Here is a 53,775-nt window from a genome sequence, read left to right as displayed (position 1 = left end):
TAATACGTTATTATTTGATCATCTCATATTTGTTTTAGATTATAGTTGATTAATTCTAAAAATTTATTAGTTTGTTAAATGAATATCATATTTATCTTGTTACAAATTATGATACTAATCAGTAACTTTATATGTATGTATTTTTTTGAAGGATAATTTTATATGTATGTATGTGTCACCATTTCTAGCTTTTTAGATGTTGCCAAGTCAAACAACTCGTATCTGTGTCGAAACTCAACACACAAATCCGTGTCCACAAATCATAGCATAATATTTATATGAGGTGAATCTGAAATGTGGTGTATGCATGACGCATAAATATTTATCTGAATTACATATGAAATGTGGTATACACTGATTATCATACATTCGCGACAAAGCATGTTACTAGGAGTTAGATGTTATAAAATTATTATGGCTGGCGGTCTTGGGTATGTGATGGTTTTAAGTATGTCTTAGTTCTTATTCTAGCATTTCTTGAAGTTTTATCTTAATTCTATGATTTGCATATGTTTCTATGATTTTACAAGATTTCTACCGAATTTTCCACCTGACACCAAAACATTTCTGTGGCGACTGAAACCGACATTTAAGACTTTGTTTAGGTGTAGGTTGATCTCTTCTAGGTCTGTGTAATACTATCATAGACATGGACAGCTAACAATGATGTAAGCGTGCAAAGTGCAAAGTAAGCACACTAATTGATGTGAAGCACCTCTCGATGCCTGATGTGGGACTAAAAATTAAATACACTACAAATGCCAAGGCACAAAAAGGAATGTTAGTTTGAAAATTTAAAAGATCTTTATATAAAACATCAAAACTGACATCTCAAATAAAATATCTTAATATAAAACACAATCAAAATCCAATTCCAGCTTATGAGAAGTGGGGCACGTTATCTGTACGAAGTTTGCGCGAGTGGAGTATCAAGTTCAGGTGCAATAGCAGGGGAGTGATGGTGGTTAAAGCAGAGCATCTACAAAACATCTGTAAAAAAATAATATTAAGAAGATTGAAATATACATTAAAATTTAATAGATGATTGATATTAACTTAATTATCATATTTTTTATGACATCTATTACGAAAGATCATGACATGGAAGCTGGTGAATGGGTGGTAGGAGGAAGAGGAGGTTCCAGAATCCAGAGGTTCTGTAAATCAACAAAGGTTTCCATGAAATCAAGCAAAGACAAAATTCAATTCTCCAACTGATAAGCATTCATATAATCACCATTCTCAATGGAAACACAATTTACATCCAGAAAATTCTAGTCCACAATGGTTAGCTCCACATTTTAAAAATGGAAAGCATGTTCCTTAAATATAGGACAAGTGAGGCACATTCTCATTCAAAGACAAGACGAGGGAAAAGTTTTACATTGTAGAGAAAAGGGAGGGATATCTATCAGTAGTCTATGAGGAAATTCAGGACATTCAATCAATGCAATTAATTTATTACTGTACACTAGTCAAATATCCAGCAAACCACATTTTGAATGATGCAAGCACCTATTTCTAAAGACGTGATTTTGTCAAAACAGAAGGCCCCCACTTCTTATCAACTATTAAATAAGGGGACAGAAAATATGAAGTAAATATTCACCATATATAAATGGAAACGCCAGATTGAGGATGGTTCCTTGCTCAGCGTACCAGTGGTGATTTATGGTAGGATGGCAATGGGGATGCACCAGGTGTCAGATTCCTTGGCGAAGGGAAGTTTCTCAATGGTGACTTTCTGATAGCATTGGAAACCCTGCGTTGTTCTGTATGGGGGCCCGCCTTGACTGCTGAATTCTTCGGGGCTTGAAGCTCTTCTAGTGTTGCTAAGACTTCAGACATACGTGGCCGTACTTTGGCTTCAGAGCTGAGACAATGTAAAGCGACGGTGGCAGCCGTAAAGGCTGCTTTCTGAGGGTATTGGCCCTCCAACTTGGTGTCCATGATTCGGAATAGCCTGCGCCTGTCACCTAAGTATGGCTTCGCCCAGGCAACTAAACTCTGCTCTATGCCAGTTTTGCCCTTCTCAACGGCGCGGCGTGCAGACAAGAGTTCCAACAATACAACACCAAAGCTGTAGACATCGCTCTTTGAAGTTAGTCGACCTGTTAACCATGAAAACCTTAGTATGAAATCTGTGAGACTGTTATAGATAACAGCTGCAACTCTGAAATTTCTAACATGCGGATACCAATAGCAAGTATGAATATCCTACCTGGAATGTGAATTTTTAAGGAAGACATGCAAGCTTGACTATGCGAATGATTCACACAGCCGAAATCTTATGCACATAAGATATGGGTAAAAGAGGTATCCATCCATTCCTACTGATATCATATTGTTATCATATATGCAGGTGTTTATAGACCTAATACAAGCATATGAGTTGCCTAAATACTTTCATTAATCAATTATATTTTGGCCCGAAGTTTTAAGCCTCCGTGATTAGGCAAAAACATGAGAGGAGGGGTATCAGTAACAAAAAATTTTTAATCAAAGAAACCTTTCAATACTTTGTAATTTGAGAATTCATGAATACATCAACATGGCTTCACTACCGCGAAAATGACTCTTCCCCATAAGAGGCTTATGAATCTGTATCGTCCTATTTTCTCTGAAACAACCAAAATATATTTACCTTTCCATGAATGATCAAAAGCATTCTAGCACCAGTCACAGGATGGTTTGAAGGAAGAGAAGATGTAGATGCCAGAGGTTTTTTATTTCTTATTTTTTTTCCAGAGAAGGTTACGAAGAGAATGCTTTACTGCATACAAAACTTCTGGTCATAAGTCATAACTTCAAAAATTGACCAAAATAGCCCTGATTTGGAAGTTAAAATAAAATATCGCTTTTCTGGCGGCCGACAGACCACATTCGTAAGAGGTTATATATGGCTATACAAATGATGACATTCACTTGATTTTTTTATTTTTTTTTTAAATGACTTTCATTTGAAAATTAAGCCCTAAACAAGGGAAATTTTAGCAATTTTGTAAAACAACCTCATAGATGTAGGTATTTTTCTCTTCTACAGGCACATGTGGTATATTAGCGTCTTCCTAGCATATTCTTCTTCTAAATAGGTCTCAGGGGTTTATTTAATTTGAAAAAGGGGAATGATATCCACCCCAATTTCTAAATGGACCTGAAATGAAAGGAGCAGCCCGGCCCTAATGGACGAGGCCCAAAGGGCCTGTCAGGCGGCCCAGTCAATCTGAAGCCCTACTTCTGTAATTTTCCTTTCGATGGACTGAGACATACTCTCCTAGTTTTAGAAACACAACATATTCTTACAATGAAAAAATTGATCAACATGTAAAAGGATAGGCCTTTTTCTTTCGAACACAAGTAACTATGAAACAAGTAAAGCAAGCCAAAATTTCTTCAATATACCTGTAGCCACATATTCGGGTGCTGCATAGCCATGAGTACCCACGACTTGTGTGGAGACATGAGTTTTATCTCCCGTGGGACCGGCTTTTGCTAAGCCAAAGTCCGAAAGCTTCGCATTAAATTCCTGCAATAGTAAAAGCATAATAAGTTCCAGTCCTCTAGAATTACGTCAAATCTGGTGGGATGAATGTTATTCTTCTTCTGCATACCGCATCGAGAAGGATATTTGCAGCTTTAAAATCACGATATATAACTTGAGATTCGGAGTCATGCAAAAAACAAAGTCCCCTGGCAGCACCGATAGCAACTTTAAGCCTTATATGCCAAGGAAGTGGTTGGGCACCTCCTGCAAAAAGCAACCCAATAAAAACTTGCGGCAAAAAGCAACCTTGATTTTACTGATCAGGTGATTAAGAATTTTCAGGTTAATTTAAGGGGTTGAGCCTCTAGCTCAATTGGTTACGGCTTTGTTCCTTAACCGTGAGGTCAGAGGTTCAATCCCAGATTACCAACCCAAAAAAAAGTGTTGATGTCCAAGTCATATAGAATATAGCATACAATGTTTGGATTGACAAAAAATACAGTAAATGTTTGATAAGCCGAATAACTTACTTCTAAATAGGTGATTCTCCAAACTGCCTTTGGGCATGAACTCATAAACCAAAAGTCGGTTGTCGCCGTCCGAACAGTACCCTATGAGCTTAACCAGATTTGGATGGTGAAGTCGGCCCAGATAGTCAACCTCTGTCTACAAATATTGATGCCAAAACCCAATTAAACATAGCAACCAATAAATGAATGACCAAAAATAACAAAGCAAAAGGAAAAGAATAATGAGAAGAAAGAGAAAAACAAGACTAATGATAAACTTACCAGCCACTCCTTGTGACCTTGGAAACCCTCTGGTTTAAGCTTTTTGACAGCAACAACCATTCCAGAACCAGGCCTTGCAGCCGCCAAAGTTTGCTCATCAATCCATCCCTTAAAAACATAACCAAATCCTCCTTCCCCAAGAAGACTGTCTACACGGAAGTTTCTAGTAGCATTTTTTAGTTCATTGAAGGTAAAGGCCTTCAAATTTGAGCATGATAATATCTCGCCTTCAGATCGTGGCGTAGGGAACTTCTCACTAGCACTCTTCTCGCTATAAGATGACACTGTCAAACTGGGTAGGCTTGCTTTGGATGTGCGCTTTGATGGTTCTGAATTTTGTAAAGGAGTGTCACTTTTAGCACATATAGATACGAAATCATAGAACACCAAACCATAAGAAAATCTTCAGAGATAATCCACAATTAGGCTGTTTGCAACCAGATGTACTATGCAATTTCCACAGGTAAACCACATCAAAACAACGAATCAAATTGAGCACGATGCTTATGTCAAATACTTAAAGAGTACACAATAATGAAATATCATGGATTCTCAACAACTTTAGGACTGTTTGGCGAACAAAAAATCAATTTAGAACTGTTTGGTGAATAGAAAATCTTGGGACTAAATCAGGTAAATTGGTTAACAATAGAAAGCCGATACTTTTGAAAACTGTTCCCATTTGAGTGTTTGGTTACTTTAAGGTTTCAAAAGCTCAACGTTGGATCTAATTCAGCCAACTTTAACAAAAAAAAAAGAATACATTTTTCATAGGTGTCTGCAAGGGTATTTGGAGGTATCAGAGAGAGGAGTTTATGAAGGAAGGCATTGGATGATCTCATGTTATTTCTACAATTCTACCCTTGTTCTCCATTTCTATTTTGTTTTAATTTCTTTATTTTTTTTGACATTTCAATCCATCTCAAAACTGGATCATCTATTTCTTTTGTTATGTATAAATCTTCAAAGGTAACGATCCGTGGAGCTGAAGGGATTTGGAAGCATGGGGGTTTCCAATATCCATGTCATCTCCCACTAATTGTGTACCCTGCCCAGTTCTGCAGCTCAACAGAGATCAAAAGTATAGGAGAGAGGAGTTTGTGAAGAGCTTGGACGATATCGTTCTTCATTTCTTATTTTGTTTTTATTTCTATTACTAGATATTTTAATCCATCTTGCAACTGTAAAATATGACCTGGTTCTTTTGTTACGTATCAATCTTCTGTGGCACTGGATGCTTTAGAAGCACGAAGATTTCTTACATGCAGTGGTATCAGTTTCCTGAAATCTTAAAAAGTAACCATCTGTTGGTGAAAATGGATGATATTTAATGTAATTGACCACCTGATGAGCTTTGCTCTTCTCTGGGTTTAGCCCTATTTTGGGGACCTCTTGTCCCCCTTGTAATTTCCTTCTAGGTTGGAATAAATTTAGTAAGCTTTTCAAAAAAGAAAGAAAGAATGGAGAAGTGGTATCAGTTCTCTGAAGTGTTACTAAACCTGCTTTTTTAAAAAAGTTCCATAACCAATCTACTCTTAAGAAAACATTGAAATGACCACTAAACGTAACTTTATATGGTTATGAAAGTAATACTAATAACCAATTATAGTGAAGGAAGTTCATCTCGAGAATCAACATGGATGTAATCATATACATGTTCTTGATAGGAACTTGTATTTCACACAAATATGGACTATTTCAATTAAATGCCGAAAAACCAAGTAAGACTTCCTCTTTCTCGGTATTCCCTTCAACAAAGACATTCAGAAATCAGGGTTGGCCCCTGAACAATTCTAATAGGAAAACAAGTTTGAACAATTACTTGGCTGCTTCCATTAAAAAAAAAACAATTATTTGGCTGCTATAATCCAAGTTTTTCTGGACCTTCACCAAAATCTCGAACTAAAAGCTGAAAATAGTAACAGCTAAATTCCACTTAGGACCTACAAAAAAGTAGCAATTCCTGTGGAACTAAACACATCAAAAAATTCATTCTAACCATTTTTTAACATGTAGAATCCAGAACTACGCCCCATACCTAAAACAATACCCACAATTAAAAACAGAAAAAACCAAGCAAAACCCATGAGGAATTCGCATGTAGGATGCGAACTTAACCAACAGCAAGTACTTCTTAACTACTATTAACTATTAAGCATCAAAAGCTAAATCCTAAGCCCCAAATCAGAATCCAATCACTTATAGCCAAAATCCATCAAAAACCATAAACAACTTGTTTTCGTGATTTAAACACGATAGAAACCACTAATAATTATCTAACCTCTAAAACATAAACTGAAGTCCAAAAGAAGGGGAAAAAAACTCACAATAAAAATGGCAATAACCCACAAAAAAATTGAATTTACAGCACAAATCAAACCCATAATGAGTATTTAAAAAATGACAAGAGCCCACAAAGAAATTGCATTTTTAACACAAATCAAAGTATCTAACCCATAAAGAGATGGGTTTGATACTTAATTTTGATGGATCGAGTCTAGGTAATCCCGGCCCGGCCGGTATTGGAGGGGTTCTTAGGGATGATAAGGTTGGTGATCTGGTCATATGCAGGCCCTATTGGTACTGCTGATTCGAATGAGGTGGAAGTAAGTGCTGCTTATCAAGGAATTAAGTTACTAGAAGGGGAAGATTTTAATAAAGTGGTGGTGGAAGGTGACTCCATCAATGTTATCCGTTGGTTATCTGGTTCACATAACTTTCCTTGGAGGTTCGCAAACTTTTTCAATGAGATTCTCGATAATATCGGAGATTCATCTGTGACGTTCAATCACGTCAGAAGGTCGGCAAATGATATGGCAGATTCTCTTGCTAGAAGAGGGGTTGGGTTGGAGTCGCTAGAGAAATATGATTTCCTTCCTCCTGATGCTTTTATTCTTTGACCTGTAGTTTTTCTTTTTCTTCTCTGTGCTATTCGACCATCTCGATCTTTTTTACTGAATTCTACCATTCAAAAAAATAAAAATAAAGAGAATTTGCTAAACAAACTTTTTGTGCTGCGCCATATCCCGAATCCCAAACTAAAAATCTACACTTGGAAACAACCAAACCACACCAAAACCTGAAGAATTCACATTCCTAACTTAAATTAATCCATAATAAAAGTACTTGTTAACTGCTTTTTAATAAACAAAATCAAACCCTCAAAACAACCAAAACGCATCGTTGAACATCTTCACATTTCAGGTGCAAATTACTCAGAAAGGAGTGCCTTTCTATCAAAGTTTAACATCTAGAATAAAAATCTTTACACTGAAATATCAAACTAAAACCCAAAAACATAAACAGACAAACCCATCAAAACCTTATTCACTAAACCAAACGCGAAAATAAAGAGCAGTTAAAACACATCAAAACCCACAAAGAGTTCCTAATGCTACCGATAACCAAGTCACAAATACTTCCTAACCAGCTTCACAGATGTAAACATAAATTAAAAACTAGAATACACACTAAAAACAGCCAAAATTCCTCAAATCCCACGACGAAATTGCAATTACAACCCGTTTAAACCATCCAAAAAATCGTCTTTTTAAGAAATTTAACATATAAAAAACTAAACCCAAATACCAGAACGAAAAAAAAAATTGCAATTCCTACCCGTTTAAACTAACCAAAAAAATCTTCTTTTTAGGAATTTTAACATATAAAAACCTAAACCCAGAATACCAAAAACCAAAAAAAAAAAAAAAAAAAGCAATTCCAACCCGCTTAAACTAGCCAAAAAATCTTCTTTTTAAGAAATTTAACATATAAAAAACTAAACCCAAATACCAAAACGAAAAAAAAAAATTGCAATTCTTACCCGTTTAAACTAACCAAAAAAATCTTCTTTTTAAGAAATTTAACATATAAAAACCTAATCCCAAAATACCAAAACCAAAATCAGTCAAAGCCCATAAAACACCACAATAAATTCTCATTCCTAACATTAGAAAAAACCCCAAAAAATGGAATATAATCTTTTACAAATTTGGAGTAATCATAACGAAAATTAGAAGCAAAAAGCTTACCAGAAGAGCTGTGAGCGTTTTGGACTCTTGCAGAGGCATCCAAGCAGTTGCCCATCAGCTCAAACAAGTTCCCTTCCGGGAAATCAAAAGCCCAAAAAAGGCTTGAGACTTGGCAGAGATTAATTTAATGAAGAAAAGGGATTTAGAATGATAAAGAGCTGTGCCGAAGCTGGGGAGAAATTTCCGGAAATAAGCAGACAAAAGAGAAGGTAATCGTGATTGATCATAATACCCCTATCTGAACGTTTTTGATTGATCGAGCGACACGTGTATTTGCACCTGATGCTGAAAGATTTGAGATGATATTTCCACCCTCTTTCCAGCATTACCACATCATTTTTTAAAACGGGATTGAAATGACGGTTGATTCGACCCTTTTCAATGTGTTTTTAGTTGATGCCCGTTTTTCCCCAAAACCTAGCAGCGGTCATTCCAAAAAGCCCTCTTGCAGACATTTAAAAAAACATGGAAGGGATATGATTAATGCACCCCTATGATTACTTGGGACACCCAGGTGCACTTTATCTATGACTGCATAGAGGCAGTTGTACATCATACAGCGAAGGTTTGAAGGGACCTGATTGCATCGTACACTGCACTCTGGGTGTCCCAAGTAATGAAAATGGGCGCATTTATCATTTGCCAAATGGAATGATATATTTGTCTCCTTTTCTTCCCCAGGCCACCCTCTTGTGGTGTAAAAAGCTTGTCATAAATGAACTAGGGGTGAAAATGGTAGGAAAATGGTAAAAAAATTATACAAGATGAAAAAGAAGGAACTTACGGAGGAACCCTTGAATTCTCACCAATTTTTACATTACTCAAGCCGACATTCTTGCTTCTGTTTCATCGCGTAGAAGCTTCTGTCTAATCGTAACATTCATTGGAGTGTCAATAGATCCAATTCGGATCATGTTCACATGTTTCTAGGTCACAATCCGTATGTATCCCTTGTCGAAGTCTTCTTCACATCCTACTTTGTGTCATTCATTGGAGTGTCCAGTCTTGCTTGCTTTGGCATGTGGTTAGAATTTTGGAAATTTTAACAATGTTTTGTCCACTATATTACTGTGTATGGCAAAGTTTATTCAGTCGAATCAATCTCTTATCTCTGATTAGTCTAAACTTTTAAATAAGTAATCTAAACAACATACAAGCATCTAGCCTCTAAGGTTAAGTTAATGCCTAATTGATTAGGGCTTAGGATTTGGGAAAGAGCAGAGAGGGAAGAAAGAAATATGAGAGAGAGAGAGAGAGAGTTGAGGATTCATTAGTTTGATTAAAGGAAAAATGGTTTTGATTATGAATTTTAGATGACAAAATTACCCTTCGTAAATACTCTTTCATTTACAATAAATTTAAGATATGAATCAGATCCGACGGTTCCAGCCACTTGAATAAGCCTGCTCAATTAAGTCTGAACTCTCTGGTCCAATAGACCATTTGGATCCATTGACACTCTATTTAGATGCATAGAAAATTTTTATTACAAAATTTTCAATCTAAAATAACATTTCTAGCATTTGGTAAACTCATTTTTTATGGATTTTTTTACAAAATTAAAAATTGTTCCTATTTCAAATAAAATTGCAAACATACTATACCTTGGAATTAATTTCATAGAATCTTTTTTCCATAATTTTTATCCCTAGATTTTAATGTCCCCTATGCCGAGAATACTCCAGTGAAAAGAAATTCCAAGGTTGAATTCTGTTGTAATTTCTTTTTTCAATTTTGGGAAAAAAATTCAAGAAAAGTGAGTTAGCAAATATGGAAAAAGATACTGAGACTTGGATTGCTTGCTTAGCAGCCCAACCAGCTACACTATTGCCATATATATAGAGTTGCTTGCTTAGCAGCCCAACCAGATACTGTGAAGGTTTATACACGTCCATTTTACCTCCACAAATCGTAGGGTTGGGATGATCCTATGGATTTGATTTTTTGTGGACACCCTATCTATGTGAGGACCATTCAAATGAATTGTTTGGATCACCCAAACAATGTGGGGCCCCACTGTATTTTAAGGTAGCGTGTAGGTAACTTACCTACACAAGTGTGTAGGAAATGTTCTCTCATATGTATATATATATATATATATATATATATATATATATATATATATATATATATATATGATCACTCCTTCACTGTCTCAAAGTAGATGTTTGTAGTCTATAAATTCTGATTCTACTAATCCTTTCTTTATTTAAGAGGGGTTATTAGAAATTGAGTCCAATAGTCAGTTTTGGACTCAAAATCTTGAAAAGGACCTAAAAAGATAGTGAGAATTGGATTGCTTGTCCTGGGAAGAAATCTAATCCGCTACTCTAATGTAATTCCACAAATTCTATCAAGTACCAATAAAAAAAGGCGCTTAATAAATTAATGAGTGTCATTATTAATACCAAGGGGTGTAGATGCCATTTTCCAGACCTATGTCATTCTAAGTTTATATTGATAGAAGTGTCATCCACCTTCACACTCAGTGGCGGAGCCAAGATTTATACATAAGGGGGACAAAATAAGATAATATAGTTAATCCAAAAAAAAATTACATTGTTAATGAAAAACTCACTACAGTTGTCCTCGACGAGTCGATCATGTTATAAAAGCAATGCATGATTGTTTCATTATCAATGCTACAAAATATATCATTTTCAATGTAAGTAATCAAACTATCAGTCATCCATTGATCTGCCATCCGTTTCTGTAAATTTTTAGGGCTTTATCATAAATATCTAGGCCAAATCTCATCTATCAAATGCTTTTGTCTTCAGAAATACAAAAAATAAAAGAAAAAAGGAAAAAAAATCCACCCTTACCTCCTCCTCATCCTTATTCTTCTTCATATTCTTCTTCTTTACTTCTTAGATGGGAGTGGGAGTGGGAGGGGCGAAGTTGAATCGAAAGGCTTGAGAGTTGCCGAGTTGGGACGGTGGGACCATGGAAAGTTTCCAGAGAAAGCAAAAAAGAACTCTATTTTTTAAGTGTGAATTTCAAGTTAGGGTTTATTTTAGGGCAGTGATATTTTCCCAATTTCCCACCTTGATGGATAAAATCACCCCCCCTGGAGTCCTTGACGTTTTCCTTTGAGTTTCAAAGGTAAAGGAAAACGTCAAAAGTGGAGAATTTATTCTCGTATAGTGAACCAATCTCATGATCCACGAAAAGTATCATTGTCCTACTTTATTTTTATATTTTACTACTTTTCAATTGTTGCTTTCTAGAAAAGCATAGAAAGACTTTTCCAAAACTTTTAAAAAATGTACTTTATTTAGTTTTTTTTTTTCAACACATGGGGGGGCAGCTTGCCCCCTTATTACATACGTGGCTCCGCCCCTGTTCACACTCCACCATTTTAATAAGTTGAATAAAATTCGAGGAATCGTAAGCTGAAGGGCAGCCATGCGAGCCCTGTTGGATCCACGTCACCCAAGTATATTTATGAGGAATGCCAAAGTGAAGGGCCCCTTGAAAAAACCATCTACAGGGGCACTCCCAATTGGTCCATCTCAACAAAGTGCACTTATAGTGGCACAAAAAATATAAAATTAATGGAATGATAAATGTACTTTGATGAGATGGTCCGATAGGGCTGGTTTTGGAAAAGGTACCTTTTAGCTTAGCATTCTTAGTAAAATTAAGAGAGAAATAACAGCTCAAACTATTGGAAAGACTAAAGCTTTGACCCACTACGTGTTATAGGTCATATCTAACATGTAAAAGTGTCAAACATGCTTATTCCATTGTCAAAGATCCTTCTTTTTTTAAAGCAAAAGAAAATGGCTTGCGCTACGCAAACATAAAGTCACGGATTTGCTCCATGTTGACGAGTGTTCGAATCCCGCCCCCGACTTACCTGATACACTTGGTGAGTAGGTCATTGCGTGTATCCGTAAGGACTAGTCCTACTCCCGAAGGGGGTGGGGACATCCTACGTTATAAAAAAAAAAAAAAAAAATTATTCAAAAAAAAAAAAAAAATTTATGTGCGGACCAAATTTTTATGAGATAAAAATAGAGCTTTCGCTTAAGAATGTAAATATTAAAAGATTGTGTTCTTTAATTATTCTCATTCTCCGAATTTACTTTTCAAGAGAGAGAGAGAGAGAAATGAGTGGAACAAAATCCCCCAAAGTGACTCGATCTGCTTTGCTTCATAAATTTAGCAATTTTTGTGGCTAGGAAGTCGGGATTTTGAGAAACAGGTAGAGGGGGCCAAGTATGCCAAATGCCATCTCTCTGATTTTTTTTTTTTTTTTTTGCGCAGAAGCACAGTTGACAATGCTTGAAGAATAAGCCCTTAAGAGCTACAAAAAAAGTTACATATTTATAAGGTATTTTATAGTTATTGAGAAAGTTATATGTATAAGATATATAATAGTTATAAAGAAAATTATATCTACAAGGTATTTAAAATTCGAGGAATGATAAATATAAGGGATATGACTAAGTTTTTATAAGGTATAGAAATTTACATCTATAAGGTATTTAATAGCTATAGAGAAATGTACATGTAAAAGATATTTAATTGCTGTGAAGAAATTCAGAGTCATGAGCTATTTAATAGTTGAAGAAAACTTTTAATTAAAAAGGTTTAATTTAAAAGATAATGCGCATGTGACAGATAATGCTCATGTGATTATGCTTGAATGGACCACAAGTTTGTCCTCTACTAAGTTATAATATAATAAATTTGAAGACTTTCATCACTTAAACAATGTGATAGGTGATTAAATAAATTGAATAACTGATGGAACTAATCACCCTTTATCGTGCATTTGGGCTGCCAGAATTAGGCACCGCAATCGGCATACTGTTCTGATTCTGATGTTTGGTTCGAGAAAAAATGAACGGAATCGAGGGATAGAAATGACATTGGGTGGAATTCCCCGCCCGCATGGCGCCCGGGGGGGTGTTGGTGTGTGTGTGTTAAGTTGCATTCCTTTGCCAGGAGAGTTTAATGGCATGAATATGCTTTTATATGTAAGAATGAGTTATGTCAAGAAGCCTACGGGCGGGCGGGCGCATATAAGATAATCACGTCGAATTTCAAATTGTCCTATAATTGGGTAGGGTTGCATGGGACTGAGCTCATTCATCTTCTGAGAGCCCAAGCCTATTCACAGCATAAGGCGTAAACTAAATATCTATCTATCTATCTATTCCTGTTGTCATTCATCTTTTTTCGAAATTTTTTTTTTTTGGACATTTCTCCTAGAAAATTGGTTTTGCCACTTAATTAAATCTATTTCCACTAAATTTTGGCGCAAACTCTTAATTCCGGCTTAAATCAGTTTTGCCATTTAAATTTGTTTCCCCCGACATATTGCCCTCAACTTTTTAATTTTCGTCGCATAAACAGTATTTTGCTGCTAACTTTAAATTACACCCTAAACCTTTTTGTCCTATATGTGGTTTCCTACTAATTCGATGTTGCAATAACCTTCAGCCACATGTGACCAGTGAGAATAGTTGCTTGAGAATGGGAAAACGAATATAAATTTGAGTGAATCGAATAGTTGGGAAGACATATGGCTATATATCTGCATTCCTCACCCCTTATCTCACCAATGTCCCTTATCTTCAACCATTGTATTCTTAGCAGATATACAAGTATACAACCTCCAAATGAAAGCCTAATTTATATAGAGATTATCCATACATGGGAGACTATAAGAGGTATTAAACTTGATGAAAAGAGTACTAATCATCATTGGGATTGCTATTACGGGCTTTCATCAGTTGGAGCCAGAGAAAATAAAGTGTCTCCAGTCTCCAGATATTCACAGTGGAGCTAGACTGTTGGAGATAGAAAAATGGAATTTTTGTCTTTTAAGCTGTACAAGGCTCATGTTATGTAATATTTAGTTTTAAAATCGTTCTTCTGCAGTTATTCTTGCAATTTACTGTAATTACATCGTCAAAGCCCTAAAAGTATAGAGTTGCTAGGTTCAAGGGGCTTCTAAAGTTCTAACAATTCTCCCTAATCCATTTCTTTGACTATACATTAATGACCATTTTTAAATGAAATTTTAAGGGCAGTGCTATTTTCTCCCCCTCTGACTGTACCTCGTCAAAGCCCTAGAAGTATAGAGTTGCTAGGTTCAAGGGGCTTCTAAAGTTCTAACAATTCTCCCTATTCCATTTCTTTGACTATACATTAATGACCCTTTTTAAATGAAATTTTAAGGGCAGTGCTATTTTCTCCCCCTCTGATGGCTACCCTTCCCCCCCCCCCCCCCCCCCCGCTCTAACAATTCTCCCTTTGTCACAGTCACGATCCATTCAAATTCCTTATCAGTCGGGTCGGAGTCGGATTGTTCTTCGGATCTTACTTTCCACATCATGATCACGATCCATTTTAATTCGGACCGTCCATCGGAGTGTCCTATTATGTCCCACTAAGCTAAGTAAACAATTAGTTTTTTTTAAAAGAGATAGAATGGTAGTCCGCTATTAGTGTGTCTCTATGCATTTTCTTCAACTAAATTAAAAATTTATCTATGTTTAATCTATGTGTATAATAATGCTTGTAAACAATAAAACTAATCAAAATTACATACACAAATATAGTGTATAACTATTATCAAAGAATATGATGCATAAAGAACAAAACCCCTCTCCCTTTTCCTTCGTGAAAGTATGAAATGAAACGACTGAAATGAGTGAAATCGCATTCCCATCCGATTCATTAAGTGATAAGAGAGGTTTTGACCAAAATACCCTTCATAGAACGGTTAGCATTAACAAAGTTTGGAGGGTATTTTTGTAAACCATTTCGGATCGTGACTATCCAATGGGGCATCTGTGGCGTGCCCATACACAATCCAAATTTTTTCGGATCCCAAATTTGATGATCTGAAATATGCCCATGGATCCTATTCATATGTTTAGATCCCGTTCATTAACGTTCGGATTCGGACGATCCATCGGACCATCTGGATCCATTGACACCCCTAATAAAAACAAAGGGAAATGCTGAAAAGATAGGGGGCGTTAGGCTCCTTCCTAAAAGACATTTATTGGGCTGGGGGTAGCCATCAAGCGGCGTGGGGGGGGGGGGGGGGGGGAATATCACTCCCCAATTTTAATTGTTTGATTAGGGTGACTTTTGAAGGAATAATTTGATTGATGTGACTTTAGACCAATTGGGGGTCATTTGCAATTAATGGTTGAACGAATAAGTTTGTTAATGACTTTTTTGATGCGCAGTCTTCCTTTGCAATTAATGGTTGAACGGATCCACCTTTGTCACAGTCACGATCCATTCAAATTTCTTATCAGTCGGGTCGGAGTCGGATTGTTCTTCGGATCCTACTTTCCACGTCATGATCACGATCCATTTTAATTCGGACCGTCCATCGGAGTGTCCTATTATGTCCCACTAAGCTAAGTAAACAATTAATTTTTTTAAAAAGAGATAGAATGGCAGTCCACTATTAGTGTGTCTCTATGCATTTTCTTCAACTAAATTAAAAATTTATCTATGTTTAATCTATGTGTATAATAATGCTTGTAAACAATAAAACTAATCAAAATTACATAAACAAATATAGTATATAACTATTATCAAAGAATATGATGCATAAGGAACAAAACCCCTCTCCCTTTTCTTTCGAAAAAGTATGAAATGAAACGACTGAAATTGCATTCCCATCCGATTCATTAAGTGATAAGAGAGGTTTTGACCAAAATACCCTTCATAGAACGGTAAGCATTAACAAAATTTTGAGGGTATTTCTGTAAACCCTTTTTGGATCGTGACTATCCAATGGGCATCTGTGGCGTGCCCATACACAATCCAAAATTTTTCGGATCCAAGATTTGATGATCTGAATATGCCCATGGATCCTATTCATATGTTTAGATCCCGTTCATTAACGTTCGGATTCAGACGATCCATCGGACCGTTTGGATCCATTGACACCCCTAATAAAAACAAAGGGAAATGCTAAAAAGATAGGGGGCGTTAGGCTCCTTCCTAAAAGACATTTATTGGGCCCCGGTTGTGCCTGTGGACATGATTGATCCAAACGAGAAACATATGATCTGTCAAAGGACATTGATAACACCTTAATCGAATGATCTGGGTCATTGTTCAATAAAGACTCGTTTAGGGTTATGCTTATGAAAGCTAAACCATCAATTTTTGTTGTCCTATATCTTATGCATGAGATTGTCGGATTCAAGATGGGACCAATGGATTGTGGGTTGCCTTGTGATGATCTACAAGATCAACCGCCTTGATTTTGCAATCATTCCCCATGTGGGGTCCGAAATATTTCTTGTTAACCATTGATCTTGATAATAATTTTCTGCCTAGTGGATCGACAAAAACAAAATGAGTAATGACGCATGCCTTGCATCAGATACTCTGAGTTGTAGAAGCCTTCGGATATTCTTATTCACTAGTTGCAGTCCCTTGCGATGCATGGGGCGTATCCGTTGAGATGGAGAGAAAGAGAAGTGTCGTTTGGGTTTTGACGCTTGCTTAGGAATATGAAACGTGTTTGATTAAGGCATTAGGAAACGTGCCATGTAATTTGGAAAGATTAACTTTTGGAATTCCTTGCGGTATTATCCTTAAAAAAAGACATTTTTTAAATAAGGGAATGTAAGCGTTTTTAAATTTCGGGGTGCCACATGGGGGTGACACGTGGCGACACCCCGGCTTACCACATTCAGCTTTATAGATATAGATAGATATGACTAGTTGCAATCCTGTGCGATGCATGGGGTGTATCCGTTGAGATAGAGAGAATCATTTGGGTTTTGACTCTTGCTTAGGAATATGAAACGTGTTTGAGACTGGAATGGAGAAAAATAAGATAGGTCGTCTAACCAAATCAGTCAAACATAAATTATCAACAATATAAATAAGGTAGTGAGAAATCGACTCCCAAATATCTTAAATCGACTCCCCATGTGTCTCTCTCCTCTATCTCTCTCTAACACAGAGGAGAGAGAGGAGAGAGAAAGACACATGCGGAGTCCATTTAAGATATTTGGGAGTCGATTTATCACTCCCCTATAAATATTGATAATTGATTGATTAAAGCATTAAGAAACGTGGCATGTAATTTGGAAAGAGTAACTTCTGGAATTCCTTACGGTATTTTAAATAAGAGAATGCAAGCGTTTTTAAATTTCGGGGTGCCACGTGGCGACACCCTAGTTTACCACATTAAGTTTAATAGATATTTGGAAAGAGTAACTTTTGGAACTCCTTGCGGTATTATCCTTAAAAAAGACGTTTTTTTTTAAAATAAGGCAATGCAAGCGTTTTTAAATTTCGGGGTACCACGTGGGGGTGCCATGTGGCGACACCCCAGCTTACCACATTCAGCTTTATAGATATAGATAGATAGATGTTGCCGTGATTTTGACCATTCCTTTAGGCCCTGTGTGGATTGTGAGAAAAACATTTCTGATGGAATTTGTTTTCCTTGAGAAAATATTTTCTCTTCATGATTTAGATGGAAATGATATGACAATTGTTAATTTAAAGGGACATTATCTCAAATGATTCTACAATGCTAATGCTCAACGAAAGAATCGATACTTCATTAAAATAAGGACTTTTTCATCAATCTAATGTAGAATTTACTAAGTCCCTATTTGTTTTCGATTTTTGAACTTAGTCCAAAACTGATTATTGGACTCAAATATACATATACACCCTGTTTGTTTTGGATTTTGAAACCCGGATGTGAGTCCAAAATTGATTATGGACTCAAAATTAAATGTAAATTTGAGTCCAATATCAGTTTTGGACTCACAATCTGTTCTTAAAATCCAAAACAATCAAGGCCTTAATTTTGAGTTTAATAATCAGTTTTAGATTCAGAATTGGTTCTCAAAATCCAAAACAAATAGGGCCCAAGGACACAAGAGGATACACCCCTAATATTGCAAACTTAAGTTTTAAACTATGATGTTTAACTTACAATAGTAGTAATTCCCTAAATCATCTCTTGATCTTCAATAAGATTAAATGATGGAAATCATCATTTAATCTCCCTATCTCTATCTAATTTTTATGTTGGCACTGTATGTTGATTCCACCGTGAACTAAGTTGGCTAATAGAACAATATGCGATATTGATTCATTTATTTGGATTTACCTGATAGAACATGAATTGTCAGGAATTCCTTTATTTTGACCGTAATTTGAGATTTTTTATTGACATCATCTCATCATATTTAGAAGAATCTGTAGTAAGATTCTCAACTCATCTCGTACATTCATTGTTGGAGCTGTTTATAAGATGCTCTTGTCTTTGATTTCCTGTAGTCATTTGCAGATGATAAGTTAGACTCATGGGTACGATTGGATTATGCCAATTTGCTAGGCTTATGCCAATTTGCTAGGCTTATGCCTTTGATCTGTGGTTCTCATTCGATATAGTGCCTTCAATCCTACATACTTGATTGGATCATTTTGGTGCTTGATTTTTGGTAGATCTGAAAGTCACCGTCAAATTATTGCATAATTCTGAGTCCATATGTACTGTCAAAATTTCCATTTCTCACTGTAGACACCCCATTTTGTTTTGTTTTAATCAACAAATAAATTAGTGTGTTAAATCCATGTGAGAACCCCCTCTATCATTGATTTATATGTTTTAGGTCATTAATATCTTGATCTGACTTTACGGATCATCAATCGGGACAAAATAAGCTAGGGTCACTTCATAGCCCGGACCCTGATTCCATTCCGAGACCCGATTTCCGTAAATCGTTAGATCAATGGCAGATCATGACCTGGGTCTAACCATCCAAAACCACCTAACCTCTCCTCTCATCCTAACCATTCAAACCTCACCTAACCTCACCTAACCTCTCCTCCCATCATAACCATCCAAACCTCACCTAACCTCACCTAACCTCACCTAACATCACCTAACCTCACCTAACCTTACCTAACCTCACCTAACCTCACCTAACCTCCTATCCCATTCTCTTATAAATACCCTCTCATCTCACCAAAGAGAAGAAGGAAAAAAAAAGAAAAGAGGAGAGAACCCCTCTCTTAGAAAATTCAAGCCCTCTCTCTAGACCAAATCCCTCTTCTCCATAAGTTTGCATGGAATATCGTCTACAAAAAGGTATGTCTTTTGGAATTTTATTTTCTTTTCTATATTTGTAGGATTGAGTGTTGTTTTGCGTATATTTTGGTTGATGTCATGTTTAATTTTGTACTAGTTTGGCCTTGGTCATGTTCTCACTTATGCTAAATATGATTAATGTGTTAGGGTCATTAGAACCTATTTGCAATGGGATGTTGAAATCATTGGCTTGTTAGGGAATTTAGATTTCTTTTGGGAAAACAATTCATTAAAAATTTTGAACATTTACAAGAAAGAAAACTTGAATTTTACATGAATTATCAAAACCCATTTAATTTGGCTTACAAAACCTCCATCTTTCAATTGATAACAACAGCCCCCACTCCAATTTGATAACAACAGCCCCCACTCAATCTCAAGAACCCAATATCCATACCCCACCTTGCCAAGTAGATAAAAACAACCCCTTTTTCAAACATCCCATTCGAATCTAATCTCAGGCCCATTCAAGCCATTTTTCATATTCACCGTCTTTTAATCACTAAAAAAATAAGAACTATCAAAAGAAAACATGGGGGTGCCAATATCATTCCCGTCATAGTGCTAGCTGTTAGACTTTAAACAGATTTTTCGACCTCTAAACAACAGAATCGTGGGAAATGGTTAACTACAAAGTCGTAGATATTTTCGTGCCGTTTCCAACGAGTATTCGTGCTAGATCAGACAGCGAGCGGTTAAAAAGTTAAGTCCAAAATGGTTGCGGCACACCTTTAGGCATTTCCAGTTTAATGTTGCTGTCCTTTTGTTTGCAACACAAATTCGAACCTCTAAATCACAGATTTACAAACAATGGAGAACTACAAAGTTGTAGCCCTATAAAAGATCTTTCCAACGCATGCTTGTACGTTGAATTTGGCCAAGCGGTTAAAGAGTTACGACAGTTTTAGTGGGCTGCATTTGTCAGATCTTTTAATGGTCAATGGTTTGTCGAATTTGTGCAATTGTCAAAACTTGGTTGTGTTAACGTCATTTTCCAAACCAAAATCGAAAGACATTAATCTAAAGTACATCCAACCTAAAATTAACAAAACTAAAATTCACCCATTTAAAATCCACTGATAAAAATCCGTTAAAAGACATTAACCAAAAGACCACTAAAAATTTCAAATGAAACTAAAACCTTCTAAATAAACAACTTTAAAAGCTACCAAACACACTAAATACCTTCAGATAATAAAAGCTTCAAGAAAACTCTAAAAGTTTCCACAAACCCAAAAGAATTCGAGATTCCCAAGAGCCGGTGGATTCAAAATTCCTTTAGGAACCCTTAGAGCCCAATTTAGGAACACTGGTGTCGTGTCGTGTCGTGTCCTAAGTTTTAGGGAGTCTTAGGTTTTAGGGAGTCCTAGAGTTAGGAGTCCAGCCTCATCACGGACGCTTGCTATGTATAGCAACCGTGCCATAGGTCTAGTTACACTAGTCACCCAATCTTTCCCTAGGACAAGCCTAGTAAACTAGGATGTAGGCAAACCTGCATTAGTCTAAGGGACCATTTGCATTTAGATGAGAATCATATAGCATCTTAGATGAAATCCTAAGATAATAAAATCCTCAACTTGAATTAAATAACTTCTCCTAAAACTGTTGAAACAGTCAATCCCGTCTAGGTCGGTGTCCTAGTTGAGTTAGGCATAAGTAGCTTAGCTTAGGTGCACCGAACTACGTCGACTCTGATCCCAGTGAGGCTTGGGTACGTAGGCAGCTTGGATGTCTGATGGCATACCACCCGCGAGTCGGCACCACAAACAAATTGTGGTGTTTTGTATATTAATTTTCTTGTAAATGCTTAATCAAATCACTTAGGACTTTCCATGAAATTAGAATTTTAGGAGAACTTTCACATAGATTGAATCCAGACAAATTAATAAATCAAGATACACATTTAGGATTCACATTGAAATTAGATCATAGGATGCATGTCACTTAGTTCGCACATTAACATAGAGTTGAATGAGCCATTTAAAATAAATTTAAAAGAGTTAGCTTTTGGAATCGAAGACCGATTATCGGGCAAGAATGGTGCATGTGGTGGATAACTCCCCATACCTTCCATTCTCGTAACCAGGTAGCGAGTCTAGATTTCTGGTTAATTACGGGTCCTAGATCCCACATCTAGGTGGCGACTCTGTCAGTCTCTTTCGTGTGGAATTCGGATTGCCTTAGTGATCCCAAGTTCACAGGAAAGATTAATTCAAATCAATAATAAAATGCACACGCCAATCGAGTGGATACGAGAGACCAAGAGAGAGAGAGCGCGCGGCGGCTCGCGCCCCACGCCCCTCTCGCGGGATCAGGGTACCACAGTCTGGCGACTCTGCTGGGGATCACCTAACTTCATCACAATTCCAAAGGATAACTTATTTGAATCTATTTTAACTGGCTCATGAAAACTCTATCTCTTGTATACTTGTCAGATTAGTTTGTCTTGTTTTATTTTCTCATCACATTTTACTTGAACTTAATCTAACAAAACCTGAAGGCATCATAGATTGCGCAAACATATTGCACACACTTACATCACTTGCATCTAAACCCTTGCATCTCACGTGCACACACGTCCTATTTTAGGAACCCGGAGTGTTATCTAGCATGGTTGACTGGGATTTCATCACCTGGTGCCTCTGTGCTAGAGAAACATTCCACCCTTAGCCTAGTACCTTTATGGTACGTAAACGGATCTCTTGTTCACGTACTGATACGCCGGACACTGGTACAGTATATCGAACAGGGATTCGCGCTAAGGGAACTCTTGGCCTTACCCCTAGATTAACCCACACATGCATGTAGTATACGAACACATGTGCATCACGTGTGTGAGCCTAGTTTAGGATATCCTACCTATTTGTGTCTAGATTAGGCCGTAGACCATCTTCCAATGGCTACGATCGGTCCTAGGTACACAAACAAAGTCATGAGTCGAGATCCTCTCTCCACTCCGATAGATTAGGATTAGGGTTGATGCCTTCAGGTAACACTGTTAAAATGTGTGAAGATTAAAAACTTTCCCTTTGGGGTTAGGATATAAATCCCATCATTTCCAAAGATCTCATAGGATTAGTCATTCATGATCTATCCGTTGAAAGCAATCTTATGCTATCTCATCTAATCTCTTGATCGTGCGTCTTTGATTCTTCTATCATACAATTCAATCGTATCTTCATGCCATCCCCTAACTGGCAGATGCAGAATCTCACAATCTTTCGATTATGCGTTCTCATGATCTGATCATGCCTGGTCCAGATAATCCAATCTTGCTTGTACCCCTGGTCTGTTCCTCCTCTAGGGGCTACCTTTTTCAAGATTATTTTGCTAAGTCCTTCAGAGTTCACTCTCAGAATCCTTGAGCTAGGGGCATTTCCCTATGCGAATCAGTCATCATTGTCCAAAATTGAAAGTATCAGCCATGATGATGTTCAGAACGAACCAGCCTTCGCCGAGCCTTCAACGCCAAACAGTTGCAGCAGTTAAAGTTTTAGTCACTTACTATTTTATGTTGAGTCAGTCATCATGGTCAGTATAATTGTTGAGTCCGGTCTTACAGTTAAAGGTCAATGCCTAGTCCAGGCAAGTTATCTTCTGTTTCCCTTTCTTATTTAGAGTTGTGAATCCTGAGCATGTTCAGGATAGGTCGTCTGATGTAATAGCTTTTCTTTAAATAAAATTTCGGTCAGTTCCAAAAAGTTCACTTGTGTCTGTTCTTAAGTGTGCTTCTGATCTTAAAATAAGACTCCCTCTTCAAATGAGGACAAAATTGACGAAACTCCACTTGAGTCACAGCAATTACTTGAACGAGAGGAGGAGCGCCAATCCCAACCTTTCAAAGATGAAATTGAAATGATAAACACTGGCACTGAAACTTTGATTCAGTGAATGCCGATTGAAAATACATTACCCTCTAAAGAGTGTGAAGAATTGATAAAATTATTTCAAGAATAAGAAGATTGTCTAGAAAAGCTACAACCGATACCAGGGGCAAGACATAGATAGAAGGTTCAAGAAAGAATGAAGTGAATATCATATGCTATGCAAGGGGCATAGAGTGGAAATAACTTTCATATTTCCAATCAATGACCTTGGTTCTCAAATTCATAACATGAAGCCAACAAATTCAAGATAAGAAGTTCAAGAACAAGTATTGAAAAGTGGTCATCAGATATCAAGAGTACGAATCCATAGATGGAGGATGTCAAAGAACAAGTTTCGCTCTATGAAAGTCAAAAGCACGTATTAGAATCTTGAAAGAAGAAGATCCATTATCTCTTACCTGGAAATGCCGTCAAACTCCGCGAAAAAAAAAACAAAAGAGAAAAAAAAAAATAATCAGTACCAGAGGGACTCTAGTAACCTAGATCGATTCCCAATCTGAACATCGAAAGGCCTCCTTTGGCCGATTAAATCCCAAAATCAAAACCCAATGTCAAAAGAATACCGATTTGCAAACCCTTCGAGCCTAAATCAAATTTTCTTGAAAACCCATCAAACTTGGGGCATTCCCCCGAACTACGCGAGACCTGATCCCTATACTGGGGTACGTAGGCAACTCGGTTGAACTGAGTTCGGTCCATTCAAAAAGGAAAAGAAATTCAATCCTTTCAAAAAAAAAAAAGAGAGGGACAAGTTCCAAAAGAAGAGAAGTTAATTGTTCCAGAAAGAAAAGAAAAAAGGAAAAAAATCAATTAACCTTCAAACAATTGATCTTCAAACTAGGGGCATTCGCCTTGACCTACACACGACCTGATTCCTACCTTGGGATATGTAGGCAACCTGTTCACAGGTTCGGTCGAAATCTTTGTTGAACCTTAAGCCATTCTTTGAAAAGCCCTATCCTACCTATAAAGTCCTTCTGGTGTTCAGAACTAATGAGCTAGGTCCCGAGACACAATAAAAAAAATGATGAATAAGAAAACGAACGGAGTTTGAAGATCTGCTAGACTGAAAACCTGAAAGGGCAGTCTAGGCAAAATTTAAGATCATTCCCCTGCTAAGTTGAAAACCCGAAAGGGCGGCTTAGGCAAAAGCTAAGGGGATAGCCTGCTGGATCGAAAACCTAGAATGGTGGTTCAGGCAAAAGTTAAGGCTAGCGCGGTCCGCCAAGTTAAAAACCCCGAAGAGGTGACTTGGTCACGGTAAGAGAATCAGTATAAGAAGGCAACAGCCGGTATCAAGACTGAAGATCAACTGAAGTTCAAGCAAATTCAAGTGATATCCTCAAAACTGGGGGCATTGAAGCTAAGCAATCTTAGGGGGCGTAATTAAATCCTTGAGGCATTACTGTTTTAAGGAAGAAGTCCAGTGTTTACCAATTGAAAAACTATTCCTCGAAAGGATAGACTTACCAAACAAAATATTAACTAAGTCAGAAGCATCACTGTGTTTGTCAGTATAGTCAGTCAATCTTTGTTATTCTAAGTTCACTCCTTCAGGGCTGCTCAATCCTTTGAGTAGTGCCTTTCATCTAAGTTTTCTCTTTAGAAAGAGTCAATCGTCGTTCCTATGTCCAAATGATGTAACTGTCTTGGTGAAGGAGGCCCGGCCTAGGCAGCTCCCTGCAATTATACCTGAAAGGGTTCGAGAATCTAGTCAAACAGCTACATTTCAAAGAAGATCAACTCAGAAGAGTTCAGAAGTAGAAACATCAGAAAGCCCAGCTTCCGTAAAAAGATCATACCCCAGGAAGGCACCTTAAGCTTGGAAGAGCCCCAGATGCAATGGTGGTTGAGCCAATTTCTCAGAAAGATGAACCATTAAAATTCAGAATTTCCTTCCGGTTAGTTAAATACTATCCTGGTCAAGAAATGTTCATCTAAGCACCTGTCAAAAAACAGATCCCGCTTTTCCATGTTAGAGAGCCGTTGTTCTAAATTACCAATTTCAAGTATCTTGTTCAAGGTTTCAGTTATCAAAATCCCCAGAAGACAAGACCAACAGTCTCATTGAGAAAAATCTTGTTGAAGTTTCATAAAAGTGTTCCTAATCCATTCTTGTTACTAATGGTTCTTCGTTCATAAGGTTGGTCGTCTCATCATTCGTCAAAGTCTTGGTTTCCAATATCTTTACTGGGCACGATCTATAATGTCCCCGATTTCATTGAGTTCAAAAAAAAAAAAAAAAAAAAAAAAATCCAAAATTCATCAAATCCAATCCCCGATTCAAACAAATCCAATCTTACGTCAAATTCAAGTTCATGAAAAATCTCATGTCCTCTTTGAGCCCTTTTGTGAAAGGTGCCTCATTTCTCGAGTCCATTTGTGAATGGTCTCGTCTTCTCCTTGAACCCGTTTGTGAACAGGTTTCTCATTCTCTGAGTCCATTTGTGAATGCTCTAATGTCCTCTTTGAGCCCGTTTGTGAACGGTGCCTCTGTTCTCGAGGCCATTTGTGAATGGTCTCATCTTCTCCTTGAGCCCGTTTGCGGACGGTACCTCATTTTCCAAAAATAAAAAAATTTATCAAATCCAAATCCTTAATTAAAAAAAAAAAAAAAAAAATCCAATCCTACGTCAAATTCAAGTTCATAAAAAATCTCTAAATTCTTCGAGCCCGTTTGTGAACGGGGCCTCATTTCTCAAGTCCATTTGTGAATGGTCTCGTCTTCTCCTTGAACCCGTTTGTGAACAGGTTTCTCATTCTCTGAGTCCATTTGTGAATGCTCTAATGTCCTCTTTGAGCCCGTTTGTGAACGGTGCCTCTGTTCTCGAGGCCATTTGTGAATGGTCTCATCTTCTCCTTGAGCCCGTTTGCGGACGGTACCTCATTTTCCAAAAATAAAAAAATTTATCAAATCCAAATCCTTAATTAAAAAATAAAAATAAAAATCCATTCATACGTCAAATTCAAGTTCATAAAAAAATCCCTAAATTCTTCGAGCCCGTTTGTGAACGGTGCCTCATTTCTCGAGTCCATTTGTGAATGGTCTCGTCTTCTCTTCGAACCCGTTTGTGAACAGGTGTCTCATTCTCTGAGTCCATTTGTGAATGGTCTCATCTTCTCCTTGAGCCCGTTTGTGAACGGTGCCTCATTTTCTGAGTCCATTTGTGAATGGTCTCGTGTCCTCTTTGAGCCCGTTTGTGAACGGTGCCTCATTTCTCGAGTCCATTTGTGAATGGTCTTGTCTTCTCCTTGAGCCCGTTTGTGAACGGTGCCTCATTTCTCGAATCCATTTGTGAATGGTCTTGTCTTCTCCTTGAGCCCGTTTGTGAACGGTGCCTCATTTCTCGAATCCATTTGTGAATGGTCTCGTCTTCTCCTTGAGCCCGTTTGTGAACGGTGCCTCATTTCTCGAGTCCATTTGTGAATGGTCTCGTCTTCTCCTTGAGCCTGTTTGTGAATGGTGCCTCATTTCTCGAGTCCATTTGTGAATGGTCTTGTCTTATCCTTGAGCCCGTTTGTGAATGGTGCCTCTTTTCTCGAATCCATTTGTGAATGGTATCGTCCTCCTTGAGCCCGTTTGTGAACGGTGCCTCATTTCTCGAGTCCATTTGTGAATGGTCTTGTCTTCTCCTTGAGCCCGTTTGTGAACGGTGCCTCTTTTCTCGAATCCATTTGTGAATGGTATCTTCCTCCTTGAGCCCGTTTGTGAACGGTGCCTCATTTCTCGAGTCCATTTGTGAATGGTCTTGTCTTCTCCTTGAGCCCGTTTGTGAACGGTGCCTCTTTTCTCGAGTCCATTTGTGAATGGTTTTCTATCCTCCTTGAGGCCGTTTGTGAACGGTGCCTCATTATCCAAGTCCATTTGGGAATGCTTCTTATCCTCGTTGAACCCGCTTGTGAGCGGCGTCTCATCTCCTTCTAAAAACTGTTTGAGAGCGATCTTTGTCCTTTCCCTTCAGAATCCATTCGAAAATGATATCTCATTCTCTAATTGCCCGTTTGTGAACGGCGCCGCATCGAGTTTTTATTATTATTCAAGTTCTAGGGTTTCATCTAAGGTTTTGCATTATGTTAAGGTGCGTTGTATCTAGAGAGTCCTTTGTCGATTAAAACTACGCAAAATGGTTCTGTCATTTTTAACTTTGGTATTCAATGACTACGTCATCTCTACCAAAGAGGGGCATCTGTAGACACCCCATTTTGTTTTGTTTTAATCAACAAATAAATTAGTGTGTTAAATCCATGTGAGAACCCCCTCTATCATTGATTTATATGTTTTAGGTCATTAATATCTTGATCTGACTTTACGGATCATCAATCGGGACAAAATAAGCTAGGGTCACTTCATAGCCCGGACCCTGATTCCATTCCGAGACCCGATTTCCGTAAATCGTTAGATCAATGGCAGATCATGACCTGGGTCTAACCATCCAAAACCACCTAACCTCTCCTCTCATCCTAACCATTCAAACCTCACCTAACCTCACCTAACCTCTCCTCCCATCATAACCATCCAAACCTCACCTAACCTCACCTAACCTCACCTAACATCACCTAACCTCACCTAACCTTACCTAACCTCACCTAACCTCACCTAACCTCCTATCCCATTCTCTTATAAATACCCTCTCATCTCACCAAAGAGAAGAAGGAAAAAAAAAGAAAAGAGGAGAGAACCCCTCTCTTAGAAAATTCAAGCCCTCTCTCTAGACCAAATCCCTCTTCTCCATAAGTTTGCATGGAATATCGTCTACAAAAAGGTATGTCTTTTGGAATTTTATTTTCTTTTCTATATTTGTAGGATTGAGTGTTGTTTTGCGTATATTTTGGTTGATGTCATGTTTAATTTTGTACTAGTTTGGCCTTGGTCATGTTCTCACTTATGCTAAATATGATTAATGTGTTAGGGTCATTAGAACCTATTTGCAATGGGATGTTGAAATCATTGGCTTGTTAGGGAATTTAGATTTCTTTTGGGAAAACAATTCATTAAAAATTTTGAACATTTACAAGAAAGAAAACTTGAATTTTACATGAATTATCAAAACCCATTTAATTTGGCTTACAAAACCTCCATCTTTCAATTGATAACAACAGCCCCCACTCCAATTTGATAACAACAGCCCCCACTCAATCTCAAGAACCCAATATCCATACCCCACCTTGCCAAGTAGATAAAAACAACCCCTTTTTCAAACATCCCATTCGAATCTAATCTCAGGCCCATTCAAGCCATTTTTCATATTCACCGTCTTTTAATCACTAAAAAAATAAGAACTATCAAAAGAAAACATGGGGGTGCCAATATCATTCCCGTCATAGTGCTAGCTGTTAGACTTTAAACAGATTTTTCGACCTCTAAACAACAGAATCGTGGGAAATGGTTAACTACAAAGTCGTAGATATTTTCGTGCCGTTTCCAACGAGTATTCGTGCTAGATCAGACAGCGAGCGGTTAAAAAGTTAAGTCCAAAATGGTTGCGGCACACCTTTAGGCATTTCCAGTTTAATGTTGCTGTCCTTTTGTTTGCAACACAAATTCGAACCTCTAAATCACAGATTTACAAACAATGGAGAACTACAAAGTTGTAGCCCTATAAAAGATCTTTCCAACGCATGCTTGTACGTTGAATTTGGCCAAGCGGTTAAAGAGTTACGACAGTTTTAGTGGGCTGCATTTGTCAGATCTTTTAATGGTCAATGGTTTGTCGAATTTGTGCAATTGTCAAAACTTGGTTGTGTTAACGTCATTTTCCAAACCAAAATCGAAAGACATTAATCTAAAGTACATCCAACCTAAAATTAACAAAACTAAAATTCACCCATTTAAAATCCACTGATAAAAATCCGTTAAAAGACATTAACCAAAAGACCACTAAAAATTTCAAATGAAACTAAAACCTTCTAAATAAACAACTTTAAAAGCTACCAAACACACTAAATACCTTCAGATAATAAAAGCTTCAAGAAAACTCTAAAAGTTTCCACAAACCCAAAAGAATTCGAGATTCCCAAGAGCCGGTGGATTCAAAATTCCTTTAGGAACCCTTAGAGCCCAATTTAGGAACACTGGTGTCGTGTCGTGTCGTGTCCTAAGTTTTAGGGAGTCTTAGGTTTTAGGGAGTCCTAGAGTTAGGAGTCCAGCCTCATCACGGACGCTTGCTATGTATAGCAACCGTGCCATAGGTCTAGTTACACTAGTCACCCAATCTTTCCCTAGGACAAGCCTAGTAAACTAGGATGTAGGCAAACCTGCATTAGTCTAAGGGACCATTTGCATTTAGATGAGAATCATATAGCATCTTAGATGAAATCCTAAGATAATAAAATCCTCAACTTGAATTAAATAACTTCTCCTAAAACTGTTGAAACAGTCAATCCCGTCTAGGTCGGTGTCCTAGTTGAGTTAGGCATAAGTAGCTTAGCTTAGGTGCACCGAACTACGTCGACTCTGATCCCAGTGAGGCTTGGGTACGTAGGCAGCTTGGATGTCTGATGGCATACCACCCGCGAGTCGGCACCACAAACAAATTGTGGTGTTTTGTATATTAATTTTCTTGTAAATGCTTAATCAAATCACTTAGGACTTTCCATGAAATTAGAATTTTAGGAGAACTTTCACATAGATTGAATCCAGACAAATTAATAAATCAAGATACACATTTAGGATTCACATTGAAATTAGATCATAGGATGCATGTCACTTAGTTCGCACATTAACATAGAGTTGAATGAGCCATTTAAAATAAATTTAAAAGAGTTAGCTTTTGGAATCGAAGACCGATTATCGGGCAAGAATGGTGCATGTGGTGGATAACTCCCCATACCTTCCATTCTCGTAACCAGGTAGCGAGTCTAGATTTCTGGTTAATTACGGGTCCTAGATCCCACATCTAGGTGGCGACTCTGTCAGTCTCTTTCGTGTGGAATTCGGATTGCCTTAGTGATCCCAAGTTCACAGGAAAGATTAATTCAAATCAATAATAAAATGCACACGCCAATCGAGTGGATACGAGAGACCAAGAGAGAGAGAGCGCGCGGCGGCTCGCGCCCCACGCCCCTCTCGCGGGATCAGGGTACCACACTCACGCATTTGTAAGAAATTGGAGCAAATCTAATTTGATCGGTTGGATCTAATGGTCAATCAAATTGTTTGGGGTGACATCTTATGATATAGCTTAAATGGCGAGCCCATCTATGTATGGAAGATCATTGGTGTCAAAGATTCAATGCACAAATAGAAGGTCGAAAGATAGTTCGGGTGCAAGTCTCCCAATTTAAACTAAATGTGTTCTTAGGGGATGTGAATTTTGTCAGATCTCCTCATAAATCCATTTTTTCTTTGATGCCAGGATATGCCCTCCTGTTGGTGGCTTGTTGCTTATGCACACCAACACCCTAGAGATATCTTTTATGTTTCTACTATGGCTAAGTGTGGACCCCGATCCGAGAGAGAGGTGGGGGACGAGCCCCCAGCGGCCTCTTGGATCATCCACGTGAATGGAGAGCTCTACCAAGGAACTCTCAAAACAGATGCCACCCTCATAGCATAGCACGAGTGGCGATATAAAGAGATACCTCTCGATTCGGGAACAAGTCCGGATTCGAAACGTATCTAAACAAACTCAGAGTCGCCATCCACGGTATACGGCCATGGATCCTTTAAACAAAAATATGCTCTGTATACCATGGATAACCAGAAATATATATGGGTTCGTGCCTGATTACGAATGGAGAAGGTCTGAGAGCACCCCCGATTCGTCCGAGTGCAAGCACTTGGTCTCTTATGCCATTTATTATTAACCTCAAAGAATTTCGGGTGAAAATCATATGAAATAGGAACAATTCTCAGGAATCGTCTACCTAAGCATGCATTTCCTGAGGATAAAGAAATAAGCATACACAAAATGAAATGAAAAATGTGTGTCACCTAAGCAAAGCTAGGTTATAAGTGACATACCTAATAGGGGTCTAAGTTCTGGTGGACATACACATGCAAGCTACAGCTAAAGGTATAGGTCTGCACAAGAAAGTAAGAAAACACAACAAAATATACAATATAACGACACAACAAATCCTAAGACTCTAAACGATTTAGCCCGAGTCCTTGGATGGTCTGATGTTCATCCAAAGAAGCCTACGTATCCCCGCCTCCACGAGAATCAAGGCAACGTAGTTCTTCGCACCTATTCTAAGCTATGATGCCTAAGACACCTAGACCTCTATCCTAGACTCGATCTAAAAGACCAGACTAGTTATTAAAGCTTCATGAACGATTATTTAGGTTTCAGTGAATTGTAGATTTTAGGACACCCTATATGCCCTAGCTAAATGCAGGTTAGCCCTAAGCTAATGCAGGTGGTTCCTACAACCTATGTGTAACTAAGCTGTGTGTCCTAAGGAAAATAATGGGATCATTAACGCATCCTAGACCTAGTCATCAGTCGGCGATGTGAATCGCCAACTGACCGGACGGAGGCGCTCCTATAACTCTAGGACAAACCCCTAACTCTAAAACAAACACAAACAAGCACACAACAAATCAAAGACAAACTCCTAACTCTAAAACTCTCTACCTAGGACAAACTCCTAACTCTAGAGGAAGATCTTTTGAAAACAAGGTTTTAAATGTTGCTTATTCAAAAAGATTTAAAATGCTATTTACAAAAGTTTGGCTGGACTTGGGATATGTATCTCAAGCTGCACTACGTACCTCGTGGAAGAGGATCAAGCCAACGTAGTTCGAAATCGAACTCTCCTAATTGTTATCACTAAAAGCAAACACTCCAAATGATTTAATGGCTTTTTAAAGTTTTTCAAATGTTTTTGATATTTTAAATTTCTAATGTTTTTGAGTTTTAAAATATTCAAAGTTTTTGGATTTTAAAATGTTTTTTGAAGTTTTTTTTTTTAAAGAGTTTTTACCCTTTTGGTCAAAGACCTAAGGGAAAATATAAAGCAAAAACCCTAGGGCCAAACCCTAGAGCCAACAGGGGAAACCCCTAAACCAGGTAAACTAACCGTCAAGGACAACAAAAATTATCTAAGATCCCAAAAGGCAAAGCTCTAATGAGACTGGGCTAGTCTCCAAAGAAGAAGAAATGACAACATAACTAAAGAGAAACTCCTTACTAACAGTACTAAAGAATGAGCCAAAGACTCCAATAACACCAAATTAAAGAACAGACGAGTCAAAGACTCTCTAAAAGAGAAAGAAATATGAGTCAAAGACTCCACTAATACCAACTAAAGAATAGATGAGTTAAAGACTCTCTAAAAGAAACGGAAATACGAGTCAAAGACTCCGCTAACACCAACTAAAGATAAATGAGTCAAAGACTCTCTAGAAAGCCACCGAAAAAGGTAAATGAGTCAAAGACTCTCCTATAACACCACCTAAAAAAAAATTAATGAGTCAAAGACTCTCTAATCAGGACTGACTCCTATGCGAATAGACTATCGAATAAGGAGAAGCTCATAAGTAAAAAGGAATAAGAGACCTTGTGCATATTTGGCAAAGATAAAACACCCAGCAGGGCCGAACAGCTACCTAGCCCTATGATGCAACAAATGTGCAACCAGATACCCATATAGGATAGGGGTATGAAGCCAAGCCGAATAGGGTGTTCTCCCAAAAACCAAACAACACACAAAGAGGAGATCTAACAAGAGAATGAGACCGGGCGGGTCTCCTAAACACACAACCTTGTGCATATTTGGCAAAGGTAAAACACCCAGCAGGGCCGGACAGCTACCTAGCCCTAGGATGCAACAAATGTGCAACCAGATACCCATATAGGATAGGGGTATGAAGCCAAGCCGAGTAGGGTGTTCTCCCAAAAACCAAACAACACACAAAGAGGAGATCTAACAAGAGAATGAGACCGGGCGGGTCTCCCAAACACACACAAAGATGGGCTCCAAGTAATCTTATCATTGACCTTGCAAAGGGGGAAGCAAGGCTAAGACAATTAATTGAGAGGATTCTACAAATAAGACCAAGCAGGCCTTCTAAAGGCTAATTACTTAAAATGCCCAGAAAGATGACTCCCTAATAACATTAATAAAGATCAAATGAGTCAAAGACTCCCCTGATAACATCATCACTCAAACGAATGATTCAAAGGCTTTCTAAATGAGGCAAGGCATGCCTCCTATGAGGTACACCTTTCATCAAAATCAAAGCAAACTCCTTTAAGCTAAAAAAAGAGGCATGCCTCCAAAAGAGGATCGCCTAAAGAGACAAAGTATGTCTTCTAGTATAGGTTCTAGTATCTAAAGAAATCTAATCAAAAATTCAAAAGACTGTACTAGTCTAATCAAAGAGAGAGGAAAAAGATAATCGCAAACCCATTCTATTTTTATAAAAATGAAACAAGTGTTAAGCAAAGAAGAATTTTCAATTAAAAAAAATACACAACCTATAGCAATCATAAAATGATAAACAGCATAAATTAGTCCAGACCAGCCGCTGGATAGCCTAATAAAGCAAAAAAAAAAAAACAATATCAAATACTTCTATGCCCAACCACAAACACCACCCCAATATGGGGATGAAATCAGATGATGCTAAAGTAATCATCTGATATCATAATACACATGATAATATTTCTACAAACCGCCTTGAAATCAGACAGTACTCATGTCAAGAACATCGAATAGAGTAGTCATCTGATTTCCTTCTTCCTTAAAACAATTTATTTAAATAAAAAGGAATGAGTATAATAAACTTTGAGATAATCTTACCTGAATACCATTTATTACCATCTTCAAACCCTAACTCAAAACTTAGTACTAGAGAAGAATATTAAAATTCTTAACAGATTATATAAATGCATCAAATGATATTTCCAATTTATATAAAAAAAAATTTATTTAATATAGGTAAGCAATGAAGTGCAACTAAATCTAAGATATGATGGTCGATATTGTCAAAGTGAAATGAGGCTACCAATATCAAAGTGGAGATAGCTATTACTATTAAAGTGTGAGAGGGTTGTAAATATTAAAATGAAGTGAGTAATACACATATCAAAGTGAAAGAATATTCTAAATGCCAATGTGAAGTGAGGACTGCACATAAGAGTGTTCCAAGTGCCAAAGTGATCACCAAAGATTATTACAATTTCTTAATAGATTCATGAGCTTAACAAAGTAATGTTATACCATTATATAAACTAAACAGCATGCTTACTAATCTCTTATAACTATTTCACATCTATATTCACACACACACACTCACATATACACATAGACCTTCATACATACATAATAGGGAGCATAACCATAGGCTGATTTGTGCCAAAAACAAAGAATCTAACCATGGGCTGAATGTGGGCCAAATTTATACAAAACATATGACAGAAACCATGAATTGAATAGTGCCAAAGCTTGGACTAAAAAAAAAAAAAACTAAGATGTGGATTAAACTAGTACAAGAATAGAGTTGAAATGTAAGCAGAAAATTGTGCAGAAAATGAACTACACTTGTGCCAAAAACAGGGCAGAATTACAGATAGAATTGTGCTAAAAACTGAGGCGAAAATGTGGACATAATTATGCTAAAATAAAGGGCAGCAACAACGTGGTGAGAAGGCTGCAATATGGATGAATCTGCGTGCGACACTGGACGGCAACATAGACTAGTACTGTGCTAAAACAAAGGCAGAAATAGGGCTGGATCTGTATTAAACAGGGGGCTTGAACTGTAATTAAAATGGCGCTGAATTGCTTAAAAATGAGCCTAAAACATGGAGCATATTCATGGACTTAAATATACTAAAACAGGGAGCATATTTAAAAGATAACTCATTTCTTTCTAACCACACCAAAACAATCCCTGTACTATAGTCCAAAACTTTCATAAACAGATATATATATATATATATATATATATATATATATATATATATATATATATATATATATATATATATATATATATATATATATATAAAACTTAAGAAACCTCTCAGTCAAGAAATAGCCTTAATAAATTTGTTAGACCATTCTATTTATCTAGCTTTCCAAAAATGACAATCTTAACTCATGAATCAACTCTAGAAATTTTGACCACGAATCTCATTTCATACAAGTTTAATTGATAATCAAATAATCTGTCAAAAATCTGTTTATTACTAAACATGGAATTCTAGAGACTAGAATCTACAATTAACCAAACATGATTGACTCAACATCATTTTCAAATTAAGATAATATTCATAAAAAAAATAAAAATAAGAATTACACTAACCTGTTTTAATATCAATATCAAACCTACCTTAATTCACTTCACTAAACAACTTTCAAAATAGACCAAGGGCCTAACTAAGAAAACATTGACATCACTATCTTTATACAACGAAATGAGGGCTGCTGGAAGGTTCAAAGGGCTGGAAGTTACTCATCATTCTGAGCATTCCAAGCCATTTTCTTTGGGGATATTCAACAAACACTATACATGCATTGAAACAGTATGAGAACAGGTATCTGTCCTAAAGCTGTTTCCAAACCACAATATATATTACTGTATTCATTAGATTAAGGAAAATTTTAATTTCAAACCTGAAAACTCTAATCTCATGAACATAATTCTATATGCAATACTCAACGCATTATGACACACATGGCATTTGAAATTATCTGAACAGATTTTTTAACTAACTCTCTGGAATTCTGAAATATAAAAAAATAAAAATAAAATGATGTAATACTCGAAATTTCAGAGATCAAATGTATTCTTTTATATATAAAAAAAATACAACAAATCTGTACACATGATCATATCCGTTGATCTGACCGCTAACTATAAGTCTTTCTAACATATATATATCTAGATCATTCAAATTAAGACATATTACAACTAGGAGCTATTGCGCCAAAATTAAACCATTCAATTAGATAGTTTCAAATCTACAAACGAACAAATGGTATTGACATTCCAATGCCTTGATCTTCATTTCATTTTTTTATTTTTACAACCACAACCTTCCATGTCTACTACAATTTTCAGAATAAGAAGAGTTTTAAATAACCTATTAAAATGAAATCAACTAGATAATTTAGTGTGACGGTTGAAGAACAGGGGGCTGAAACTTTCAACCCATACATGAACTCATTTCCATTCACACACTACTATACAAAGCCTGAAACTGTTATGATTAAATGAGACCAATAAGATACTCTTGTACTACCATGAAATAAATAAAAAATAATAATAAAAATAATCTGTTGAAATGGATCAAGCAAATGATTTTATGTGATTTTCAAACAAGGCTGCTGTAACATAATTTAAAAATATATATAAAGAAAAGGCAAACTGATCTTGACATAACCTGTTACATTAATTGAAGTCAAATAGTAAAGATCAATCAAAACTATATTTTAATGATTTTTTCTAACTGATCACTCTTCTTTACCTTGAACATTCACATAAACATTGTCACATGAATTACATAAGGCAGTGATTCTTCATAATCATCTAATCGAAATTAATATGAGATAACTAATCCAAAGAAATGAACAAAATATCATATTAATTAAACATTCTAATTAATCATACACATCTTCATAAATATAATCACTAAAAATCCTGTAGGAACATAAAAAGAAATCAATATTCTATATATACTTATACTCAAACACTTTTCTGCAAATAAATACATATAAACCTATATCAGATGAAAAGAACATGAAAACCTAACTGATTGAAACAAGAATCATGAAATTAAAGCAAAATATTGAGCCTAATCATCACAGATCTACCGTGTTATAAAGTAACACCTATATATTAGCCATTCTCTATATATTTTAGAAGACATTATCACAAAATCCATACATAAAAGGCAAAATGATCCTTACCTTGGCCAACTATTTTATACTCTTGTAATTCCAGATCCGATCTTGCCTCCTTGTTCTCTTTGCTTCTTCTAATTCTGTGTTTCTAAGATTTATTTCCCTTTTATGAAGATTCGAACCTCTTCCTTTTTCTTTTTTGAACAAATATGAGTAAATCTAAGGTTTAAATTTCCAGATCTTGTACAAAGAAACTAGGATTTGATTAAGAAGCAAGGATCATAGGTTTAAAGGAAGTAAAAAATAAGATAATCACACAAACTAAAGCTCAGTCTGAGCTCAATCGGAATTCGGCTGGTGAATTACCGGAGAAGAAGATAGGGATCAGACTTAGGGTGAGAATTTTAGCTTGAATTTAGGGTTTGATCGAAGGTTTGGAGTGAAAATCTAAAGCTCTAGGATGTAGATCTAGGATTTCATGAAAGAAAGCTATGAAATATAGGGTTTGAATCTAAGATCTGACGATCAGATGCAAGAAAATGTCGGTTTGGACACAGTCGGAGCTTGAGAGTTAGGGTTTCAGATTTGGGGATTTTAGGTTTAGCACTTGAGAAGATGAGCTTGCCGGAGAGGAAGAATGACCGGGATTTTCAAAATCTGGCAAAAATAATCGGAGAAAATGATGATATGAAGAGATTAGAGTTCAGATCTGTGGTTTCTAAAGCTAATGGAAAAGTTTAAAGGAACGATTGTAGCTAAGGCCGGAGAAGGAGATCGGAGAAGAAGAATGGTCAAGAAAACGGACCGGATTCCGGCATAAATCACCGGAGAAGAGGGGATTTGGATCGGAGGATTAGGGTTAGGGTATTTGGGGATTTCTCTCAGATTTCTCTCTCTCTCGATTTCCGACGAAAAATGAATAGTCTCCTCTTTTCTCTCGTTAATTTTACTTATATATGTTAAAACAAAAGCCGCTGATATCGGCACACCCAAATTAATGGGCGCACAGAAATGGCGGGCGCGCTAATTTTTGATAAGCGCACGAAAACTACTCGGATCCAGACGAGATTATGCAACCTCCTATGTACAAAATGATACTTTTATCTTCTTCTTCTTTTTCAATGGACACCCCCTTCTTTGATTAATTCAAACCCCTATACCTATACTACGACGCTTTCGAGGCTCGTTCGCTAGGCAAACGCGCTCGGATTTCGATGAAATTTTGAGGGGACCTCGGTAGGATTTTACCTTAGCTTAGGGTGAATTTTGGGACCCTAATTCATTCATTTGATGGGGTTTTGCACAAAATTGGAAGGTGAAGGGCACGGTCAAAATGGGGTGTCTACACTAAGCTTTTAGATTCTTTAATTATCAGATCAAGGTTCCTCGTCTCTACCAATCATACACACCCATTTAAGATAACTACCCTCTCACACAAGGTGAAATATTTATCAATCACGTGATGAATAGCTCATACCAAGTCGGCTCATCAGTTGATAGGACAAACTCATCCTCTCCTAAAATTCCGATGCATATGCCATGAGATTGATAGAGATACTTATTGAGAATTTATTTTTATACAAAGTAATAATTATAATATAGTTTGAAAATCAACGCATTTAGGTGTGTGCAATATGTCTCTTGGTTTGTCATATATTGATCACGATCAAATCATCACGGATTTCTGATCGAGGTTTGATGGCCACACGATAGTTGGACCATAGAACATTGAAGTTTTTTGCATTGACTTAGTTTTCAATCCTGGAATCACGCAGATGGGCCTGCCCAAATCTCATATTCGGTGTTGTTATGTCTTAGTTTTCAATCCTAGAATCAAGCATATGGGCCTGCCCAAATCTCATATTCGGTGTTGTTGTGTCTTAGTTTTCAATCCTAGAATCACGCATATGGGCCTTGGGTTCGCTCACCCTGTATTTTGAAAAAATAAATCAGTAGCAAATGAAAAAATGAGGGGTGTTTACACCATTTAATTGGACTTAGATGTGGACCTTTCTTTTATAACCATTAATGCGTATTCCACCAATTGAATGCTTGGGATTGGTTAATTAGAATGATAACGTACAACTCCACACAAAAGCCCAAATCCCTACATCACCCTTGATCCATCGTGGGGCAAGAATCATCTGACCTAGGTGTGGGGCCAACATCAATGGGCCAAACTTGTGGTTGTTGTTCAGATCAACCGAACGATCTGCCACATGTACGGTGATCATGCTTGTAAATATTGTTGTCCATCACAAGTTTGGCAGATTATCCTCGATCCCACGATCAATTGCTGATTCTAGGCAATTGATCAAACATGATGAAAAAGATGTCCTTTAAGTTATCTTTAAGCTGTTAATGATATCTTCGTTCAGCATGAGCTGTGGATCACCTACATGTGGCATAGAGCAACATGCATTGGTAATTGATCGGAGGGTTAGGATCATCCAATGGAAATGATTTTTGGGGCACAACCTATTTACGTTGTGCCCAAACAGATGAACGGTTTGGATCATCAAAAAAAGTGGGCCGTACCTACTTTTTGAGACTTCACGTGTTTTCACGGCCACCCATCATATAAATTCTCGTGTAACTGACCCAATGATTTCCATCCTCTTGTATTCCATTTATGGACTTGGTGCAATGGTAAGGTTGCTCCATTGTGACCTGGTGGTCACGGGTTCGAGTTACGGAAACAGCCTCTCTGCAAAGTAGGGGTAAGGCTGCGTACATCTAGCCCTCTCCAGACCCAGCAATGGCGGGAGCCTCGTGCACTGGGCCGCCCATTGATCTAATCAATAGGAAATTAGGCCTTGTATTTCAAGAAAAACATTTCAGATGGAATATTTTTTCTTTAGAAATATTGTTCTTTTCACGAATTAGAGGGAAATGATATGATAATGGTTAATTTAGAGTGATAGGATCACAAATTGAAGGTTCCTCCAAGCCAAAATTGAATAGGATTGGTTCAAGTTATCTTTTTTCACATTTCAAAAAAAAAAGTAAGAAATTTTAGAAATATTTTCCTTTCAAACTTTTCAGGAAAATTCCTGCAATCCAAATAGGGCTTTAGGATTCAACTCATCTTGATTCTTAAGTACAGATTATATTTTCTCTTAGGAAGATGTTTGAGATCCAGTACCGACAGGTCATAAGAGGGGGACTAAATGAGTCCACGTTCAATACCAAGATTAAGGCGAGCAAAATCAACGGTTTAAAGGCATCTTAAAGGACCCCTCTTTCCATCACAGCCTGATCAATGATCGTCATGGTGATGGGTGGGACCGAGAGCAATAGATCGGATTTCAAATGACCAGTGAAATTCATTGACTTGGTCATCACTGTACACGTGGCAGTTGGTTCATTGTAATCATATGGCCCACTTACTTGATGTAGTCAGGTATACTAAGAGGCTTAGACTCTAGAACATGGGTGTTAATGGGGGGTAGCAACCACCACAGCATTGTTACCTTTAGATTTATAGCCGTTAACAACTCCACCACTCTTATTGCTTCATTTTTATTTAAAACTAGCAACTACCACACCACTCTTCACTTATATTTGAAATTTGAAACCGATGTTTTGACTTTTGAGGTTATAGTTGTTGTGAAAGAGAAGGGTTATGGTCCAGATGTGTAAGGTGAATAATGATCCTCACCTCTCAATCAGGTCTTCTTGACTAGAAGCTGTCTACAGTCTACTAGCGTCTATAAAAAATCAGCAATTAACGAGAGGTGGGGCCTATTGAAATAAAAGGTTCATTCTAGATTGTACCATGGTCCAAAAGTCCTTCGGATCAGGCAGTCCAAACCCTTCAATTTGTGCCTTTGAGAGGGATTAGTTAGGGTTAGAAAAGAAAAAAAACCAATTCCAACAAAGAGATTTTGGCATTATGGCTCATTTGTAGCAGGGCTAGCTGACGAATGATTCAGTTGATCCTTATCGATGGCCCCGGCTCGAACATTCAAAATACATATGTCAACGGATCCACTTCGGGTCAGTTACAATCCGTTTGGATCCTTTATTTGTCGGTTCCTTTTGGGAGTACTTTTTAATCCTACTTTCTAAAGTTTAGGTCATGAATTGGAACGTTAAGTCTGTACACATAAGGTTTAGAATTTTAGATCAGAGTGAAGAGAGAAGAAACTTGAGAGCGAGGAGAATAGTCATCAAAACAAAAAGCGGTAAAAGGAAATATCTTGTGTGTTTAGAGTAGTGCTTTTAGATGTTAAAAATAAAGATCATGCCTTTAAAACTTAATGAATAACGTGAGAATGGTTCACTGCTTTAGGATAAATTCACCCCCCTTCAACATTTTACTATGCCTAACGATAAATTCACCCCTTCAACGTTTTTACTTTGCCTTTAAAACTCAATGAATAACGTAAAGGGGGGATTTTATCCGTTGGGGGATATCATTTCCCGTTGGGTAAATGGACAAAGTTAAGGATATTTTTGTTCCTCCGTAGTATTTACATTTGGATTTTGGTTGCTTCATTCGATTTCGTGGTTGCGTTTAGGTTGCAATAACAGTCGGACCCATTAGATTATCGGACCGTCTTGGCCCATCGAGACCCTAATTAGTACCGCTTTACTTTGGGTTCCCTTCCCTCCTTTCTCACTCTTCCCTCCTCTATTGCTCTCTCATGAACAAAGTAAAAATCACAAACTTTTCACCGAAAAGCTCTCCTTTGTCATCATTACCCTGTTGCCATTATCAAACCCTACCTAAATATCAGATTCTAGAAATCCTCTCTGCTTGCCCAATAGTCAAATAGATAAAACAGAGAAGAAAGCTTCCCAAACTCAGACAGAAACATAAGGAAATCCAATCCAATCCAATCCAATCCTCTGTAAGTAAGCCAACCTCTCCCCCAATTTGTCTTTATTTTTTACACATCTGTTTTCAGAAGTTTTCTCATTTACCTTTCCCTCAGAAAAATAAATCGTTGAAGCAAAATTATCAAGAAGGAAGATAGGATTAAGACGGCAATATACACACAAACCCAATACAATATTCTCTCTTTCTCTCCAATCATAATAACAATACAAGACCTAATTTTACAGAAACCAAAACCTCTTATTTTCATATCCTGCACACCAAAATCAAACAAATAGGAATCCACTTCAACTGGTTGATCCTAACTCTTTTCTTTCTCTTTCTCTGTTTTCTTTTTTTCCTTGAATATGGGATGAATGCCTAAGGTTTATGTATAATACACTCCGGAAAAACTAGGGTTATATAATGCAATGTATGTACTATGTACAAATGGAGGATGAAGAAGGAAATTCAGACTCAAATACCCAAAACTGCATTCTGGGGGAAGAAGATAAGAATAAGGAATGGCGTGATTCCACAAAAAAACACACACCGAAAGTCAATGTAAGATAAAAATCGAGGTGGTGGAGTAATAGGAAGAACAAAAAACAGAACACCAAACTCATACTGAAATCAGCAAGAACACTAGTCGAATGCTTGAGGAGATGAAGCTCTAGAATACAAATCTTTGAACGCCTTCTGGTAAAAATTAAGGTAGGAAAGGCCTGCAAACGATGGAAGCTGGAGACATGACAGAAGAATTGAGGGTATGACATTGAGAAAAACCTTTTTCTAGAACCTTCTAGGCAATAGGGCTTCACAGGTATAGGTTAGAGACTATGGAGAAGTGCTCTTTTGCAGGGTGGTGGTGGTGGGGGTGGTGGTTGGGAGGGGATCGAGTTTCCATTTGGAGATGGGGATATCAAACCAAGTGTGCTTAGTAGGAAGCGCCGCTCCTGAACAATACATGACAATCCAATTGTTAGTGAAAAGTTTGGAGATAATAAGTATATTTCTGAAATAAATGAGGATTTCATATGATCATCGTTTAGGCCGTGTTCATTTTGGACTTTGTGTCGAAAACTGCTTATTGGATTCAAAATTAAATGCATTTTTTATTTCAATAATAAGGCCGTGTTTGATTTGGATTTTGAGAACGGATCTTGAGTCCAAAACTGATTATTGGACTCAAATTTACGTTTATTTTTTGGTCCAATAGTCAGTTTTGGATTCACAGTCAGTTCTCAAAATCCAAATCAAACAAGGCTTAAGTTATGGCCTCAAAATTACTTCTCAAAATCCAAAACGAACAGGGCCTTAAAGTGTTGGATGTTACTGAAACACCGCACCCGGTGTCTCAGTTTTTAAAGTCGGACAGTAAAAAACACCTGCACATACACTATTCATCCACAAAACATAGTAACATGCCTTATCATCCAATATAGTGTGTCTCGAGTAATACGGTTTTATGTATTGGATTCTTCTGTCCATTGATTAAAGCTCCTAAGCAACAACCAACTGAAAATCCTGTTCCTAAACTGGTAATATGTTCAAAATTTCTGCTTTAAGTAATCTACGTTTAAGGTTGGATGAGAATAGTGTGACTATAGCCTTAGAGAGAACTAATAGTCTTGCCACTAAATGCTAAGAACAGTGAATGGTTTAGATATGTCCAGAAACTTGCTGATATATTGGAGCACAGCTACTGAATTGACTCATTTTCACCTGGCTTCCAATATTGTAAACTGGGGCTCCAGTTGTATAAAGAATTTGTCAAGAGAAGGATTGAATAGCCGATTCTTTTAATTTTGGAGCAGGGTTTCAACTTTGGATGTTCTTGGTCCTTTTTCACTCATGATTTGTCCTTGTAATTTTGAATCCTATTTTTTTATCGTAAATGTGGCATCATCTTATCATCGAGGGGCATTGACCGTGTGATGGAAAACAGATCTAAATACCCCTGCAGGCCCTGCTGTTTGTTCCTTTCCCCCCATAAATTTAGAATAAAAACATGGGCGTGTTTTAGTCCATTTCAGTAGGTAATGTTTAGAAGCAGAACCGCAGGGATTAAATTGCATGAAAAATTAAGAATTGAAAATTTGAAATAACTTACACTGTCTGTAAATTTTGGGCTTGGAATTCCCTCTGCAAAGGACTGGAATGGTGGAATCATTTGAAGAGGGGAGCCGAACTCTGTACTTAGGGAGGCAGAAATGATTTGATCACCGTCTTTTTGTTCTTCACAAGATGACATGATCGCGGCTACATAGGGCCATTTCACACCAAAAAAAAACATTTAGCAAAAACTAATCCTTTAAAACTTGGTTAGAAGCACAGAAGAAAACAAAAGAACAGTAGGTCTTTGGTTACCTTGGGTGGGACTCGTCGTAGGACAAAAGCCATCTCCACAACCGCTGCCAATCTCTACCTCGCTACGAGTCAAGTGTGTTCCAATGTTGCTATTTTGGTTTAACAAACATCCATCAGTGTGATGTTCTGTTTTATCGCCTGTGGAATGCCACTGGTGAGTTGATCCAGTGCTGTTTGCCGAACTTCCGTGAGATTCCTCTTGTAAATTAGGTTGCCTACAGAGCATATTGCCCATTTTGTTAGATGCCGCAGCGGCCAGAAATACCTGATTAAAATTTTGCTTTAGCTAACTGCATCTTTATTACCTGCATGATAACTGGCTCCCAATGCTGTTACACTTGGCATCCTCCACAAAGTCCTTGAAATCTTCTAGTAGAATATCCATTTCAGTGATTTTGCATCTCAAAAGCTCACTCTCTTCAGTTCGGATCAAGAAATCTTGGAGTTCCTGAATGGTTAGATTTAATGTAATTATGTGATAGACTAGATCTAGTTATACTGTATTTTTTCTTTTAATCGAAAGTCCAAGCTTGAGTAGTATTATTTCTTACCTTCCAAGCATTCTCAAGACTCTGATTTGTGTTCTCTGTGTAAACTTTTAGTGCGAGCGAGCTGAGGAGTTCTGATTGTTGCATTAAAGCTCTGATCTTCGGATCATCCCTTTTAAGAAATGTTCCTTGAGCATTGTTAATTTCAACTGTTTGTTATCCAAATGAGAGTGTTAATGGCATAGTCCTTGAGATGGAAAAATTAAGAAATAAGGTGATATGATGCATTTTCTGTTTCTAATGTTTCAGATTCGGATGCATCGCATGAAAGAGGCATAATCGAATTTCAAAAATCAAGAGTACCTAAGTTTGGAAGTTGTTTTCTATCATTCAAGGCTGCCTTTGTGTTGTTGATGACATGGGGTATTGTTGGCAAGTCGTCCACGTAGTTGAAGTTTTGAACCAGCACTGCAAGAGGAGCTCTTAACTGCTCTCTTCCCATTCCACATTCCCTAAGTGAGCTCTCTTTCATGTTGCACTTTTCTGTGGGATCTGAGATTTGGGTCCTAAATTACCAGAAACCATATGCTTAGAAACACTATTATGTGAAGCACAGGATTCTATTGTCATTGACATGCACAAGTATTTGAGCTATTCTGTACCTGATCTTCTTGAGTGGCGCTGTTGATTCAAGTGGTTCTGGTGTAATTTGTCCGTTATGAAGTATAACCCTCTTGTTGTTGGAGTTGATGTAGACGCTGTTGTTTTCCTTTGATAAGGCTTCATGTTTTGCTCGTTTCTTGCAAAGGGTAGAGAATCGGTTCTTCACCGCATTATCCGTTCTGTATTGCAAGCAATACAGAGTTTATAACCATGGCAAAAACAGGTCTTCGAGTCTGACGTGAAGCATGTTATGTGATTCTTCATCACCGCTGATCTGGAACTCCTCAACTAATGTGACAATATGATTTTTTCTTTTCATTGTTTATTTTTCTTTATATTGGGTAAGATGGATGTATGACAGAAAGGAAACAGAAAGGAAAAATATGGTCCACAGAGAGAGCAAGTTACCTGCCTGAAACCACCTTTGCAATTTCAGTCCATCTGTTACCAAATATCTTTTGAGCCTGCAGACAAGCGTCACACAATTAGAATCTAGGCAAATCCAGCCAAACAAAGAAGAAATGCAACAACAGAGCCTGGATGCTTTTGTAAATATAAGATCGCAAGAGAGAAGCATTTAGCAGTAGAGCAAAGCTCTGTTCTTGTGGAAGGAATTCAAACCAGAAATAACCCAAGAGGCAAGAGTAGGTTAGAAATCCACACAGCCAAGAAATCTATAATCACAAATTGATACCAGCAACATGAAAACTACTGTTCCGTATCATTGCCTTGACAGAGAAATACCACTAGTAAAACTAAGAAAAAAATACCAAAACAAACAATGACAGAGAAATACCACTAGTAAAACTAAGAAAAAAAATACCAAAACAACCAAAACCCCGAATACAAAAAATCTCATCCGTAGAGATTTAAGTTACAATTATGTTCAAACCAATCTTCTTAAGACAACCCAACAATACGGAAAAATAGGGATTGGAAGAACCTTTCCAAGTACAAAGAAGCTCCAAGCCTATGACAAGAACTACCTGATAACGATTAAAATGCATACGGAAGCTATTCAGAGCTACCTGTATGTAAGCTTCAACATAAATCATCTGGCAACTATTACCTCACATAAGATCATGTCTTCCTCTGGCGACCAGCCTCCTTTCTTGCAATCAGAATTCAAGTATGTGTACCATCTGTAATAACAGAGGGATGTTTCCATTAGCCAAACAGACTAAACAGAGCATTTCCCAATAAAGCTCAAATCAACAACCATTTAATAAATCAACCTTCTCCTGCATTGTCTGCTTGTTTTGTCATTGAGTCGAGCTGCAATAGCCGTCCAGCTGCACAAGAGAAATGCCACTGACATTAGTTCATATCATGTAGAAAATAATGTCTTCTTTCCACAACAATATACATAAAAGTGTGAAAGAAACTCTACCTTTCAGTTCCATGGATACTAATCAGTTGTCTGAGCATCTCATCCTCCTGTTTTTTCCAAAAACAAAAAAACTGTTATTATAACTGGAATGAAAAAGCCATCCAGAATCTATGGATCTGATCAAAGATAAAACAGAGAAAATAAAAGCTTTGAAGCCTAAGGAATCAACCTGCGGACTCCATGTAACGATATGTCGATCTTTCTGTTTCATGGGTTCAGACTTGGGAGCTTCATAGACATTCTTCACGGCATGCATTTTTTTTCTTCCTCTCTACGTTTCTCACTCCCTTTATCAACTTCAATCGGCATAATAAAGCATACCCTTTCAGATAGATGGCGAAGCTTTTCGAACTTTTTCAAGTATAAAATAACAGAAAAGTACTAGTAAAACTTTTTTGTCTAGGCAGATACTGTTCTTGTTCAAACAGAGCAGCTGCTCCTACCTCTCTGAACTAAATTACCTAGGATTCGAGCTATCCAATGATATCTCAACTGATAATCCTAAGAATAATCTCGATTTCCGGTCCGGTCCGGTCCACAAAAGATACAGTAGAGAGAATTAAAGAGCGGTATCTGGAGGATTTGAAGTTTTCTTCAGAGAAATGCAGCTTAGAATTCATAAAAGTGGATAATCATGCGATCTTTGTACAAAATACACGTAGAAGAAAACAGATCTGCGCTGAAAATCGTTCGAATGACTCTATTCCACTAACGATGTGCAGAAATTCTAGATCGAGACAGAGTCTTTTCTACCGAACTTTGCAGACTCTCCTTGACAGCTGCGCATTTAATTTCAAAGCCGTAGATCTGATCTCGATTTGTGTAATTCCGTCTCAACTGTTTGTTTCAACCCGTCTTTTCAAGAATCTACGTATTTTTACTTCCGAAAACGTAGATCCGCCTCACTCCGTGAAATTACAATCAAAATCGACTTCTTACAGTAAAATCTACGTATTCACTACAGTTAAACGTCGATTCGTCGTAGATCCGTAAAATTACAGAGTTAATTTCCAGATCAATGAGCTAAAATATGCAAAATACCTAGAAATACACTCGAATCTGGAAATTCTACCACGAAATACTCTTGAATCTGAAAATTCTAACAAGAATTCGAAAAATAAAGCCGGATCTGTAGAATCGGAGATCGGAGACGTGTTTTCCAAGCCGAAATCCGGAGTTTTCTTCCGTATATGACGTGTTTTTCTTTCTTTTTCTTTTCAGCTTCTGGTTTTTGCGCGCGTTTATAGTGGAGTTTGAAAAACACTGAAATCCACGAGAGATATTAATAGGATGGAGACTAGGAGCACCGCAAAGGTGCCTTTCTTTAGAAATTCTACTGTTTTTAACGGGAGATGACGTTCTTCGTGACCGACTTTTACTGTAATTGAATGCTTTTTTTGATTTTTTCTATCCGGAGCGCCTTTTTCCCTTATTGCGATTCTTTTCGAAGTCCTGATCAAAATCTATTGTGGTGAAGATTTTATGCTCTCCTTTCTAATTTCTACACGCTCCTCTCTCGCTTTCTCTGTGATTTTCTTTTTTCAAGGTAGTTTTTTTAAGAATGGCGAAGGGGTACGGGTGTCTTTTACAGTGAAGTGAGAGAGGGCAAATGGCACTCAATTTTGGTCGTATTTACAGGAATTGCCACTCGTTTTTGAAAGAAGAGTTTTTCCTATATATTCGCCCCCTTCTTACCCAGACCACCGTAGTGTAAAAAGAGTAATCTTATTACAACATATAGCTGTACTTTTCTTATTACAACATGGATACACATATTTTCTTTTTGGAAATGATATCAGCACAAACGCGGCTTGTCTTTTCTTTTTAAATAAGTTTGTAAGAGTTTTTTTTTTTTTGGAAAGTGTAATAATCCTTTTTTAATAAAGACAAGATTGGTCAGTGCAATTATCAAAACATTGTTGTAGTGATATCTTTTCGCTAAAAAATTCAGCTTCATAGGATCATCCTAACCCTTCAAGCTGTGGACGAACCGTCAACTGAGGGGGTCTACCTTACACAAATTGAAACCACAGGAGGTCTACTTGTAACTTTTTAAACATTAGGGGTTAAGTTGAATGTGTCAGAAACCACAGGGGGGTCTAAGTGTATTTTTCCCGCATTTGCACCATGCCCGTTCATCTACAATGATCTGCTTTCACGAACGCGAAATTGCTTAATTTCGACTGCGAAATGCGAAGCGCCTCTTTTGCCATTCGGGTAATAAAATGGCCACAAATTTACGCTAAATTACGCACAGTGCCACCTTTTTTTTGAAATTTGAAAGGACAGTATCGTTGAGAGCAGAACGAACCTTGTGGAATGACCGACAGAAAACTAATTCCATCGTCAAATGACGAAACTACCCTTATTTTTGTTTTTCAATTAGTTGGTATATTTGGTGTACCCATACAACCAGAAAATGCTCGTCTGTTTGTGACATCCTGATCACAAAAGATAAACAAAGAGGAGTGCCATTATTATAATAAGAGAGTGCACATATCATTTCCTTTCATATGTACTATTTTACGTAAAGGACAAACTGACAGAATGAAAGTGCCCCTCTCCTACGATTTCAGGGACATGATATCTGCACTCTTCTCTTTGTTTTGAACTGTTGCCATTGGCTATTAAAAGTCCCTAAAAGCTATGATTAGGGGTGGTAAGTGCTAATACTAAAACAAGGGAGTTTGGCCATCATGTCCTTAATCTTTTTGATATAAAAATGTGCTTTGGATTAGGAATCTTAGAGGTACTTTGAGGTGTGTGAGAATGTCCCCACAAAGCAGCCTTGAGAAAGGCGAGAAGTCCCCAAAAAGGGCCGACCTGGATGGAACCCTAGGATAAAGCCCCCATGATTTTCGAAAGGAAAATCTCTCTCAATTATGCTTTAATTTTGTCTTTTTTGCTGATTTGGTGCTAATAAATCCCTAATTATACTCCATTTCCCCTTATATTGCGGATTGACTAAGCTCACACTTGGTCAGGGACCATCAACATGGTGTCAGCATGATCTGAACCCTTCATCGTGCGGATAACAACATTGGAAAGCCTTCGATCGAACATTCTGTAGGATTGCTTCATTGATCCATGATTCAATCAAAGAATATGGATTAGTGCTCCTTTTATTTTTCAAATAATCTATTTACGACCCATTGATCTGCCAACTTAGATCATCTAAAAGTGTGATTTTAAGACTCGATCATCATCACCACGGGGTCCACCAGATGAAAGGTCTAACTCGTATTAACCTTTTTCACGGGTCCAATCATACTTCTCATGTGCCAAACACTAAGGCCATGTTCGTTAGATTTAAGTCCAATAATCGGTTTGGCATTCACAGTCGGTTGTTATAATCTGAAGCGAATGGCCTAAACAGGCATACGGTTCTTTAACTAGGTGATCAAGAACAATTAAACCGATTATTGTGTCATAGCCTATCTCCATGGGATAGAAAGCCAGTATTTATTGTCTCCTTTGATAGGCTTACTATCCTCCCTCTGCATCAAGAACAGCCCCAATGGGTAGGGCTGGGTGTACTAGACGACCTAAGTAGCTAATCCCAAGGGTTTATTGAAGATAAAATTATCCAAGTAGGAGAATAGCTTATCCAGGGATTCTATTCCTGAGTAACTAGAATAGCACAAATGGAGAGAGAGAGAGAGAGAGAGAGGCCCAAGTTCCCATATGGATCGACCCGGATGTGGGGCTTCTGGGGCTTTTAGGCCGGTGCCTTTCTTTTAACCTCATCATTTACAGACTAGCTTCCTCCAAACCAATGGGGGAGTGCCAAGTGTACACGCTCTAGGAGCCTCCTCTAAAAACACGTGGGCCTATATCTGAACTGATTTAATCAAAAGCAAAAGGGAATGATTAAAACTAACTAAATTTTCAATGAGCATCTCATAACTTCTCTTGTTTTAGTCTAAGCAATCACTACACATTGGGCTCAAGGCCATTTATTTAATTAATTGTTATTTAAATTCCGATCTTTTTCTTTCTCTTTTTCATATCCAACGGCCACGGACACGGCCACGACTGTCCACACTCCACACCTTTTATATTTTACATTGTTACTGTAAAAACAGATTAAAGCCTCATTTAAATATCTGAGAACAACTAAGTATATTTAACATTCCACATCAGTAATAATTGTGACGATTAATTCTAGGGTCGATCTATGTGTGTCCAATCAAGACCGTTGATCTTGAAGAATATCTCGGGGTGACCCACTTGGTCTTTTTAGCATTTTCCTATGTATTTATGCTGTTTCTTTCTAAAATGCCCTTTAATTTTCAGATAGGCACACCCACTAGGCGTGTGCACTTTGGTCTTTTTTTATACCATTGATTCTAACATGCCATCCAACAAGATTAAAGTCTAATACTAATATCCTATTTATACCATTTGTTCTTGAAATAATTGTTAAAAAACTACCCGTGCCAATTTTTGACTCACCCAACTCGTTTCTCTTTTGCCTAGGCAGAGTACTTATTCGAGTCCAAGTTTTTTGACATTTACCTAACCTAGTTGACTATTTTTTACCATAGCCTAATTGTTACCCGAGTCACAATTTTGAAAGTGCTTGAAATACCTCTCTTTTATTACATTCCTATTTTTTTTATTATCTTACTTGTAATTTATGTGAAATTCCAGAGCTATCAAGTCCATCTGGCGCATCACATCTGCATTTTAACTGCAAAAACCCAATCAACACAACTTACCTTCTCTTTTACCCTTTTTTTAACATAGCATAGAGTGCAATTCTTTTCCTCAAGTTTAAAAGAAATTTCCCAAATTAGTCGCATAAAAGGAAGACATGATGGAGATAAAAGACAGTCTATTTCATCCTAAACTAAAGTTTGATGTAAAACAGATCAAAACAAAAGCTAGCATTACTTTTCCTTTTCATTTCTCTACTTTTTTTTTCTTTTCAAATGGAAAGCTTATTTTTCATGGCATTTTGAGATGTTCCCCCTGGAAAAATGATCCGTGATTCAATGTAAAAAGACAAAAGAGAAAGGACCCACATGTAGAAAAATGGGAACCCATCTTACTTTGTCATTTTTTCATTTTATTCCTTTGTGCTTGTTATGGTTCCTTGCTTGGGATTCCTACATTCGTGTGGGAACTTATTTTGATATTTGAGCCACCTTTTCTTCTCTCCCTTTTACCCTACACGCTCTTGTTTAAAGCAAAAGGTTTTGGAATCCTATGCCTTGCCAGATTCTATCTCTTTGGCTCTTCTTATTGGCTTTGAGATGACTAGATCCCTGTTTGATAATCATTTCATAACCCATAGTTGCAGAGACTTCATTGTACTGTATTATTTTGTGTTGTCAACTGATCAACCAGGCCTTAATATCAAATAAAACCACTTAGCAAGTCATCTTTCAAGTGGGTAATTATCCATAATCATGAATTATTGCTTAACACTCTACTCACAGCACAATGCATTAGCAGTAAAAAGTACTTAAAATGCTATGCTATGTTAATGTGGCGTCGAGACATGACTCTGCAACTGAACTTAGATTGCTAATCAGAAGGTAAAAGCAAGAGAATCAATTGCTTAATCATGTATGTTCATGTAATTGATATGCTATTTGTAAATTATTAGTTTCATCCGCCAATATTTTTACTATCAGCACTATATCCCCCGAAGCGCTATGACGGGTTGTACATTGATGGGTTGATCTAGAAATATATTATTTCAAATGACGGCTAAACTGATTAAGCCATTAAGCAATTTTGTTTAGGATCTGTTTGTTTAGGATTTTTGAGAACTGATTATGAGTCCAAACTGATTATTGTGTCTACTAATCAGTTTTGGAGTTACAATCAGTTCTCAAAATCTAAAACAAGCAGGGTATTAGTGTTTTTGTTAGTATTTTAATCAGTTTGTAATCTCATTCCACTAGAAGGCGATGGAACAATTATTCTATTTATGATTTAACAACACGGGGCCCTTTAATGATGGTCAGCTAATTTAAAAAAAGATTGTCTAAATATTTTTTTTGAATGGCAAAACATTGTTCAAATATAATCACATATCAGATAAAACCCAATTAGCTTTTGCTGTGAGCAATAGAATATATGGCCTATCCTATTCTCTTTTACAGCAATAGAATATATGGCCTATCCTATTCTCTTTTACTAGGCATACGCAGGTGTAGACCCAAAACAGGGGAAATCAACTCTCTTTAAGTTCTTTTAGAGGGTCCTCTGGAGCCAAACCTGCAACTGAAGTAGGATGAGTGCATATCCCTTTGAACTTTAACATCTTTTGATAAAGAAGATGAGTGATTTAAAGAAACCACACTGGGCCGGACCTGGTTCAACCAGGGTGAGACACCTCCTCTGTGACAAATATGTGATGGCGACCAAGAATGCATTGCTTTTGGATAAGGAAAACAAATCAGTCAAAATGGTCAAAGTTTTGAAATTGGAAAACTTCATCACCTGTAGAAATTGGACTGGTTTGCTAGCTATTTATTCATTTATTTTTAATTTCAACTTTTACCAAACAAGGCCTGTGGATGGTTGAGATTTAATCTAGTGTTTTGAAACAGTTCGATTTTTGCCGCCAATGGTGCCTGCGTGGTGTTTCAAAATGCAGATGCGAGCAAAAATGCAGCCAAAGCAAATCCTAGTCAACTTAGTGAGTCAACTCAGTGCAGCACAATCAAGTAATCAATTGATTCGCCCGAGTTCTTGGTAAATGCAGTTTGAGTACTCAGTTGATGCCGTCAGGAGAGTTAAATAAGTTTTGATTGACTTTGTAAGGCATAATACGGGTCGGACAAGAACGCTCCCAAGGTAAAAGCGAGTCGACTCAGACAAGTTCACGATTATGCGGAGGAGTTTTGAAACTATCCCGGGTGGTGAACTGGGTCTACACAACTGAGTTATGAGATGGTTGGCGAGTTTTCTGAAGACATAGCT

The 53,775-nt window shown here is 37.3% G+C and overlaps 2 protein-coding genes and 3 long non-coding RNA genes across 7 annotated transcripts; 3 read left to right on the top strand and 2 right to left on the bottom strand.

The window, feature by feature from the left end:
- Positions 1-771: 771 nt before the first annotated feature.
- LOC143849188 (putative serine/threonine-protein kinase PBL3) lies at positions 772-8,527 on the bottom strand. Of its 2 annotated transcripts, none has more exons than XM_077358241.1 (7): positions 8,307-8,527; positions 4,276-4,604; positions 4,015-4,150; positions 3,612-3,748; positions 3,403-3,526; positions 1,660-2,111; positions 772-990 (listed from the first exon to the last, which is right to left on the bottom strand). In XM_077358241.1, exons 1-7 carry the CDS (start codon positions 8,359-8,361, stop codon positions 880-882), a joined length of 1,344 nt encoding a protein of 447 aa, XP_077214356.1. In that variant the 5' UTR covers positions 8,362-8,527; the 3' UTR covers positions 772-879. The 2 variants fall into 2 exon arrangements, with proteins under 2 accessions (XP_077214356.1, XP_077214357.1); XM_077358242.1 differs by having other exon boundaries at positions 1,610-2,111; positions 8,307-8,525.
- Positions 8,528-18,997: 10,470 nt separating this feature from the next.
- On the top strand, positions 18,998-23,120 carry LOC143849057 (uncharacterized). Of its 2 annotated transcripts, none has more exons than XR_013235531.1 (2): positions 18,998-19,419; positions 22,681-23,120. It is a non-coding gene; the product is annotated as an uncharacterized LOC143849057 (long non-coding RNA). The 2 variants fall into 2 exon arrangements; XR_013235530.1 differs by having other exon boundaries at positions 22,621-23,120.
- A 4,212-nt stretch (positions 23,121-27,332) lies between these two features.
- On the top strand, positions 27,333-35,116 carry LOC143848200 (uncharacterized). The gene is made up of 2 exons (XR_013235341.1): positions 27,333-28,069; positions 34,812-35,116. It is a non-coding gene; the product is annotated as an uncharacterized LOC143848200 (long non-coding RNA).
- A 6,523-nt stretch (positions 35,117-41,639) lies between these two features.
- Positions 41,640-45,577, top strand: LOC143848199 (uncharacterized). Its single transcript, XR_013235340.1, has 2 exons — positions 41,640-41,959; positions 45,093-45,577. It is a non-coding gene; the product is annotated as an uncharacterized LOC143848199 (long non-coding RNA).
- LOC143848198 (transcription factor MYB124-like) lies at positions 42,067-48,373 on the bottom strand. The gene is made up of 12 exons (XM_077357083.1): positions 47,006-48,373; positions 46,837-46,883; positions 46,682-46,738; positions 46,516-46,588; positions 45,855-45,910; positions 45,446-45,625; positions 45,147-45,349; positions 44,847-44,992; positions 44,601-44,743; positions 44,296-44,510; positions 44,039-44,187; positions 42,067-42,881 (listed from the first exon to the last, which is right to left on the bottom strand). The coding sequence occupies exons 1-12, from the start codon at positions 47,090-47,092 to the stop codon at positions 42,756-42,758; spliced, it is 1,482 nt and encodes a 493-aa protein (XP_077213198.1). The 5' UTR covers positions 47,093-48,373; the 3' UTR covers positions 42,067-42,755.
- Positions 48,374-53,775: the final 5,402 nt, after the last annotated feature.

Source organism: Tasmannia lanceolata, unplaced genomic scaffold (genome assembly GCF_043159265.1).
Source record: "Tasmannia lanceolata isolate RefF3 unplaced genomic scaffold, GAP_Taslan_0.1 ptg000016l, whole genome shotgun sequence".
Classification (NCBI taxonomy): Eukaryota; Viridiplantae; Streptophyta; class Magnoliopsida; order Canellales; family Winteraceae; genus Tasmannia; species Tasmannia lanceolata.
The sequence above is the reverse complement of the archived record's forward strand: the minus strand, read 5'-3'. Positions and strand labels throughout refer to the sequence as shown.

Bases quoted from the DNA above. Each gene is read 5' to 3' on its own strand.
- LOC143849188 (XM_077358241.1), bottom strand. From the start codon at position 8,361: ATGGGCAACTGCTTGGATGCCTCTGCAAGAGTCCAAAACGCTCACAGC. The intron at 3,749-4,014 runs GTAAGTTATTCG...TGCTTTTTGCAG, and splicing joins GGAGAATCACCTATTTAGAA to GAGGTGCCCAACCACTTCCT. The intron at 3,527-3,611 runs GTATGCAGAAGA...TTACTATTGCAG, and splicing joins CAAATATCCTTCTCGATGCG to GAATTTAATGCGAAGCTTTC.
- LOC143848198 (XM_077357083.1), bottom strand. From the start codon at position 47,092: ATGCATGCCGTGAAGAATGTCTATGAAGCTCCCAAGTCTGAACCCATG. The intron at 45,626-45,854 runs GTAACTTGCTCT...CTTGCAATACAG, and splicing joins GCAAAGGTGGTTTCAGGCAG to AACGGATAATGCGGTGAAGA. The intron at 45,350-45,445 runs GTACAGAATAGC...CTGGTAATTTAG, and splicing joins GCGCCACTCAAGAAGATCAG to GACCCAAATCTCAGATCCCA.